The sequence below is a fragment of the Centropristis striata genome, chromosome 15 (assembly GCF_030273125.1).
Source record: "Centropristis striata isolate RG_2023a ecotype Rhode Island chromosome 15, C.striata_1.0, whole genome shotgun sequence".
In the NCBI taxonomy this organism is placed as follows: domain Eukaryota; kingdom Metazoa; phylum Chordata; class Actinopteri; order Perciformes; family Serranidae; genus Centropristis; species Centropristis striata.
Window position 1 is genome coordinate 36,351,666 of NC_081531.1, and position 72,089 is coordinate 36,423,754.

General features: G+C 37.6%; 3 protein-coding genes across 3 annotated transcripts; all 3 read right to left on the reverse strand.

The window, feature by feature from the left end:
- Positions 1-9,382: 9,382 nt before the first annotated feature.
- Positions 9,383-14,948, reverse strand: LOC131986461 (UDP-glucuronosyltransferase 2C1-like). The gene is made up of 4 exons (XM_059351435.1): positions 14,849-14,948; positions 14,245-14,546; positions 13,451-14,164; positions 9,383-11,875 (listed from the first exon to the last, which is right to left on the reverse strand). Exons 1-4 carry the CDS (start codon positions 14,916-14,918, stop codon positions 11,291-11,293), a joined length of 1,671 nt encoding a protein of 556 aa, XP_059207418.1. The 5' UTR covers positions 14,919-14,948; the 3' UTR covers positions 9,383-11,290.
- Positions 14,949-15,879: 931 nt separating this feature from the next.
- Positions 15,880-19,640, reverse strand: LOC131986475 (UDP-glucuronosyltransferase 2C1-like). Its single transcript, XM_059351451.1, has 4 exons — positions 19,502-19,640; positions 18,898-19,199; positions 18,091-18,804; positions 15,880-16,504 (listed from the first exon to the last, which is right to left on the reverse strand). The coding sequence occupies exons 1-4, from the start codon at positions 19,569-19,571 to the stop codon at positions 15,920-15,922; spliced, it is 1,671 nt and encodes a 556-aa protein (XP_059207434.1). The 5' UTR covers positions 19,572-19,640; the 3' UTR covers positions 15,880-15,919.
- A 1,052-nt stretch (positions 19,641-20,692) lies between these two features.
- LOC131986462 (UDP-glucuronosyltransferase 2C1-like) lies at positions 20,693-24,454 on the reverse strand. Its single transcript, XM_059351436.1, has 4 exons — positions 24,302-24,454; positions 23,895-24,196; positions 21,372-22,085; positions 20,693-21,279 (listed from the first exon to the last, which is right to left on the reverse strand). Exons 1-4 carry the CDS (start codon positions 24,303-24,305, stop codon positions 20,695-20,697), a joined length of 1,605 nt encoding a protein of 534 aa, XP_059207419.1. The 5' UTR covers positions 24,306-24,454; the 3' UTR covers positions 20,693-20,694.
- Positions 24,455-72,089: the final 47,635 nt, after the last annotated feature.

Here is a 72,089-nt window from a genome sequence, read left to right on the forward strand (position 1 = left end):
TATGCAGATGTAAATGGGTAAATTCATGCTTAGAATAATAATAAAACAACACATCCTTGTACTTCTATATGCTTACTTCCCAAAAAGGTCCTCAAAACGTGCTCTGGTCCTCACTATGTAGGAACTACAAGAAAACACACAAGCACGAATGCACATTCTTGTATCTTTGTGAGGACAAGCCTTAACCCTCAAACAAGCCTTTGAAGAAGTGAGGAGTGGTTGAAATGTCCTCACTTTCCACTTTTCCCTGTTGGTTAAAATTGTTTACTGGTCCTCACTATGTATGAAGTATGAGACAAAACACACCATCCTTGTACTTCTATCTTTGGGAGGACCCTTATACCCTTATACATTTTTGCAACACAATGGAGGTATGTGAGTTTGGAAGTGTTGCGTCTGACTTGAAAAGGGAAAACTGGACTGCTTGCACAATACTTTAAAGACATGCAGCTATTTCATTTCCACATATAAGTCTGTTTATGTCTGCTTGAGTATGTTGGACCATTTCAAATGAGTTTTGTTCAAATAAAACAGAGTAATTTACATTTATCGGTTTGGCTTCGTTCACCATGTCATTAAAATGTGATTTACACTCAAGAAACAATTGCATCAATTCTTCCATTTTATTTCTCCATTCAGTTTTAATTACAACTCATTCACTCTTTTCTTTCCCAAAGCACTGTTTGAGGTTTACAGCCCCCTCGAAACTACCATTACAGCAACATGCCACACAAACCCACACTTACTCCCCTTTGGGGTCAAAAGGTGTCTGTTAAAAGTTTAAGATTTCCTCCCTGGCAGAGAGCAGCTGTCAGCTTGAATACATGCTGGTTACAAGGGGTTGAAATGATGATATGTTACAGTGGAAGGAACATATATAAAATGTCTAACGAAACTCTTAAAGTCACTGATTACTTAACCCAAAATTGAGTTTGTGTGTAATAAACTGGTGGCAAACTACAACATCGACTCTGCAGGAAGCAAATTAGCAGTTACAACAAAGCAGACTCACTCTCTAACCAACCTGGGACAAAAATACACTTTATTCTAGAAGAAAAATGTGCCATATAGCATTGAAAACTGGTGTATTTAAACAGCCAGTAAAGTATACTCCTAGTCAATGTGTCAGTTGTAAACAACTTGAAATATTAAACTGTATCATATCAGTTAAACTGAAACTCCATCTGAGCTCAATCAAGTTGTATTGAATCATCAGCTTTTAATCACAGGTTACCAGCTTGTTACAATTTATATGAAATGTGTTGATCAAAAATAAAAAATAACGCTTACTGACCATTATGGGTTATTTATGTTTTAATCTATGCAATGAAGCATCATGTTTGTTGACTTATGCAGATGTAAATGGGTAAATTCATGCTTAGAATAATAATAAAACAACATATCCTTGTACTTCTATATGCTTACTTCCCAAAAAGGTCCTCAAAACATGTTCTGGTCCTCACTATGTAGGAACTACAAGAAAACACGCAAGCTCACCGACAGATGTAAAAGAAAACTTCATCAAACACTTGCTTTCTGTGCTAGAAAGTGGATTCTTTTAAATTGGATAATGGATAAAGCTCCTTCTAAGGCTCAATGGCAGAGGGTGATACTTGAATATGTTGCTCTGGACTATCTGACATGTAGACTGCACAGCAGGGATGATGTTTTTCGTAAAACATGGGAACCCTTTTTGTCATATATTGGTTTGAATATCTCTACCATTCTTGCAAGAGGGTTGGTATCGTAGCTGAGAATGCTCTGCCTTGTTACCGTTTAATTGATATGGTTTTGTTTCTGGTTCCCTTTCTTTGATCATGTGAATGTATCATGCATGGCAGTGAACACTTGGTTTGTTTTACTTGCTTATCCTATTTGTGTAGGATGACTCCTGAATCTCTCGCCAAATGTATGTTTTTTGTTTTTGTCATGTATGTGTTCCTGTTTTGTCTTTTGAAAATTTAATAAACACATATTAAACAAAAAAAAAGAAAACACACAAGCACAAATGCACATTGTACTACTATCGTTGTGAGGACAAGCCTTTGAAGAAGTGAGGAGTGGTTGAAATGTCCTCACTTTCCACTTTTCCCTGTTGGTTAAAATTGTTTACTGGTCCTCACTATGTATGAAGTATGAGACAAAACACACCATCCTTGTACTAACTCCAACCCTTAGCCTAACTCTAAACTAAACCTAATGGTAGCCTTAAACTTAAAACCAAGTCTTAATCCTCAAACAGGCCTCTGGTTAAAATCATGTTATGGTCCTCACTATGTAGGAAGTACCAGAAACACAAGAACAATCACACAATACACATTCTTGTACTACTATCTTTGCAAGGACTCTTAAAACCAAGTCTTAACCCTCAAACAGCCTTTGAAGAAGTGAGGACTGGTTGAGATGTCCTCACCTTCCAAGTATGTCCTCACTCTGTTGGTTAAAATCATGTTCTGGTTCTCACTATGTACATACACACACAGTCTTCTCTTCTAGTTTTGTGAGGACATCTAATGACAAAATGCATTCTCTAGCTCCTTACCCTAACCTTTACCATATCAGCTTCACGCCTAAAAGCTTAACCTGTTTTAATGTTGTTGTTTTTTATCAGATTCACTTTATTTCGTGTAATATGTGTTTCTTTTCTTACCTGGTTTAATTTCCACAATATCTGTGCATGTTTACTGAATATCGTAGAGCTTTTGAGTTTTGTTTGCTTTTAACCCTCTATGGTACGGTGTTGCCCTCAGGCAACATACCCATTTTTGGCCTGTCAAATTTCTACAATGCATGTTTTTGAGTGATGTGATACTTTAAAAAAGAGGGAAGGGTATTATATAGGGAACCAATAGCAATGCTTTAATTTGTCACATGACCTCCAGGAAATACTTTTGCAGACTTTTCCAAAGGAAACAGCTTTGCCATTTTTTGCACCACAAAATAATCACTCAAAACTTAAACATTTTTTGGCCCTTTTCCTTCTGGAAAAAATATATTCCTATTGATAGATGAGTAAACCTTCATTTTTGATAGTTTCATCCACTTCGACTGTTGAAGACATTCATTTCAATGGGTCGTTGGTTCAATGGTACAATGTTTCCTACAGGCAACATTCAGACAAGAAACCGGTTAAAAAAGTTCCTTTTATAATGTTTTTAAATTTAAAATGATATGTATTGTACCCTGTTGAAGCTACTGAATCTTGTACACATGTTTATTAATAAATAATGATGAAATTTATTTTATAAACTCTCTTTTTCACTTGTGCACCGTTATGGTACAATGTTGCCTGCAGGCGACAGACCCCAAAAACTTCCCAAAAAATAATTATAAAATGTATTCAGATTATGTTTATTGAGTCTATTTTAAGACAAAAAAAACACTCCAAACCTTTTTTTCCTAACTGGCATCATAATGCATACCATAGAGGGTTAAAAACTTGAAACTATCCTATCATAACACTAACTTAAAACCAAGTCGTAACCCTTAACAGGCCTTTGAAGAAGTGACTAAAGTCACTAAAATGTCCTCACTTTCCAAGAACGTCCTCATTCTGTTGGCTAAAATCACGTTACAGTCCTCACAATGTAGGAAGTGTTAGAAAACACACATATCTTCTTTTGAATTTTATACTGAATGTGTTTCCAGAACTCATAAATCACCTCACTTTACCTTCTTACCCACTGGAACATTATCACGGCTTCGCCTCCCTCATCAGTAAGCTCAAGAGTCTCAAGCCCTGAATTACTAAATGATAAGTGAAATGTAATTTAGCTTGTAGAGGGATTTACCAGGACAACCTCACTCATCTTATGAATCAGAAACACATGAGCGCACGCTTTATCAAAGAGAGCTTTCATTTCCAGCCACTGATTGCTTCAAGGCATCTGTTTTTGGAGTGTTCAGCAGAGGGAAATGGTTTTAATACGCTCTGTTTTGTGAAATTATACGACTTTCCATAGTCATTTTTGGTTTATCTTCTTGCTGGCTTTGATTTTAGCTCAAAAGATGATGTCATTCCTATGGATTGATATAAATACAAAGAATAACAAGCGGGACAAAATCGATCTCGGAGTTTTCCACAGAAACGGATTGCCCGTGGCGTCCTGGTTGCGATGCATGTGTTCTTGATATTGAGATTTACTTTGCTGTTTCTCAGACGGTGGGCATCTCAAAGAAAACATTGCATTGTGTTTTGTAACTGAAAACAGATTAGTTTTATCTGAGATTTTCCAAAGTCTTTCTTAGCATTACAGTCTACTGAAAAGGTGATGAGCTACAGACAGATTTACCTTCTGCTCTGACAGAGATGTCAGCTGTGACGTCTCGCTTATAGTTTTACACAGTGGCGGTTCTACAGAGGGGCCAATAAAATGATCAATTTATAACGATGAACAATGGAACAATTCTCACCTTTTTTTGTTCAAACAATATGTCATTTTACACAAAAGGAACCCAGAATGTTACATTGTATAATAGTTTAACTCTATGGAGTCTTAAAGGGATATTTTGTCCATTTTTGAATCCTTTTCATGTCTTTACGTGCCTTTGTAAGTCATTTTTTTTGGTAATTTTTTTGTCTGTTGTGTCTGTTTTAGTGATCTTTGTGTCTTTTTTGTAATTTTGTGTCTTTTTTTGTGTCTTTTTTGTAACTTTGTGTCTTTTTTTGTAATTTTGTGTCTTTTTTTGTAATTTTGTGGGGTTTTTTGTAATTAATGTCATTTGCGTGTCTTTTTTGTGTCTGCTTATTTTTCATTTTTATGTCTTATTTATCATTTTTATGTCTTCTGTGGGGTTTTTTTTTGTTGTTATTCTGTCTTCTCTTTTTATGTCTTTTTTAGTTATTTTGTGTCTTTTTTTTGTCATTTTTATGTCTTCTGTGGGTTTTTTTTGGTTATTCTGTCTTTTCATTTTGTATCTTTTTTTGGTCATTTTGTGTCTTTTTTTGGTCATTTTGTGTCTTTTTCAAGACATTCAAACATTTTGAATGCTTATATATCATATTTGCCATTTTTTTCATGTGCTAATGTGCCCCTCTGATTAAACACTGGCCCCTCTTTGGCCCCCACAGTAAAATTGGCCTAGAACCGCCACTGGTTTTACAATTTGGGATTTGGACTTTGTTAGTTTTGTCCCATCTGAATTGGTTATAACCAAGAAATCTTTGTTAAATTGAGATGGATGGCAATCATGTTAAGGATCATGATCATGACAAGTGTCTGTGTGCAGTGAGTCAATGGTTTCATTCTTCATTATCAAAAAATATTTATGGGCATTTTACAACTGGATCCTAATCATCACAATTCATTTTAAAAGAGTAAAGTTGCTGCATTATGCAAAAGGCCTAAATAACATACCTTTACGTGTGAGTTTTCATCTTAACTGTCTTCAGTATTGTTTGGTTTTGGTCATCTCTCTCCCTCTGCAGCTGTTATAAAAGTATGTGGTTTACCAACTTTTCACAGAAATTAAAACAACAAAAAAGACATGATGCTTCTGGTTAAAAATGCCAACAATCAGAGTGCAGAGATAAAAATCTTGTTTGTTAACAATATTACATTTTACTGCATAGTTGATCAACTACAGTAAGATTTACCTTCTAGTCTGGCGGAGATGTCAGCTGTGATGTATAGTGTAAAGTTTTAGAAGTTGGATTTTGACTTTGTTAGTTTTGTCCCATCTGAATTGGATTTAACTAAGAAATCTTTGTTTCATTGAGATGGACGGCAATAACATCTGAGTCTCAAGCGTCTTAAGTAGCTGCATTCCTACAATAAATCAAACAAAAAAAAGGACCCAAATGAGAAACTTTACATGTGAGTTTTCATCTTAATGCAGACAACCTTTACTGAAGAATATATATAATATATCAATCCCATAATTCATCTTGCAGCAGTTAGTACTATAACATTACTGGAGTTTAGCAACTTTTCACAGAAATTAAAAACCTCACTGTGCACGACATAAAACAACAAACTGTTCTTGGTAAAAACAGAGCAAATTAAATTCAAATTTCTTCCAACTCTCGAGAGATAAAAATAGATCATAACAGCAGAACATACCAAAAGCTGTGGAAAAAATTAAGCTATGCTTAACAAAAAAAAATTGGTAAAAAGCTTCCATCATTGAGGAAGACTGTGGTGAAATAGATCCATCAGTCTCTCACGGAACAATTTAAGCTGCGGGTGATTGTTTAGTCTGTGGTTGTTTCGGTTGAAGGAAACCAATTTTTTTACTTTACATCTCCGCATGAGATGGAGTATGTGTCCTGAAAACCTAATGATGATTTCTTGGATTAGCTGTGAGACATCTTCAACATAAACAGCCACACTTTAGCTGTGAAAGTGCCATATGACCACACATACCCATAAACAAGCAACATGGAACATATGGAATTAGTCATTTTCTGCCCTGGATCCTACAGCAAATATACACTAATGTACAAGTGCAGTCGCTTCGTTCCAGTTACATCAGGCTTTTGTTAGGCCGCCGAAAAAAACTGATTACACCATCCAGCTTGCTGCAATTGAAGGCTTTCCCCCTGTATGATTTAAAGAAGAGCTGCAGAGTCAGCTGCAGGAGAATGAAACCCTCGGGACTATTTCTTCCATGACAAATTCCTTCAGCTTGTGGGTTTGTTGGCTTTGGAACATTTTACCTTTGCACATCAGGCAGGCCTCCTCACTGTCCGCTTTTAAAAGGAATCTTAAAACCAAACAAAATATTTTTTTTGGATTGATAAAAAACTATATGGCCTATCGAAACGTGGATTAATACACCGATACACAAGACTTGTGTCTACTGTTTAAAGTTTAAATGGAGTCTCTAGGTGAAATTATGCCGGAGAAGTAGACGTTTAAATATCTCCAATTATTGTTCTTTTTCGCTCATTTTTTTTTCGGCCATTCCATTCATTTCAATGCAAAATTTTGGGCAGTTTTTCGTGAAAATTTGTATTCTGCAGAGAGAAGAAATAGCACACCGATCCCGATCAAACCGCACATTTTGATATATAATTTGTCCTGCAACACTTCAAGTTGTAGGACTAGTAACCTTTGCACATCAGACAGGCCTCCTCACTGTCCGCTTTTAAAAGGAATCTTAAAACCCATTTTATTCACTGGCTTTTAACTCAACATGAGACTTTGTTCTGTTTTTATTTGTTCTTTGTGGTTTTTTTAAAATTAAGCTTAATTTTAAAGTTAAGACTAATTTTAAAATTGAGATTCATTTTAAAACCCACTTTTATTTATTGGTTTTTACCCAGCATGAGACTCGCTTTGTTTTAGTTGTTTTTGCTTGTTTTGTTGTTTTGTTTTTATTGTTGCTCTGTCCTGCCATGTACAGCACTTTGTATCAGCTAACGCTGTCTTAAAGGGCTCTATAAATAAAGTTGATTTGATTTGTTGATGGAGGAAACACTGTTTTTAGGCATATCTCCCATACAGCAAGAATGAAAAGGAAAAAAAGCTTTCCATACTTGTGATAACATTTAGCTTGAGCTGATTAAAGAATTCATATTCTGTTGAGAGATGTTTAAACACTTGCCGTTAACACGTGCTATTAGAGATGACATGCCTTATGAGAATAAAATTATAGCCAAGAATCACTTTGCGTACAATGGTGTTTAACTTGCCCTGGAGGGCACGGAGCAGACGTTACAGGAAACTTCTCCCCATCAGCTTATATCGTTTGTGTTCCTTATTTTTCCAGGTGTTTCCTTTATTTCGGTATTTGATTCTCTCCACAGCAAACAGCAGACCGTAACCTGTTACACAGTAGGTTTGACAGACTTTCTTAATCATCTGCTGTCAAATAATTCACATAAAGTCTTTCCAAAAATGATTAACAGTTAAATGTAAACAATCCAAACAGCATTAAAGCAGAAAGCTACTCAGCCATGCCTCCAGCAGCATACCATGTCATATATCTTACGTAGCAGCTTAAGTCTGAATAAATAAAAGTTGCCATTATGGTATCACAGGGGTTATTTTTGTTACAGTCTGCACAAGCCATTTTCATTTTTCAGCAGGGCTCTGGACAGGATAATGACCATGTGGAAACCCAGGGACGTCTGACTCATGCAGCACTGAGGGGTCTCTGCAGCCCCACACAGGGCAGATGAGAGAAAGGCTTGAAATCAGGCAGCACTCAGATTGTTGGAGCACATGGACAAACAAATGAATGAATGAGGGGAAGTTTCTCACCTGCACTGTAAAAAATGTTTGTATAAATTACAGTAAAACACTGTCAAATCGCATCAGAAATAGGGCGGAAAATTTAAAATTGTGCATTGCCGTAGTAGACACTTTTCAAAGAATAATACAAAACTTTTACTTTTACTGTCATAAACTGTAGGAAACACACAGTTTTGCTGTAAAAATATAAATTTTCTTTTAAAGTTAATGGATAAATACCATGATGTCACAATGACACAATTACCCTAAAAATAATGTGATTATTCAGTCTAAATAATAGTTCTTGCTGATATTTACATTTAAATTTACAGTAGAAAACCCACTCACTGTATTTTTTACGGGGAAGTTCTGGCAACCACAGCTGCCGGTAATTTACCGTAAATTTAACAAATTATTTTTTACAGTGTGCAGTTTGTTTATTCAGCATCACCCCGTTTCTGAGTCTCAGTTTAGAGCTGCAGGTTTTAGTTTTGCTCTCCATCTTGAGAAAATTAGTTTATTCAGGATTAATGATTACATTTAACATATTGATATCCAGGAGCTACAGAAGAGAGCGCACCTTTTAGCAAAATATGTAGATTTTTTAAAAATAAATGTTCTGTGTGATAGTGATATCTATATCTACAAATGTGTATTTGGTTGTGATAATAATTATCATAATAAAATAATACATTTTTTTTAAATAATTGAAATGCTTCTAATAAACTAACAAAAAATGACAATACGATACTGTATACCAAATCTCGACACATCTCCTTACAGTAGGCTTACAGTAGGGATTTTATATAATGATTGTAACAAAAAAATCTTTGGTTGAAAAATAACAATCAAACAACAAAACAATTGTTAATTAGCCCCAGAACCAAATCTGTTTGTTCGTGGGAGTGAGTAAAGTACAATACAGGCCAAAAGTTTGGACACACCTTCTCATTCAATGCGTTTTTCTTTATTTTCATGACTATTGACATTGTAAATTCTCACTGAAGGCATCAAAACTATGAATGAACACATGTGGAATTATGTACTTAACAAAAAAAGTGTGAAATAACTGAAAACATGTCTTGTATTTTAGATTCCTCAAAGTAACCACCCTTTGCTTACTAGAATATAAGACATGTTTTCAGTTATTTCACACTTTTTTTGTTCAGTACATAATTCCACATGTGTTCATTAATAGTTTTGATGAATCTACAATGTCAATAGTCATGAAAATAAAGGAAAAACATTGAATGAGAAGGTGTGTCCAAACTTTTGGCCTGTACTGTACATCAGGTAAAAGCTGACATGTGGGAATACTAAAAAGAGACACGTTGGAAACAAACCACTTTACAGGTCACACTGGACACATATAATAATATAATATATATATAATCTAATAATATAGTGCTAATAATCCCTCATTACCCAGCTCACTACAGGAGGTGCTTCTGTAATTGTCTGTTGAACTAACATGAAGTTTTGTTTCCAACCTGCTTGTGTTTCTTGACCCATCAGACTTACAGGTACATCTCCAAAAAAAAAAAAGAAAATAATGAAAAAGTTAAATTTTTTCCCCCCAATAATTTCAGAAAGTGAAACTCATAAATTATATAGATTCATTACACGTAGAGTGAAATATTTCAAGCCTGTTTTTCTTGTAATTTTGATGCTTCTGGCTTAGAGATAATGAAAACACAAAACTCAGTGTGTCAGTAATTCATGATTCAAAAGGAGCCCAACTAAGTATTGATGTATAGAAATAAAGATACTTTTCAGAAGCCTGACAATTGTGTTTATAATATCCCTTTTTTAATTGATCTTATGTAATATTTTAATTTTCTGAGACTGAGTTTTGTGTTTTCATTATCTCTAAGCCAGTTTTAGTGCAGGGAATGCTGAACCTAAAGAGTGGAGAACAACCTTTGCAATCTGAAAAGAGCAAAAAGAGCACAGTCGCTTTACTGCTTCCAAAGGCCAGAGAGTGAGTAAACTCTGGCAATGACAAGTGGAAAAGATGTGTAACTTCAACAAACATTAAGCTGTGATTTTTATTAATCAATCGACACTGCACATTGGTCCAATCCCATAGCCTAAAGCAAAAACTAATACCAACCATTCAAGACTCACCAAAACTGTCAGCCTACGCTATGACTCGTGTTACTTGAAGCAACAATGTATCTGGCTTGAAGTTTTTCATTATTTGTTGGAAAGATCATAGAGCAAAAAAATGGATGAACGGATATTATGAGATGGGAAATAATGTATACAAAGGCCAGATAAAGTGCCTGACATGGACACATGAATTGAGTCAGGTAAGTTTAAGCTCAGTCAATATCATTTTTGTTGAACAAACACATTCCTTTGTTGTTGTTTTTTCCATTTTCAGATTGAGAGAGCAGGCAAAGACTTGCCAAATGACTCTCCCATGATCAGACAGTTATAAATGATATGTGGGTATATTACAAAATTAAATAATTTCTTTTCAACAAAGTAATGTGGCTATATTTCTTTAACTATTATATATTTTTTAATTTGGATGAATCAACTGAGTGATTGTCATTTTGCTTCGTAAATAATAAATAGATACAAATGAGATACCTTCAGATGTATTCTTGTCTAAACACAAAGTTTTAGATAACTCACTGTAGCGTAATGTATTTCTAAACCACTTGATTTGAATGTTAACAGACGATTAAATAGGTTTTTGGCATCCCAGAAGTTTGCGCAAGTAGGAGCCTACTCCACCTGCTGGAAGGCCAGCATGTTGTTATCAGCACATTGAATTGGCAGCTATATTAACGTGTGCTGTTTAACACCCTCTATGGGTAAAAAAGACAACAAAATTCTCTAAGGGCGAATTTGTCAAACAACCCCAGGACTTTTACTATCTTTTGAAACCCCTAACCAGGAAGTTTTTGCCCTCACAAGAGGATTTGTAATGTAATTGTCAGGAAACTGTGGCCTTGAGTGGGCTGAAAACAACCTTCTCAACCTGCTAGCATGTGCAGGAGGCCCCTACTCACCAATTCGTATGGGCTGAGTACAGCTAATAACGCCTCATTCAACTGTCTGATAACATTGGAAACTGGTGTTCCTAACTAATTTCACCATCATCAGTGTTGTTTGGTTTTGGTGGTCCTTCTCCCTCTGCAGCACAGGTACCTGAAAACGGCCAAAGTAGACAGCAGCAGTCCAGTCGCTGCAGTAATCAATAGTAACACTACATCCAAACTGTAGTATGAGTACCAGGGCATCTTATAGGCTTCTGTGCGCAGATGAGAAGCCCCTTTATGGCGAATCACATATTCGACCCAGAAGACGGCCTGATCCATGGGCGCCATCGGCTGATCTCTGTGCAAACGTGACAGTCTTTGCATGTTCTGTCTGTAGCGGTCGTCACGGAGCACTTCATGAATACCTTGCTCAAAACTGCGGGCATTAAGATCGGCTAGCTGAATGATCTTTCCGCTCCCTCTCTCCTGCAGACGTAAAAGGTTATCATACTGGTCAAAGAACAACGGTATGCCGAGCACAGGGACCCCATGGTAAATGGCCTCCTGGACTCCGTTGGTTCCTCCATGAGCCACAAAGACTCTGGTCTGCGGATGGCCCAGGAGGTCCTTCTGTGGCATCCAGTCCACGATCAGGGTGTTGTTGCCCAAAGTAGAGGGACGCTCCCCTTTGTGCCTCCATATCACCTGTTCAAAAAGGAAATAATTATGAATTTACTGTGTTGTTACACCAGCAGATATGCAACATATGAATTAGTTGCATATGTTGCATATCTGCAGGTGTAGCTACTAGTCCTACAACTTGAAGAGTTGCAGGACAAACTAGAAAATTTCCTCTGGGGAAATTTTCTAGTTTTCTGAAAGGGCCACGGGGGCTACTGCCGGTGTGTGTACACTATGATGAGATTCTTCAGAGATTTCAAACTATGCCTTTTAACCTCATACGCGTGCGTGCGTGTTTGAAGCATGTGTATGCATGTGTGAGGAGTGTGCGCGCTTACGTGCATGTGTGTGTGTGTATCTGTTACTGTAATCACATCAAAGATCAAAGGCAATCAGATCAAAGCAATCAACAGAATTAACTGACACCTGTCCGGCTCAGTGACAGCAGAGGTGGACAGACTGAAATTTCTGGTCTCGAACAGAAAGCATTTTTGGCAAAACCATAATACCTATCACTGATCCGACTTCACTTTGAGCATCCTGAGTTCTTCCTGAACGTCTACATATGTTTTTTTTTCCAGAAAAATGAAAAAATAGCTTTGTTAGACCGATCTAAAAAAACTGTTCCATCTCCCTTTTTCAGAAATCTTCCTGCGTTTTTAATATGGGACCCAATGAGGCTGTTGGTGGTGTTGGTGGTGCATCTGTGCCTCCTACGCCCAAACTATAACTCTGACAGCTTTACCAGAGGATTGTGAGGGAGAAGACTAATTTTCCTACGTTTCTATGTATAAATTATTTCTGTAGAGTGGAATTTGCGGCCTGGAGCGCAGTTTTCAAATTTATTTTTTGACAATTTATTCTCTCCCTCTACACTCTAGCGATGATGTCACACACTGTGACACGAACATTCCGTGCAGTACACACCCATTATAATCTCAGAATTTCTCCAAAAATGATCATGGTCATTGAACAGGGATTGATAAAAAACTATATGACCTATCAAAACATGGATTAATACACCGATACACAAGACTTGTGTCTACTGTTTGAAGTTAAAATGGAGTCACTAGGTGAAATTATGCCGGAAAAAGTAGACGTTTAAATATCTCCAATTATTGTTCTTTTTCGCTCATTTTTTTTTCGGCCGTTCCATTCATTTCAATGCAAAATTTGGGGCAGTTTTTTGCGAAAATTTGTATTCTGTAGAGAGAAGAAATAGCACACCGATCCCGTTTTGATATATAATTTGTCCTGCTACTCTTCAAGTTGTAGGACTAGTAGCGGGACGAAATTGCGTTCTGAAGAGGAAGAAGAAAAAATCCACAGTATAACAGTAGTGCAGCACTGGTCCCTACAGATATTGCTGTATGGGACCAGAGCTCGGTGCGATTGCCCCGTGGCCCTAATTATCCATTTTATATCAAGATCTCTTTCCAAGATCATAAACACAACATTTTCCTTTTTTCATAGGAAAAGGAAACCACAAAGGTACCGTGAGGAGATATTTGCTTAATCTGGCCCAAAGTGTATTGGATAAGAAACATAGATTTAATGATATGATATAATAGTGAATCAGTGACACTGAGCATGTGTTACCTTCTGAGGCATCTTGGCAAAGACGCTGGCGACTTCATCTGCGAGCTCTCTGGGCAAAGCATTGACTAAGGTTCCCAGAGTCATGATGATGACTCCATGCTCCCCAGCACTCTGAACAAAGTCCTCCAGGTCTGCTGGCAGAGGTTCGGCAGGTTTGCACTGAAATCCTCCGATGTAGACGACGTTTGGCATTGTTGGCCGGGGGAATTCAAACACAAAATCTGACCTGAACAGCCAAATGTCTGCTTCCTGCAGAAGCGAGATGATGTCACATCCACCCTCGATGTATTTCTCACAGACAGCGTCATAGGTCGGCCCCACCACGACTTCCTGCTGGAACACTAAAATGCTGTAGAAAAAAATGTTCTTGACCCTCTGGATGAAAGTCATTTTGTCTGTTAAGCCTGATCCAAACACCGGGATATAAGACAGTGGTGAGGGGGCCATCACCAAGTGGCCCTCTCCGCTGGTGACCCAGCGAACATTGAGCACCAGGGGCAGTTTGAGATACTTGGCTAGTAAGACCCCTGATCCTATAGCTGGGTCAGTGAGAACAAGGTCATATTGGGCATCCATTAATCTTTTGACAAGATTTTCATCATCAAAGATTCTAGCAACAGCATCAATCCACATTGAATGAATCTCAGAAATCAAAGAGAGGAAGTCCTTGGTGAGTTTGAAGAAAGTAAGTGCTGAAGCCCCCTCTCTCTGCGCCTAGAAAAAAGGTGGTGAAAAAAGTGATCATCTTAACACTTAAATATATATGAACCCATATATAATCCCTTTGGACATACCCTGATGTTCTCCTGTAGGTACACACCAAAAAGGTCCTGAAAACTCTGAAACACTTCAATGGTTATGGATGTGTAGATAGGAGACTGTTCTGGGATGTACCAGCTGTCAGAGAGCCTGATAACAGTGATGCTGTGTCCCCTGGCATGAAGTTCTTCCAGCAGGATCTTCATATTGATCCAGTGGCTGCCATCCACAGGAAACGCCAGAATGTTCCCTCCATTGCAAGGTGGTGGTGTGAAGGAAATCAGACAAACACTGAGGAATACAAACATTCCACACAAACGATGCAACGGCATGGTTCCTAAAATGTAAGACATATAATAAATAAGAGACCTCTTCAGTTTAGGATAAGTGTGCTGAACAAGTTTATGGATTTTTGTCAGCTAAAAACAAGGCAAAGATACAGTTTGTGCTGCTAAAACAAATGCACATCTAAAGTTTTTTAATTAAAAAAAATGGAAAACAAATACTCCACACAAACGATGCGAAAGCACAGTTCCTAAAATGTAAGACATAATAAGATAAGAGACTGATTCAGTTGCAACTAGGAGATATTACATTTTTAGCATGATTCTAAGGATAAAGTCCCTGAAATTCACTTACCCATGCTCACTAGTGGCAACAGTATTGCTTCTTGGCTGCACACAGACAGTCCATCAACAGGATTCTTCATATCTTTGAGTTCAAACTCCAGTGTCAGAGATGATCAGTTCTTGATGGTAAATGAGTTACCCAGTGTGGCATGTGTCATTGACATTTTATTACATCTTTTAGCAATGTTGTTAAAACAGCTGGTAGTGTCCTGTACAGTGTAGTTATGTGAATCAGAAGAACCCTGTGACCTCTTTCATAAGAGAATTAGAGTGGGTTGTGCAATTTAAACTCTCATGACTTTCATGCTAAGTGCAAATAAATACCTGGAGAAAATATGTCAATTGAGTCAGAGAAGTGAAACCTCAGTCAATTTCACTTCTGTTGAACATACACACATTCCTCTGTTAGCTTTTTTTTTCCATTTTCAGATTAAAAGAGCAGGTATAAACTGATCAGAAAATCACAAATTATTCAAGGGTATTTTACAAATGAAACAGTAACCCGTACAAATACACTTGACAATTCATTTTAAAAGAGCAACAGGGCTACGTTTCTGTTTTTTAACTATATTTATTTTTTATCAAATAAAACAGACAATGAAATAGTTGTTATGAGTGGTTATCATCCCATAAGTAGGGGTCTGCTCCACCTGCTGTAAGGCCAGCAGGTTGTTATCAGGCCACTGAATTGGCAGCTATATTTAACATGTGTTGTTTAACATGCCCTCTATTGGCCGTAGTTCAGGTAAACCATGCCAAGGCACAAGTGAAGTTATTGAGTGTGAAAATGAGGGGGGAAGCAAGGACACAGACTATGAAAGACAAAAATTATCTCCTAGGCGGAATTTGTCAAAAAAACAACAACACAGGACTAACACTCAGAAGACCGGGGTTTGTGTCCCATGTCCAAAAAAGTAGATGCTATTATTTGAAGTTGTAAGTTCATGTCCATGCCTAACGTTTTATAGTGACAAACGTAATTTTACTTTTTATCAATCTTTTTCTGATGAACCCCTGATAACAAACCATTCAAATACCTGATAACATTCAAAACAGGTTTTCTAAACAAATTTCACCATCATCAGTGTTGTTTCGTTTTGGTGGTCCTTCTCCCTCTGCAGCACAGGAACCTGAAAACGGCCAAAGTAGACAGCAGCAGTCCAGTAGCTGCAGTAATCAATAGTAACACTACATCCAAACTGTAGTATGAGTACCAGGGCATCTTATAGGCTTCTGTGCGCAGATGAGAAGCCCCTTTATGGCGAATCACATATTCAACCCAGAAGACGGCCTGATCCATGGGCGCCATCGGCTGATCTCTGTGCAAACGTGACAGTCTTTGCATGTTCTGTCTGTAGCTGTCGTCACGGAGCACTTCATGAATACCTTGCTCAAAACTGCGGGCATTAAGATCGGCTAGCTGAATGATCTTTCCGCTCCCTCTCTCCTGCAGACGTAAAAGGTTATCATACTGGTCAAAGAACAACGGTATGCCGAGCACAGGGACCCCATGGTAAATGGCCTCCTGGACTCCGTTGGTTCCTCCATGAGCCACAAAGACTCTGGTCTGCGGATGGCCCAGGAGGTCCTTCTGTGGCATCCAGTCCACGATCAGGGTGTTATTGCCCAAAGTAGAGGGATGCTCCCCTTTGTGCCTCCAAATCACCTGTTCAAAAAGGAAATAATTATGAATTTACTGTGTTGTTACACCAGCAGATATGCAACATATGAATTAGTTGCATATGTTGCATATCTGCAGGTGTAGCTACTAGTCCTACAACTTGAAGAGTTGCAGGACAAACTAGAAAATTTCCTCTGGGGAAATTTTCTAGTTTTCTGAAAGGGCCACGGGGGCTACTGCCGGTGTGTGTACACTATGATGAGATTCTTCAGAAATTTCAAACTATGCCTTTTAACCTCATACGCGTGCGTGCGTGTTTGAAGCATGTGTATGCATGTGTGAGGAGTGTGCGCGCTTACGTGCATGTGTGTGTGTGTATCTGTAACTGTAATCACATCAAAGATCAAAGGCAATCAGATCAAAGCAATCAACAGAATTAACTGACACCTGTCCGGCTCAGTGACAGCAGAGGTGGACAGACTGAAATTTCTGGTCTCGAACAGAAAGCATTGTTGGCAAAACCATAATACCTATCATTGATCCGACTTCACTTTGAGCATCCTGAGTTCTTCCTGAACGTCTACATATGTTTTTTTTCCAGAAAAATGAAAAAATAGCTTTGTTAGAGCGATCTAAAAAAACTGTTCCATCTCCCTTTTTCAGAAATCTTCCTGCGTTTTTAATATGGGAGCCAATGAGGCTGTTGGTGGTGTTGGTGGATCATCTGTGCGTCCTACGCCCAAACTATAACTCTGACAGCTTTACCAGAGGATTGTGAGTGAGAAAACAAATTTTCCTATGCTTCTATGTATAAATTATTTCTGTTGAGTGGAATTTGCGGCCTGGAGCGCAGTTTTAAAATTAATTTTTTGACAATTTATTCTCTCCCTCTACACTCTAGCGATGATGTCACACACTGTGACACGAACATTCAGTGCAATACACACCCATTATAATCTCAGAATTACTCCAAAAATGATCATGGTCATTGAACAGGGATTGATAATAAACTATATGACCTATCGAAACATGTATTAATACACCGATACACAAGACTTGTGTCTACTGTTTAAAGTTTAAATGGAGTCTCTAGGTGAAATTATGCCGGAGAAGTAGACGTTTAAAAATCTCCAATTATTGTTCTTTTTCGCTCATTTTTTTTTCGGCCATTCCATTCATTTCAATGCAAAATTTTGGGCAGTTTTTCGTGAAAATTTGTATTCTGTAGAGAGAAGAAATAGCACACCGATCCCGATCAAACCGCACGTTTTTATATATAATTTGTCCTGCAACTCTTCAAGTTGTAGGACTAGTAGCGGGACGAAATTGCGTCCGGAAGAGGAAGAAGAAGAAATCCACAGTATAACAGTAGTGCAGCACTGGTCCCTACAGCTATTGCTGTATGGGACCAGTGCTCGGTGCGATTGCCCCGTGGCCCTAATTATCCATTTTATATCAAGATGTCTTTCCAAGATCATTAACACAACATTTTTCTTTTTTCATAGGAAAAGGAAACCGCAAAGGTACCGTGAGGAGATATTTGCTTAATCTGGCCCAAAGTGTATTGGATAAGAAACATAGATTTAATGATATGATATAATAGTGAATCAGTGACACTGAGCATGTGTTACCTTCTGAGGCATCTTGGCAAAGACGCTGGCGACTTCATCTGCGAGCTCTCTGGGCAAAGCATTGACTAAGGTTCCCAGAGTCATGATGATGACTCCATGCTCCCCAGCACTCTGAACAAAGTCCTCCAGGTCTGCTGGCAGAGGTTCGGCAGGTTTGCACTGAAATCCTCCGATGTAGACGACGTTTGGCATTGTTGGCCGGGGGAATTCAAACACAAAATCTGACCTGAACAGCCAAATGTCTGCTTCCTGCAGAAGCGAGATGATGTCACATCCACCCTCGATGTATTTCTCACAGACAGCGTCATAGGTCGGCCCCACCACGACTTCCTGCTGGAACACTAAAATGCTGTAGAAAAAAATGTTCTTGACCCTCTGGATGAAAGTCATTTTGTCTGTTAAGCCTGATCCAAACACTGGGATATAAGACAGTGGTGAGGGGGCCATCACCAAGTGGCCCTCTCCGCTGGTGACCCAGCGAACATTGAGCACCAGGGGCAGTTTGAGATACTTGGCTAGTAAGACCCCTGATCCTATAGCTGGGTCAGTGAGAACAAGGTCATATTGGGCATCCATTAATCTTTTGACAAGATTTTCATCATCAAAGATTCTAGCAACAGCATCAATCCACATTGAATGAATCTCAGAAATCAAAGAGAGGAAGTCCTTGGTGAGTTTGAAGAAAGTAAGTGCTGAAGCCCCCTCTCTCTGCGCCTAGAAAAAAGGTGGTGAAAAAAGTGATCATCTTAACACTTAAATGACAAAAAGACCCACATAAGAACCCATATATAATCCCTTTGGACATACCCTGATGTTCTCCTGTAGGTACACACCAAAAAGGTCCTGAAAACTCTGAAACACTTCAATGGTTATGGATGTGTAGATAGGAGACTGTTCTGGGATGTACCAGCTGTCAGAGAGCCTGATAACAGTGATGCTGTGACCCCTGGCATGAAGTTCTTCCAGCAGGATCTTCATGTTGATCCAGTGGCTGCCGTCCACAGGAAACGCCAGAATGTTCCCTCCATTGCAAGGTGGTGGTGTGAAGGAAATCAGACAAACACTGAGGAATACAAACATTCCACACAAACGATGCAACGGCATGGTTCCTAAAATGTAAGACATATAATAAATAAGAGACCTCTTCAGTTTAGGATAAGTGTGCTGAACAAGTTTATGGATTTTTGTCAGCTAAAAACAAGGCAAAGATACAGTTTGTGCTGCTAAAACAAATGCACATCTAAAGTTTTTTAATCTAAAAAAATGGAAAACAAATACTCCACACAAACGATGCAAAAGCACAGTTCCTAAAATGTAAGACATAATAAGATAAGAGACTGATTCAGTTGCAACTAGGAGATATTACATTTTTAGCATGATTCTAAGGATAAAGTCCCTGAAATTCACTTACCCATGCTCACGAGTGGCAACAGTATTGCTTCTTGGCTGCACACAGACAGTCCATCAACAGGATTCTTCATATATTTGAGTTCAAACTCCAGTGTCAGAGATGATCAGTTCTTGATGGTAAATGAGTTACCCAGTGTGGCATGTGTCACATTAACTTATGGTGCTATACCACAAATATTCTGCAAATAACAAGCAAAACCATTAATTTCTCCTTTACCGTGTCATTGACATTTTATTACATCTTTTAGTTATGTTGTTAAAACAGCTGGTAGTGTCCTGTACAGTGTAGTTATGTGAATCAGAAGAACCCTGTGACCTCTTTCATAAGAGAATTAGAGTGGGTTGTGCAATTTAAACTCTCATGACTTTCATGCTAAGTGCAAATAAATACCTGGAGAAAATACATATGACTTTATTGGAGTTAATGATCTAAAATGTTTTAGCTGGTATGGATATGTCAATTGAGTCATAGAAGTGAAACCTCAGTCAATATCACTTCTGTTGAACATACACACATTCCTCTGTTAGCTTTTTTTTCCATTTTCAGATTAAAAGAGTATAAACTGATCAGAAAATCACAAATTATTCAAGGGTATTTTACAAATGAAACAGTAACCCGTACAAATACACTTGACAATTCATTTTAAAAGAGCAACAGGGCTACGTTTCTGTTTTTAACTATATTTATTTTTTATCAAATAAAACAGACAATGAAATAGTTGTTATGAGTGGTAATCATCCCATAAGTAGGGGCCTGCTCCACCTGCTGTAAGGCCAGCAGGTTGTTATCAGGCCACTGAATTGGCAGCTATATTTAACATGTGTTGTTTAACACGCCCTCTATTGGCCATAGTTCAGGTAAACCATGCCAAGGCACATGTGAAGTTATTGAGTGTGAAAATGAGGGGGGAAGCAAGGACACAGAGTATGAAAGACAAAAAATATCTCCTAGGCAGAATTTGCCAAAAAAACAACAACACAGGACTTACACTCAGAAGACCAGGGTTTGTGTCCCATGTCCAAAAAAGTAGATGCTATTATTTGAAGTTGTAAGTTAATGTCCATGCCTAACGTTTTATAGTGATAAACGTAGTTTTACTTTTTATCAATCTTTTTCTGATGAACCCCTGATAACAAACCATTCAAATATCTGATAACATTCAAAACGGGTGTTCTAAACAAATTTCACCATCATCAGTGTTGTTTGGTTTTGGTGGTCCTTCTCCCTCTGCAGCACAGGAACCTGAAAACGGCCAAAGTAGACAGCAGCAGTCCAGTAGCTGCAGTAATCAATAGTAACACTACATCCAAACTGTGGTATGAGTACCAGGGCATCTTATAGGCTTCTGTGCGCAGATGAGAAGCCCCTTTATGGCGAATCACATATTCAACCCAGAAGACGGCCTGATCCATGGGCGCCATCGGCTGATCTCTGTGCAAACGTGACAGTCTTTGCATGTTCTGTCTGTAGCGGTCGTCACGGAGCACTTCATGAATACTTTGCTCAAAACTGCGGGCATTAAGATCGGCTAGCTGAATGATCTTTCCGCTCCCTCTCTCCTGCAGACGTAAAAGGTTATCATACTGGTCAAAGAACAACGGTATGCCGAGCACAGGGACCCCGTGGTAAATGGCCTCCTGCACTCCATTGGTTCCTCCATGAGCCACAAAGACTCTGGTCTGCGGATGGCCCAGGAGGTCCTTCTGTGGCATCCAGTCCACGATCAGGGTGTTGTTGCCCAAAGTAGAGGGACGCTCCCCTTTGTGCCTCCATATCACCTGTTCAAAAATCAAATAATTATGAATTTGATGTATCTGTACACCAGCAGTTCCCAAAGTCCACATTTACTGATTAGTGACACTGAGCATACCTTCTGAGGCATCTTGGCAAAGACGCCGGCGACTTCATCTGCGAGCTCTCTGGGCAAAGCATTGACTAAGGTTCCCAGAGTCATGATGATGACTCCATGCTCCCCAGCACTCTGAACAAAGTCCTCCAGGTCTGCTGGCAGAGGTTCGGCAGGTTTGCACTGGAATCCTCCAATGTAGACGACGTTTGGCATTGTTGGCCGGGGGAATTCAAACACAAAATCTGACCTGAACAGCCAAATGTCTGCTTCCTGCAGAAGTGAGATGATGTCACATCCACCCTCGATGTATTTCTCACAGACAGCGTCATAGCTCGGCCCCACCAGAAATTTCTGCTGGAACACTAAAATGCCATAGAAAAAGATGTTCTTGACCCTCTGGATGAAAGTCATTTTGTCTGTTAAGCCCGATCCTGGTACTGGGATATAAGACAGTGGTGAGGGGGCCATCACCAAGTGGCCCTCTCCACTGGTGACCCAGCGAACATTGAGCACCAGGGGCAGTTTGAGATACTTGGCTAGTAAGACCCCTGATCCTATAGCTGGGTCAGTGAGAACAAGATCATACTGGGCATCCATTAATCTTTTGACAAGATTTTCATCATCAAAGGTTCTAGCAACTGCGTTAGTCCACAATGAATGAGCATCAGAAATCATAGAGAGGAAGTCCTTGGTGAGTTTGAAGAAAGTAAGTGCTGAAGCCCCCTCTCTCTGCGCCTGTAAATGAAAGATTTCGGGGGGGAAAAGGGGGCAAAAGTGATCATTTTAACACTTGAAGGGATAGTTCAGATTTTTGTAAAAATTGGGTTGTATGAGTACCGACAGTCAATGTATTACCAGCTCAGTGACAACGCTCACTTCGGTGCTTGTTGTAAACAGACAGAGATCGCTAAGTGAACACCTCCTGCAGCAGCAGCACATACACACTGTACTGCTACAGAGCTAACTGTTAGCCTGTTAGCACATACACACTGTACTGCTACATAGCTAACTGCCGCTAACGATCATTTGATTACGCGTTAATTCGCGAGATTCGCTGATAGACTGCTCTCTGTTGGAAGAGCATTTAATTGTTCTGCCTCTCACTTCACGCCGCTCACTTAGAGTACCAATCAGGTGAAATTGGATAATCTTCCACGGCACGCCTGATGATTTCTTACGGCACACTTGTGTGCCGCGGAACAGCGGTTGGGAATCACTGCTTTAGGGAGTTAGGAGAGAGAGGTGGAAAGATTGCAGCACCTGGCAACATGCGGTAAGAAGCAAAAAATATTTCTCTGCATGACTGAAATATCATGAAGCCAGGTTAATAACTTTATTTTGTTAGCTTGCTAACTTTTTGAACACAGTGTAGTTTGCTTGCTACATCATCAATGTATCGTGTAAAGACGGCATCTTGGTTATAAACAGTAACAGGTGTGCATGCAGCTAGCGGGCAAGAGCAGGAAGAGAGGGAAGTTTCTGCTGCCTCCACTATGTTTAGCACGTCTGAACTTTTAATGAAGTTTAACAGTTATGAACTTTAACTTAATTACTTAATTGGTTGAAGTTCATTGACTGGCACAGCAACATGCTAGGCTAGGCTAGCTGTTGTTACCAGTTTAACATTCTAGTGCCTCGTCATAATTTCATGTTGGTCAGTTCTGTTAGTGTTTGAAGCTGATTAGCTGTTGTCTGTGCTAGCTTGATCAGTTGTTGATAGATCTGGAGGTGATAAACAGACGAGCAGCCGGACGTGAAGGTTATGATATTAGTGTGACAGTGTTAAATGTGCTGGCAGGACATTTCTGTCTCTTCAGGGTAATTTGCCCACCCAAAGGAATCTTTCTCGATATGTAAACATTTGTGTCTTGAGCATTAGTAGAACATCATTTTAAAGTCAGCATGGAGTTTCCACTGTACTTTTACAGTACTATGTGTATTATCTTGCTTTGTTGTGCTGCATGTTATTGCATTTATATTAAAAAGTGAAAGTTATCCATTCTGACTTCCTGTGTTTTGACACTCTAGGATGAGGGCCATCTTATGTAGTCTACATGTTCAAGAGAGCACTAAGATAGTTGGTGAGTTATCAGTTGTGGTGGGCCGGTCGGGGCAAAAATGCTAGGGCCAATTTTTTGTCCTAGTCCAGCCCTGCGTAGGAACATGGAATATCTACGGTTGAGAAAAAGTAGTGCCAAACAAAAATTGGTTGACTGTGGTAGTGTGCTGCCCGCTGCTCTTAAGCATGGTGTGTTCACTGGATGATTTATATGCAGACGTTGACTTTTCCCTATTGTGGGACTAATATGGGAATCTTAAATCTTCGAATACATTTTGTGACAGGCCCTGTCTGCAGTCTGTTTCCTGCCTGGAGTGCGCATCTGGTTTTCCAAACTGGGAATATGCAGACCATCATTTATTACACAGAATGCACTGACTGTGGGTAAGTACATCATACAACCTAATTTTAAAAAATCCCAAATTATCTCTTTAAATGACTAAAAGACCCACCTAAGGCCCCATATATAATCTGTTAGGACATACCTTCATGTTCTCCTGTAGGTAGACCTCAAAAAAGTCCTCTAAACCTTCAGACACTTCAATGGTGATGGATGTGTAGATAGGAGACTGTTCTGGGATGTACCAGCTGTTGGAGGCCCTCATCACAGTGATGCTGTGACCCCTGGCATGAAGTTCTTCCAGCAGGATCTTCATATTGATCCAGTGGCTGCCGTCCACAGGAAACACCAGAATGTTCCCTCCATTGCAAGGTGGTGGTGTGAAGGAAATCAGACAAACACTGAGGAATACAAACATTCCACACAAACGATGCAACGGCATGGTTCCTAAAATGTAAGACATAATAAGATAAGAGACCTCTTCAGTTTCAACTCAGAGATATTACAAATATAGCATGATTCTACATGATAAAGACCCTGAAATTCACTTACCCATGCTCACGAGTGGCAACAGGATCGCTTCTTCTCCTTATCAAAGAGATTCCTTATATATTTGCGTTCAAACTCCAGTGTAGGAGATGATTGGTCCGGTCCTCGTAGGTAAATGAGTTACTGATTGTGGTGTGTGTCACATGAAGTTATGGTGACAACACAAATTTTCTGCACACAACAAACAAAGTCATTAATTTCTTCTTTGTCGTGTCATCATTGTATTTTTTCTTTTATCTACTAATGTTCTTAAACTGCTCATAGTGTCCAGTACAGTGTAGTTTTGTGAATGATTTTTTCTCACTCATGCACGCTTGCATCATAAAAACCTGTGACCTGTTTCATAAGAGTATTAGAGTGGGTTGTGTAATTTGAACCCACGTGACTTTCATTCAAAGTGCAAATAAATACCTGGAGAAGATAAATATGGTTTTACAGCAGTTAATGTATGAGCTATAATGTTTTTTAGCAGTAGGTTGTGCAGTTTTTTGGCATAGATGTTTGTACAGCAGAATTTGTGCCAAATGTAGCTACCAGGTGAATGTAGGTTGCAGGTCTCACAAGTGAACTCAGTTGACCTAAAGTGCACTCTACTATCAGTAGTTAATGAGTTCATTCATTGTCCTTAACTGGTTATCAGCACTGGAGCTGATCCCAGCTGGCACTGGGCGAGAGGTGAACGCTGACACTGGGTGCTATCCAATAACTATGGCGTCTACTACCAGCTGTCAGCAGTAAACTGAAAAGGCACCCACGTGGAGGGCTGGAAAATGACCAATCATAAGAGGCCCGGGGTCAGCCTTGGCCCCGCCCCCAATGTGTCAAAAGTCCTCGCTCCGCGTGAGCAGAGCTCCACCGCGAGCGACCCAATGTGTCAAAAGTCCCCGCTAATATCAAGTGTAAAAAAAATATTTTCTGTCACTGCATGGGCTGAGTTAAACCCACTAAGGCCTAAAGCGCCTGGAAAAAAATGCATGGAAAACCTATGGGCGATTTTCAAATGACCCCCTAAAACCTGAAGTTTTTCTGGAAATTCAAAACCTACTAAATAATAGATTTTTCAGCCTCTGTAGCAGATAAAAATGAAATTCAAAAAGTATTTGAGAGCTTAAAGGTCGACAGCAATAAAATCATCGGTGCTGTTTTCATCACTTACTGCTGAGCTCCTCCGCTATAGTCGTCTTCCACCATGATTTCAAAGTTCATGAAAAGTCCAATGTTGCATTGCGACACTCGCGCATGTATTCTGATCATGATTCTGATGCATTTCATTGTCCAAGAGACCGAAAATAGGTGGAAAAAAATACAAACACTACAAAATGACATATCTGCTGTCCCGGTCTTAATGGTAGAGTGACGCAACAGCGCTACCGGTTTTAATGGTAGAAATGCGGTAATGCTTTCCCGGCGTCAATGGGTTAAAACAAATGTAACGTGAGGGTTCAATGTATGGTGGTTAGATCACTCTTTATAAAATGAGACAGCAGGATGGAGATATATATATATTGAGTCAGCAGCACTTTACTCTTCTCTATCCTCAGGCAGCTTCACAACAACAACAAGCCCACACTTCCTTGTTTTCCCTCACATGTCAGTCCTTTAACCAATCACAACTAGCAGGACTTAGAATGATTCAACAGACTGCTGGTACGTGTACAAATATATGTAATAAAACATGTAAATATGTCAATAATAATTGTAAACAATAATCTGTCAATGTTTACACGTTTTAAATATATTTTAACCACTTAACTCAACTCAAATTTATTGTTATATCTGAACCTTACACAAATAAAAGCAGCTTAGATATGATAACCGAGAGAGACCACCAGAATAATAATTTGACTATGTCATAATATTCATGCTATCAATTGGACTGGCTCGAACATTTTGAGTCCACCCAGGAAAAACGCTCCTCATATTTTAACAAGTGCAACTCATATCAGGTAGATGATTTTTAGGTTTTAAAAAATAAAATATTTGACACCTAATGTTTCTTTGTCTGAATGGTGTCTCACACCTGTATGTGATTGTGTTCTGGGCTGCTTCTAAAATGCTTCTGCACATCAGTAATGCGGCTGCAGCTGCTGCATTTGTGCTTCTGATGATCTGTTTTTATTCATTTACAGATGGAAGTCTCTAAAATATAATACAGCTAAACTTGATAAGAGGGAACCGTCTGTGCAGCCCTGACTTAAGAAAAGCCTTTGAAACAGTTAATCACAACATCACTCTAACAGAAATTGGTTATTTTCTTCTGCTGTTTTAAAGCCTGCTTCAAAAACAGAACATTGTGTCAGCTGAAATATTGGAGTGCCCCAGGGCTCTATTCCGGGGCACCACTTTTTAATCGAAACATCAATGATCTACCTTTAGCACGTGTTGAAGTTTATGCAGATGATACGATGAATGCTTGTGTGTTTTATTGTTGTTTAAAAGGCTAATTGAACATCTAGCAAAGGGACAAATTAGCCTTTCAGCTAAATCTGGCACATTTACAGTAATGTTGATCAATGTACATTGTCCCTGAAAAATAAATAAATAATATAAAATTAAGCCTGTAGAGCAAGGGTGTCAAACTCTGGCCCGCGGGCCAAATTTGGCCCGCAGTGTAATTTTATTTGGCGCGGGAGGCAAAACCAAATTATTATCTTATTATTGTACTATAAAAGCTGACCCGCCGGTATTATACGGCGCATTTACCGCTAATACTACAAATCCCACAATGCCCTGCTGTTGTTTTGGCGCGTCAATCAGGACAGGACCCAGAAACGCTCCTCTGTGACAGTCGTCATAGCAACCTCCAGCTAGAGCTGTCTCCCAGCTACCCCTTCCCAAAAATGGTGAAAAGAAAGGCAGAATTTATTAACCTGTTGAAAAAGTTTATTTTGATATTTAAATCAGAAGGATGCAAATAGAAAAGAGGCATACGATTTTTATTTATTTTTCATTTAATAAATGAATGACATTGATGTGTTTTTTATTTGAAATTTGATTTTGCATGTCTGCACTATTTAGTTATATATTGTATGTTTATAAGCGTTGCTGGTTCCATATTTAATGTTAAAGCAAAACATGTTTGGTATATATTAAAAGGTTTATTTGTTCAATGTTGGCCTGCGATTTTATTCAAGTTTTAAATTTTGGCCCATTGTGTATTTGAGTTTGACACCCCTGCTGTAGAGGTAAATACGTTGAAAATCACTAAAGTTTGACTGAAAAGGGATCCGATTGATTATTCATATATCTGTTACTTACCTGACTGTCCATGACTTCCTTTTGAAAAATGTTTGCATGTTTCTCTCTACAGAGATTTGAGGGCAAAGCAATAAAGCAATAAAGCCTAAAAAACTTACCTCATTGGAGAAAATCCGCCCCTGGTCCTGTGTAGCAGAATATTGCGCATATATTTTCTTGAGTCTAATAACAAAAAACAAGGAAGCACTTTTATATCTGAATTCACAATTCGTATCGCTGATCGTACTTGTACACTGTTCAGGTAATCAAAGGTGTCTATATGTTGTGCTGAAACTTAATATTGCAGAGCTTGTGAGTATGTTTTCACAATACCGTTTCTTTCTCTTCTTGAGTCAACTCTTTGTTCTTTGGTTTAACTGGTTTCCTGAAACACACTGAGGAAAACAAACACCCTCTTCCCTCACGAGGGAACAAAACACACAATACACACATGATCCTGCTTGGTCCAAGCGCCTGCCCCCTTTCTAAAGTCTCTCATAACAGGAACACAGTCTCCCCTCACACACAGCAGTAATGGAGATTCTTTAAGATGACCCCACTTGTTTTAATAACTTATTCTCATAATGACTTTATGATCTCAAACAAGTTTCAAGTCTTCTTCATGAAGTTTATTTAGTAAATTATGGTCACATTTAGAGTAAAATAACTGATAAATAATAGAATAGTAGTACCTTATAATTGACAGGTTGCTACCACAGTGTATTGTGTGTTTTCATCTCAGAACTTTGTCCCTTTCACAGTGTTTATAGTACATCAGTTGCTTAAAATCTCTTGTTCAGAATTTCAGTTCAACTAGAAGATATTCTAAGGCTGTTCATTTTAAATAATGATCGTCCCTTGCAAACTGAGCTCTCACTAGTGATCAGCATCATTCCAGCTCCTCATCTGTTCTGCACATGTGTTGGTTGCAAAAAACAAACAAAATTGCAACAGCCATAAAACCAAGATGGAGACTACCAAAATGCTCCTCCTTCCCCTTCTGTTTGTTGTTGTGTGTGAGTATATGGGCAGGACCAGTTGAACCTAATCCAACAATCAACCTTCACAGTATAAAACCTTCTCTTCTCTTGTTGTCAGATCGTTTTCTCTAAAAGCGTGGTAGTACCGTGCACCTTAGCTCCTCTAGTGTTTTTGCTTCTTCCTGGTGTTTATTAGCTTGTGTGGTAATTCTCTTCTGTGCCTTCTGCATTGCTCCAGATCATCGTGTCTCATGCTCCATTACCACAATATGTAGCCCCAGTCTTAAAATAATAATTAATCACTTCTCTGCACTCTCCCTCTCATCTTTTGAACTGCAACTGTCTTCAACCTGAATTCAGAGAGAGAGAGAGAGACTAACAGCACATTCCCTTCCCAAAACCCAAATATTTTGGGGGATGTTTTTGACATCTTCCCCTTTTTGTAGCATATCAGAAGTGACACCAATGAAATGAAAATGAATGAAATAATCGCGGATTACCTGGAATTATGGTGTTTATTTTATTATCTTCCATATTGTGTTATTGGTTTGTTGTTCGTGGTGTTTCACACGTTGACGTTGACAAACACGTCAGGTTGGACTGCACTGAATCACATCTCATCATCAATAACTCGATAACCCTGATAAATGTAGCCTCGGTTGGCCTATTATACTTGTGTCCTGCTCCTGCAACTCACCAGCACCTGTCGCTCATCTGTGCATGTCTGTCCTCCTCCTGGCGGTCCTCCACAGTCTTACTCGGTGGTTCAATATGGCAGCTATTCTCAACCTTGGGGTCCCGACCCCAATTGGGGTCGCGAGATGATTTCTGGGGGTCGCCAAATCATTTTGGAAGTCAGCTCTGTCTCCACTGTGTTAAAGTGTTTGTGTCTTTTTTGGTCAATTTGTGTCTTTTTTGGGTCATTTTGTGCCTTTTTTGGTCATTTTGTGCCTTTTTTGGTCATTTTGTGTATTTTATGTCATTTTGTGTCATTTTTTAAAATCATTTTGTGGTCAATTTGTGCCTTTTTTGGGCATTTGGTGTCTTTTTTTGTAATTTTGTGTCTTTTTTTGGTCATTTTGTGTCTTTTTTGGTAATTTTGTGTCTTTTTTTAGTCATTTTGTGTCTTTTTTTGGTCATTTTGTTTCTTTTGGGTGATCTGTGAGATTGTGTTCAGTGAGGGGGGGTCGCGGACAACATGCATGTTAAATTGGGGGTTGCAACTCAAAAAGGTTGAGAACTACTGCAATATGGAATAACTCAGTGAGCTTTCTACATTTTAATGCCCTCTGCCTCTAACGATTTGGCCCTCTTCTCTTTTGATTTTTACCAGCCACTTTCTCTTTACACTTACTTGACTTTTTTTGCACTCTTATTTGTGTTTTTGTTTCAAGTTTTGTTGCTTTTACACAAAATAAATTATTGCATTGGCACCCCGGTTGTTTTGACATGAATTATCGCTCATGAAATTATTTTTTTTCTGATGAACCACAGACAGGGACCGTGGGACGGCAGTTCTGGACTGACAGACTTTCCTATTGGTCAGTCCATTCTTGGTTCACACTGATACCTGTCTCTTGAGTTGTGCATTTTGGTCTAAAACCTTATTCATGACAAATTGTATCCAATCAATGGGCGGACTCTGTGACAGAGGGCCTGATCCCTATGTAGGGCTCATTCTTAGGTAATAAAAACACACATTCTTATTTTCCAGTGATGACACACGGATGAATATTTTATTTCCTTTTATGCCAATAAATACCCTGGAATCCTACACACTGGATCCTCAAATCCCAATAGAAAATCTGTTTCACAATGCAGCTTACCAAATATTAATACTTTCCTTTTTTGAGTCTTTTTTGTGTCATTTTGTGTCTTTTTTGTGTCATTTTGTGTCTTTCTTGGTCATTTTGTGTCCTTTTATGTAATTTTGTGTCTTTTTTTAAATCATTTTGTGGTCAATTTGTGCCTTTTTTGGTCATTTTGTGTCTTTTTTTTTTGGTCAATTTGTGTCTTTTTTTGGTCATTTTGTGTCTTTTTTTGGTCATTTTGTTTGAAGATTTCTTGCAGGTCCAACTGGAGGATAAAACCTTGTGAAAATTTCTTCTATGATAAATTCCATAATTTATGACTTTCAAAAAAAAAAAAGAAAAGAAAAAGGTGAAGTGCAGGAAAAGAAAATGAGGTTGAATATTGGTTTTGACTTCGGAAAGCTCTCAGGATGGACAAAGGTCTTTGGATTCATTTTCCCCTGGAAAGATCACCGACCAAAGAAGAAATTAATCATCATTAGATGAACTGTTGTCTGTTGCTTTCCATGAGTTCCCCCCTCGAGGGGAACTCCATCAGAAAAGCACGAAGCAGTCCTTTAAAGTGCCCATGGACACATCAGTCAAGTTAGAGACGGGAAGCCTCGGTCAATGTCACAACACACACATTCCTCTGTTTGCTTTTTTCTATTTTCAGACAGAGAGAGCAGGTATACGCTTGCCAAATCACTCCCATTATGGTGACATCTTCTCTGTGTGTGTGTGTGTGTGTGTGTGTGTGTGTGTGTGTGTGTTCTTGTACTTCCTACATCGTGAGGACCGGAACACGTTTTTAACCAACAGAGTGAGGACATTTTTGCAGTTTGCCGGTCCTCACTTCTTTAAAGGCTTTTTTGAGATTTTGTTTGATTTTGACTTTGTTTTAACCCATTGAGGCCTGAAACGCCTGTAAAACCTCTGAGCGATTTTAAAATAAGCCCCTAAAACTTGAAGTTTTTCTGGAAATTCAACAGAAGTGTCAACTCTTCTACTAAATAATAGATTTTTCAGCCTCTGTAGCAGGTAGAAATGAAATTCAGTAAGTATTTGAGAGCTTATACAAATACTACAAAACAACGTATCCGCTTTTCAGGCTTCAATGGGTTAAGGGTTAAAGGTTACATGATAACGGTAATTAACTGAAACTGTATTGTGTGGTTACAAAACGAACTAAAATTATATTAGTTTTTGTCTTTGTCAACTTTTTTCATACATAAAGAAGATGGATCAGACAAAGGAAATAAAGGCAAAATTCACTGTGACCTCTTTTAATCTCCCACCCAACAAATACCCCATTACAAAAAACTACAACTAACACTAAAACTAATAAAAAAGTCAACTAAAACTAGCAAACTCACTCTAAAAACTCATTAAAACGAACTGAATTTGAAAACAAAAATTCACAACAAAATGAAAACTAAAACTAATGAAAAATTCAGAACTATTACAACCTCCTAGGGAAGTCAAGTCAAAGTTTATTTCTAGAGCACATTTAAAAACAACCTCAGTTGACCAAAGTGCTGTACAGTTATTAAAATAGAATAAATCATACACAACTGGGTATAAATAAAAACAATAAAAACAATAAAATACTAAAAACAATAAAATAAAATAGTAATAAAAACTCAATCCAAAACAGAGTTAGAGATACAAAAGACAAATAAAAGGGTTAAAAAGTAAAAAGAAAGCCAAGGATTCTTGCCTAGCTGGGACTGAACGCTAAGGAGAATAAATAGGTTTTTAATAATGTTTTAAGGATGTTTTAGGGAATTCACTGTTCCAATGAGGGCCCTCACAAAGATAGAAGTACAAGAATGTGTGTGTGTGTTTGGAACAGGGCCGTTCAAGTTTCCTTGGGGTGGAGATGATGATGATCTCAGTGTGTTATAGCAGGATTCTGCAGCTGACAGATGAAAACCTTAAAAAACAAACACAACTGTAAGATCCACCCTGATGAAGTGTCTCTCGTGTTTTAACCTGCTTGAGGAAGAAACAATCTGCACATGCAGCTTCTCGGAGGAGGAGGGGGGTAAAATTCTTTGTCCTTTGTGAACAAAAACAGGAGTAGAGACTTCCCTTGGTTCGGTTACTCATATGTGCCAGTCCAAATACACACAACCCACCTGACCTTTCATTTCATTTCTAGCTTCCTATACACAGTCTGAATTAAAAGACGGATAAATCCTCAGAGACAGAATATAAAACTGATGACAGGCTTCATCGTAACCAGCTGCCTTTGATTTATTCTCTTTGTTTTAGCCGCTTATTTTAATTACACCATGCAGGTAAACTTCACAGATACGACTACAAAGCCTGGTTTATTATGTAATCACATGGGGTTGTACCCAAAATTATATCGAGCACTGTAAACATAAACACACACTTCAGATAATGTCATTAATTTGTTTTACAGTGAGGTGCACAGCAGAAAACTGGCAATTCAACAATATTTTATCAAATCAAATACACTGCAAAAAAAGCCAACTTGTATTTTTTGGCCTAAAACAGTGATTTAAGTTGGTAAAACTTGGAAATATAAATTATTGACATTTAGGGCAATAATGCAAGTTAGCACAACAAAGGAAGCCAGTTGTCTGCTCAAAAACAAGTTGGTGAGTTGTTGTTACTTATATCTTTAAGTTGGGGTTCACAACAAGGGACAATAGTTCTGATAACTCTTATTTCTTTGTTGGGAAATGCGGGAAAGAGGTGAAATTCGGTCATTAGCGAAAGCTAGCGGCTAACTGAGGCTAGCGGCTAATTGATGCTAGCGGCTAACTGACGCTAGCGGCTAACTGATGCTCACAGCTTACTGATGCTAGCGGCTAACTGATGCTAGCAGCGCTGCTTGTTACAGCTACAAGAGTAGCCATTAGCGTATCAATGCTAACTCAAAATTGTGGTCACAACATTAGCTGACATTTCATAGCGGCGTTACAATCGTGCCAATTCAGCACATTGCAGAAGTTAGCAGAAGTAAGGATTAAAAGTTATTACAATGTAAAACTATAAGTTAGTACAACTTACAGTTGAGTTGACAAAAATCTGAATTCAGAGTTGAGCAAACTCAAAAACAAAACTTAAAATATTTAGTTTACTTGTCCAACTTAAAATTTTATCAAAGTTTGTTGCCTTGAAATTTTGAGTTCACCCAACTTTTCTTTTTTTGCAGTGTGGCAATTTTGTCTGTCTGACTCAAGGGTTCATAATTCCACTTTGATCAGCTGTTTTTGTTTTGATTTTATTTTATTTGCTGTGTCTTATGTTGCGTGGTAATGCAGTAACAAGCAGGGTTTGATTTGAAAACTTTCCCCATTAATGCATTCGATAGAGTTCAAAGTGAGAGAATTGAGAACGATAACTAAGTTTCTGTCAAAAATAATTTCCAATAACTAACTAAGAGTTGTCAGGAATCAATCCCAGGGGACGAGGAACAAAAGGGAAACACATAAAAGAAAATAAGTTCATTTGGTTCATCTCTTTCTTTCTTTTTTTGTCATTTCTTTCAGTCGTGCCAATAATCGTTGTCATGAAAGTTCCTGGAATGTGTTTGCCTCTTTAGTTTTCTCTCTAATGTTGTGTTTCATGACATAATGAACCTTTAACAACTTTAATAATGGTCTTTCTTTTGCTTGCCAGAGTCTTCTCACGATGCTTCATTTATAATTCTTTATTGATAACATATTAGCTCAAACAGATAATTTGACTAACAAATGTGGAGCTATTAAAGAAAACAAAGGAAATTGCATGAAATATCACAATATTTTCACCTAATTTAACAAACAGATGGAGCCAAATAACTCCCAAAGTCCATGTAGTAACCTGTGCAACATGTTTTCACTACCTCAGATTACAGCCTAACAAACTGTGTTGCAAGTGACCATAAAGTGATTCACATAAACAGTGGAACCAGTGTGATCTTTTGGACTGTTTATGTAAAGACCCACACAGTGACGGAGCATGTTGCATCATATAGAGTCTATAAAGCAGCTATTCTCAACCTTGGGGTCGGGACCCCAATTGGGGTCGCGAGATGATTTCTGGGGGTCGCCAAATCATTTTGTAAGTCAGCTCTGTCTCCACTGTGTTAAAGTGTTCATGTGTTAATGTGTTTTAGTCTTTTTGGTCACTTAATGTTATTTTTTGTGGTCAATTTGTGTCTTTTTTGGTCATTTTGTTTCCTTTTTTTGGTCATTCTGTGTCTTTTTTGGTCATCTTGTTTCTTTTTGGGGTAATTTTGTGTCTTTTTGGGTAATTTTATATCTTTTTTTGGTAATTTTGTGTCTTTTTTTTGGTAATTTTGTGTCTTTTTTTGGTAATTTTGTGTCTTGTTTAGTCAATTTGTGTCTTTTTGGTAATTTTGTTTCTTTTTTGCGTAATTTTGTTTCTTTTTTGGTAATTTTGTGTCTTTTTTGGGTAATTTTGTGTCTTTTTTGGTCATTTTGTGTGTTTTTGGGGTAATTTTGTGTCTTTTTTTGGTCATTTTGTTTCTTTTTTGGTCATTTTGTGTCTTTTTTAGTAATTTTGTGTCTTTTTTGGGTAATTTTGTGTCTTTTTTTTGGTCATTTTGTGTCTTTTTCTGGTCATTTTGTGTCTTTTTTGTATGATCTGAACTGTGTGTGTGAGATTGTGTTCAGTGAGCGGGGGTCGCGGACAACATGCATGTTAAATTGGGGGTCGCGACTCAAAAAGGTTGAGAACTACTGCTGTAAAGTGTAGAAGTTACTGATAAAACGCAATATCTGTGTTGCTTTTGGCTCACTAACATCAGCATATTTGACTAATGAGTCAAAAATGTATTCATGCTGCAGAAATCCACAGAAAAACACACTTCAATGGTCATTAGTGGTATTAAAATGGACTCCAAGCTTTTAACCACACTGACCTCTGCTTTACTTTCTGCACTGTGGAGTCCGTTCAATCATCTGGGAGAGATCAATAACTCCTCCAGGTTTATGATTTCATTCTATTTCACCATCTTCATCACTGGACTGGAGCGCGGGGGCCCCTCACCACTGCACGTGTGCACAGAAAATGCAAAGTTATGCACATGTGAACACAGTCATTATTTTTCCATAATGCTCAATCTGTCTTCCATTGTGGACATGGAGAACATCAGCAGAGCTCTGACAGGTCTCTGGAGAGGCTGAGGACCCAGTGACACACACACACACACACACACACACAGTAACTGACTGGGATGATTGATTAGTGATGGTAATGCATTCCTGTTTCTGATATGTGAGTCTTTTAATCCAACTGGTTCTTTATTTTCCCTAAGAAGCGAGTTGGACGGTAGTTTTTTCGAGAATTCGGGTCGTTAACTTTGCACTTGATGTCCTGATCTCTTGCTTCATTACTTCTCTTATGTTTGAGCAACAGCAATGAAAGAACATGTTTATGTGAGTTACCACACACTGTAAAAAAACAAACTGTTGTTTTTACGGTAAAAAAAACGGCAGCTGTGGTTGCCAGAACTTTACCGTAATAAATGCGGTGCAACTTTTTGTAACATTACGGTAAAGCTCTGTTGATTTCACGTTCAAGATTGCCCTTTTATTCCATATTTTACCGTAAAAAATAAAAAGTTTTTCCATCAAAATAAACGCTGTTCTGCCATATAATTGACCAGAAAATACTTTATTAATATATATATATTTATTAAATGCCGCATAAATTAAAGATTTTACCATTAAATATTACAGTATATTTCTGTTAGAGATATGGTGTTTAGTATATTTAACAGTGAGAAAAAGTACTTTTACAAAAAATAAATGCAAAAATGATGGCTTGTGTGTATGTATATATATATATATATATATATATATATATATATATATTACAGTTTATTTTTGCTATGAACATGGTGCCAGTGTATTTTACAGTGGAGTAATGTATTTTTTATTTTTTTTTAAATTGTAAAAAATACTGTTTTGGCTGATATATACATACACTGTGTTTAATTGTTCCTGAAACTGAATTAACCCATTTATCATTTTACAGTCTTTTACTGTCATGGTTTAGCAGTTTTTCACCGTAAAATCTACAGACATTTTTTACAGTGCAGTTTATAAGACAGTTTTGAATCTGACTAATTTTGCAGATGAACAGTATGTAATTACTAATTATTATTGTATTTGTTGTTTTGTTTAATAGTTTCTGGATTTTCCCTAATTAGCAGACAGAAATACATACACATTTTCAATATGTTAATGAGAAGATAACATCACAAATGATAAACCTGTAGTAACCCTCTGAACCCCACATATATTTGCTCTAAAATATCACTAAAAATACAACGTTTATCATAGGAAGAAACTGTAAAAACAGGCATTATTGTCAAAATTTGAACTTTCTGACAGACCTAGAACTGATCATGGGTTAAGTAACCAAAACGAAGCTTAAAATTAAGATATTTATTCAAACTCACTTTATTCTACACGTCTCATTGAAAACATTGCTAAAAAATAAACTGTTTGGAGCAACTAAATCCTGTTAAAAACATAAAATTCTGCTCCTCAGAGACATTGAAGCCACGATTGATTCTGCTGAAACGAACGGTCATGTGACATATATTCACTCAAAATCTGTTTACACAGAGCAGAGAGGAGAGGACAGGAGAGGTTGTAAAAATGCAAATTGTTCAATATCCATAATATGTGGAGACCCAATTTTTCTCCCAATATTCATGACATTTGTGTGCAATTGAAAAAGTGTTGTATGTATAAATTATAATAGAGATCCAGCTCACTCTTTAGTAATATACACTACCGGTCAAAAGTTTTAGAACACCCCAATTTTTCCATTTTTTTATTGAAATTCGAATTCAAATGAACAGCTTGAAAGGGTCCAAAGGTAAGTGGTGAACTGCCAGAGGTAAATAAAAAAAGGTAAGCTTAACCAAAACTGAAAAATAATGTACATTTCAGAATTATACAAGTAGGCCTTTTTCAGGGAACAAGAAATGGGTTAACAACTTAACTCTATGGAGTCTTGGGCTATTTTGTCCATTTTTGAATTATTTTCATGTCTTTGTAAATCATTTTGTCTTTTTTGTCATTTTGTGACTTTTTTTAGTCATTTTGTGTCTTTTGGTGTCTTTTTTGGTCATTTTGTGTCTTTTTTGGTCGTTTTGTGTCTTTTTTTAGTCCTTTAGTCCAACATAAAATGTGATTTTGAACCTTTTTTTTTTACTTTCAAAACACTATCATGCTCAATAAAGAATTTTAAATTTTGCAAATGTGCATTAATTTCAGAGTACACTGAGACATTAAACTGCATCATTTTCAATTAAATTCTGGAAAAGTTGGAGTGTTCTAAAACTTTTGACCAGTCGTGTACATTTCTAATTTATTCCAATCTTTAAAAAATGACTTGTTAGAGAAACTCAACTTTTCTTTTTTATTTATGATTTATGTCATTTTAACTGTGTTAATCTGCAAAGAGACATTTTTGAGTCTGTTTACTGGTTATCTTATGTAAAAAGAAGATATTTCTGGGTGGAGGTGGTTGGAGTCAAACATTCAGTTTAAGAAAACAACAAGCTCATTGTAAGGTACCCAAAACATTTACTCTCATCAGAAAAACTCCCTATAAAAGGAAATAAAAGGGATCTGTGCAGGTTGTTATTTTGCAGCGTAATCTTCACAGACAACATTGACCTCAGTGGCCAAAAAACACTCGCTGGCTAACAAAGAGCGTTCACAGGAAGAGGAAAGGGCATGTCTGCCGTGCGTCATCCCACATGGGATTCACTTTTGCTCTTACTGGTAAAATTCCACTTTGCTGAAACACTTTAATCACTTAACTGCATCCTTTTAGAAGGAACCGAAGGCCAAATTTGAAACTGTGCAGCGCTCCAGCTGTCGGACCTGATCAGACCATAAAGTTTGCATCATGCACTGAACACAACAGTGAGCTGTGTGGGTTGTTATAGTTTTTTCCCACTGTCTCACATCTCCATATACTTATATTCCTATATACTATTCATGACTTTTTAATGAGCTGTCTGAATGTGTTTACTATGACATAACAGACTTTGGACTGTTCAGTGTGTGAGAGAGCATGCACTTATCAGAGAGGGATACCTGATATCCAGGCTGAAGATTTGTTTACTGCATGTAACATACACAGAAAGAGAGATTTATAGCCCTATAACCCAGCTGTTCTCAACCTTGGGACCCCCAATTGGGGTCGCGAAATAATTTCTGGGGGTCGCCAAGCTAGCTCTGTGGTCACTTAATGTCTTTTTTTGATCATTTTGTTTCTTTTTTGGTCATTTTGTGTCTTTTTTTGTCATTTTCTGTCTTTTTTGATCATTTTGTGTCTTTTTTTGATCATTTAGTGTCTTTCTTTGATCATTTTGTGGTCAATTTGTGTCTTTTTTGGTCATTTTGTTTCCTTTTTTGGTCATTTTCTGTCTTTTTTGTCATTTTCTGTCTTTTTTGATCATTTTGTGTCTTTTTTTGATCATTTAGTGTCTTTCTTTGATCATTTTGTGGTCAATTTGTGTCTTTTTTGGTCATTTTGTTTCCTTTTTTGGTCATTTTGTGTCTTTTCTGGTCATTTTGTGTCTTTTTTGGTCATTTTGTTTCCTTTTTCTGGTCATTTTGTTTCCTTTTCTGGGTGATCTGAACTTTGCGTGTGAGATTGTGTTCAGTGAGCGGGGGTCGTGGACAACATGCATGTTAAATTGGGGGTCGCGACTCAAAAAGGTTGAGAACTACTGCTATAACCAACCATTTAGGACACAAACCAAGCTGTAAAACACATTCACTTGTTAAAAAATCATGTATGTTGTGTGTGACTAAGAAGGCACCAGAGGGCCAGGTCCGTTTATAAAATAAAAAGTTCTAGTCAGAAGTGTTTTGCATGAACTGGACCTTGTTTAGGCATGATGACCTCGTGCAGAACAGTCACAGCGAGTTCAAAGAACTCTGCAACTTTCTAGAGAGTCTTTTGTAAATATCCATAAACACTGAAAAGGTGAAGGTCACAGCGTGATGTAAGCAGTGGAGAAAGACCACAACCACACACACACACACACACACACACACACACACACAACCAAATACACACACACACACCCAAACCACCACCACTACACCACACCAGGCAGCAAAAGCATATCTTTAATTGCAAGTAAAATAAACGATTCATGATTCATGATTTGATTCACTGAAGTATTTATATGCATGTAAGTAATGACTAAGCAGAGAGTCACTGTGACAAAACACAAGAGTTATTTTAACCTGATTGTTTAAATTGTTTAAGAAGATGTTAAGTGAATATTTGAAAATGTTATTATCACTAATGCACATGATGCCATATTTTGCACGGTGATTGCACGGATGGTGAATGTGTTCTTGTTGATTCAGATAATGTTCAAGTCAACATGTAACCATAGACTGTATATAAATAATGGACGTAGTCACCGTGACGTCACCAGTTGGTTTGTGCCCCGTTGGAAGCCTCGAGTTCAGCGTTATACTCGTCGCCATCTTGCGTCGCCATCTTGTTTCCGATACGGGGAGCAGACCATATTTGGACTGTGGAGGAGGAGAGGGATCTGATCACTGACTACAGCCTCTCTACACCTCAACCTGACTGAGAGAAGCTGCTGCTAATTCATGTTAGCATTAACTGGAGCATTAGCTGGGATGTTAGTTTTGGCTAGCAAAAAAACAAAAACAAAATGTATCTTCCTGACCTCAGAAAACTGAGCAGCGACTCCTTGGAGTGTCTGTTAGTCCAACCAAACACTGAACAAGACATTTAATGAACAAAACGTTCAAATAAACTGTCATTAAGTGAAAATACAGTGAAAGGGTCAAAGTTATGAGACCAAACCGCTAAACATCCTCTTTTCTATCTATATAACGTTGTATATAACTTTATTGACACGTTGCCGTGGATACGCATTGCTCTGCTTCTCTCCTGGTGACGGCTCGCCTTGTTAGTGACCTGTCAATCAAAGCTAGAAACGCCCCAAATCATACGATTCTTTATCTTCTATTTTCTTCTAAATGGGACCATTATTAGAACTATTGACATCAAATTGTCTTGAAGAAGATTTTTTACTAGCGATTGAGACCATAATGTTGTCCCTGAAAAATTTTTCTGAGGTAATAAATCAAGTGAGAAGTTTTCAAATTTAGCACTGAAATGAATGGGCAGATTTCTTTTGCAGCCAAACTTAGCGCCCCCTGCTGGAATTTTCGGTGAATTGCAGGCTTTATGCACTTCCTGGTGGCTTCCATGCTCAGACACGGAGATTGCTGCCTGCATGTAACACACACAGGGACATGCAGCAATACTTTTTCTCCACAGTTAGATGCAGTTATCAATGCACTTGCTCATTTACAAATAGAAGTAGTTGATGGGAGAGATCACAGGGAGACGGTGGAGACAGAAACACAACTTGCAAGAATACCTGGAATGGGAGATGATTGGTTTAATTAACAAGTTTTCCCACATTATGCATAATGTAACTAGCTAAAGTGAGACGTGGCCTAAATGCACTTACTTACTTATCACCTACTAACCCTTCTGGAGCTTAGGCCGCCAACAAGACTTCTCCAAGCCTCTGGGTCCTGAGCCAGGATCTCAAGCCTCCCGGTCTCTGCGCCAGGTGTTTCGTGGTCGACCTCTCTTTCTTTTCCCGTGGGGACTCTACCTGAGGGACTGTCTTGTGGTGTTTGTGTTAGACCATTAGACCACTATAGATCATATAATAGGGCTCTGTGTCTTGTTATAAAAAGGCTGAACTGCTGAGTAGTTTAACACAGAGTCAGTCTGAGAAACATATCTGCTCTGTACTCCTTAAGAACCCACTCAGGATCACTTTAAGCTGTGATTACGTCCCTCAGGGCCCAGACTCAGACCTGATCCCCCACCCCCATCGTCGTCCAGAAGCTATCAAAGCCTGGTCACCGCTCCAAAGCCTTTTAACTTTCCAGCCAAATATCTGTCTCCCACTCGAAAGGAGTCTCAACTCCTTCCTCAGAGCACCGTACCTCCCCCGTAACCACAGACCCACTACGTCACATGGAATGTGCAAAAAGATATCAAAGTATTCATTCTCAAATTATTTTCCAGACAGTCCACTCCCACACTACAGGAATGGAAACCAGTGAAGTTTTTTATTGTTCATTTACATGTTTTTTTACTGTATTTAAGCCATACATTTAGTTGGGATTTACACTTCTTTTATGCTGGACAGTTTTTCTCCAGCTCAAACTTCAACTAAAGGACATTTTGGAAGAAACAATTTGCCAAATCAAGGAGTCACTCGATGCTGAATCATTTTTGGTTCCACAGTGATTTCCAGTGATGATAAGATCTTTCTTTTATTGGAGGAGCTTGTATTAAAATGATTATACACCACCATGCCTTTCTAAATGTGTGTGTGTGTGTGTGTGTGTGTTCTTGTACTTCCTACATAGTGAGGACCAGAACACATTTTTAACCAACAGAGTGGGGACATTTTTGCAAAGTGAGGACATTTTGGCCGGTCCTCTCAAAAATGAGAGTTTAAAAAATTAACTGAAACTGTATTGTGTGATTACAAAAATAACTAAAACTACCTAAAATTACAGTGAAAATGTCCTTCGTTTTCGTCATTGTCAACTTTTTTCATACATAATGAAGATGGATCAGACAAAGGAAATGAAGGCAAAATTTACTGTGACCTCTTTTAATCTCCCACCCAACAAATACCCCATTACAAAAAACTACAACTAATAAAAACTAAACTAAAACTAAAGCATTCCAAAAACATAAATACTAAACTAAAACTGGCAAACTGACTCTAAAAACGAATTAAAACTAATTGAATTTGAAAACAAAAAATCACAATGAAAATAAAACTAAAGCTAATGAGAAATCCAAAACTATTATAACTTTTCAAGGGAATTCACTATTACAATGAGGGTCCTCACAAAGATAGAAGTACAAGAATGTGTGAAAGCAAAGAAAGGTCAGCTAAAAAATCTGCTTCTATTCACTCGTTCTGATTCAGGTTGTGTCTCAACCAGCCAGCTTTCATTTATTTCTTGTCAGTTGTTTTTAGAAACCCACCACACAGTTCAGAAGAGCAGCTTATATAAGTGATCCACGACTAATAGAAATATTCCTCTGTGCCAATTTACGTTTAAATACACATGCATGTTGGAGCATTACATACTATAATTACAAGGTTTGTGGTTCAGATTCAATCTTCCAGACTTAAGAGTGAGCTGGGTTTCTGTTTCCAGAGGGAAATGCTGTTTAAGGGGCTGTGATTGACACATTGGACTTTATTTGACACAGAGCAGGCTGAGGAAGTGCCACCTTATCTTATCCACAGTAGGTTCAAGTGCTCTTACTCAACTTGAAACAACTTGCATCAACATTGCTTATAAGAGAGAAGAGTTTTTCCAATCCTCACAGCCTCTTTATGTTGTTTAGTAAATGTCTGTTTGCTTACAATAAGTGGAACTTTTTTTCACACATTCTCAAAGCTCTGAAATAATCTTTATGGCTGTGTTAACCTCCTTCTTTTACCAATTTGGTATTTGTCTTCTTTGAAAGATTGCTAAAAAATACACTGTCATTATCATCAGGGTTTGGACTTTCCAACAGTCCTTAAAAGGATCATAGGTTTATAAAAGTTTCAGTGAGAAAAAGTAACCAAAATGAAGCTTAAAATTGTAATATTTCTGCCAAAATCACTTTATTCTACATGTCTCATTTAAAATGTATCCAAAAATAAACCTTGTGGAATCACTAGATCCTGTTAAAAACATTAAATTCTGCTCCTCAGCGACAGTGTGAAGCCACGATTTGTTCTGCTGAGACAAACAGTCACTTTATTTTATCAAATATTCTCCAACAATCTGTTTACAAATAACTTGTCAGAGAGTTTCAACTTGCGTTTTTTCTTCTTCTTTTTTTAATGATGTACGTCATTATAACTGTAACTAAAAGTTTGAGTTGTTCCCACTTCTAGCCATGATTAAACTAGCCATTGATACAATTTATCATTCTGTTATTAGATTTATAACTGGCGATGGGTTCATGACCCATCACTGCCACCTCTATCATAATGTAGGTTGGACTTCCCTGGCTCTAAGAAGGGAGCAACACTGTATATTGTTTATTTATAAGGCACTACTGAAAAAACTACCATTCTACTTATCGAGCCTAGTGAGCTTCAGATCTTTTAACTTTCCAACTGGTTCATATAACCCACTGGCTCTAAATATCCCTGCTGTTAAAACGGAGGTCGGGTAATTCGCTTTTGTTAATTTTGCTCCTTTTAAATGGAATAATTTACTGTCTCAGCTTCAGTTGGATACACTGATTCCTTTTAATCATTTTAAAGACATCCTTATTAATCTTATGATTTCTGAATGTGCATGTGCTCATTGAATTTATTGTGCTTCTGTTGAGTATATATTATTATGGATATGTAGTGTAATGTGTTAAATTGTATTTGTACTGTAATCAGGGCGCCATTGGAAATGAGAGCTTGCTCTCAATTGGCCCTCCCTGAATAAATAAAGGTGAAATGAAATGATTGTGCTGATCCTATGGAGGTTCAGGATATATTGTAGTAAAATACAAGGCCACAGTGAGTAAAATGTAAAAAGAGCAACAAAAAAATGCCCTGAAACAGCTTGTATGGGGTTGAGAGGGTTAACAGACAGAAAACAGGCCCATTGTTGTAATACACAGCGGCCTCCATGACTGCATGAATCCACTGAGGTCTGTAGTCATCTATCAAAAAACCGATGCTGGTTAATGTGGTCATGAGTCTGAATTAGCAGCCAACAGACTGAAAAAGAGGCATGAAATCCCCCTGATCTGCCGTTTCGGCAATTTTGTTCCTTCTGCAGACGGAACAATCAGACAGTCCATTCGAACAGTGATGTCATCGAACAGATGCACACACATGATATGCACAGCCCTCCTCTTGTTCTGTCTATCGTGTCTTATTCTCTGTTTTTCCAGCGTCCTGTCTAGTTGACAGTTTGGCTGAGTGATTTAAAGGTAAGGAATTCAGGATTAATCTCCCCGCATCAGTGTTAGGGTTGTGATAAAAGCAGCAGATTGACAGCTCTTCAGGTCTCCAGAGGGCTGATGGACTGACTGACTGACTGAGAGTCCTTACCTGGCTCTGTAGAAGCTGCAGAGTGTCAACCCAGACCTACAGCCATACACTACAAAAAAAGAAAAGTTGGGTGAACTCAAAATTTCAAGGCAACAAACTTCAATACAATTTTAGTTGGACAATTAAACTAAATATTTTAAGTTTTGTTTTTGAGTTTGCTCAACTCTGAATTCATATTTTTGTCAACTCAACTGTAAGTTGTACTAACTTACAATTTTACATTGTAATAACTTTTAATCCTTACTTCTTCTAACTTCTGCAATGTGCTGAATTGGCACGATTGTAACGCCGCTATGAAATGTCAGCTAATGTTACGACCACAATTTTGAGTTAGCATTGATACGCTAATGGCTACTCTTGTAGCTGTAACAAGCAGCGCCGCTAGCATCAGTTAGCCGCTAGCATCAGTTAGCCGCTAGCATCAGTTAGCCGCTCGCATCAGTTAGCCGCTAGTATCAGTTAGCCGCTAGCATCAGTTAGCCGCTCGCATCAGTTAGCCGCTAGTATTAGTTAGCCGCTAGCATCAGTTAGCCGCTCGAATCAGTTAGCCGCTAGTATCAGTTAGCCGCTAGCATCAGTTAGCCGCTAGCATCAGTTAGCCGCGAGCATCGGTTAGCTGCTAGCTTTCGCTAATGACCGAATTTCACCGCTTTCCCGCATTTCCCAACAAAGAAATAAGAGTTATCAGAACTATTGTCCCTTGTTGTGAACCCCAACTTAAAGATATAAGTAACAACAACTCACCAACTTGTTTTTGAGCAGACAACTGGCTTCCTTTGTTGTGCTAACTTACATTATTGCCCTAAATGTCAATAATTTATATTTCCAAGTTTTAACAACTTAAATCACTGTTTTAGGCCAAAAAACACAAGTTGGCTTTTTTGCAGTGCCCCGTTACCTGTGATAATCCCCAGAACAACACCATGTCTCATGCTTATGGATATGGCAGCATACTGTACATGTCGTCGGCGCTCTTTAACACCACGTTCACCTTTTTCATCACTGCACCTTGTAACTGTCATCCAGCTGTGGTGACGAGCCAGCTGGCCGCCGGCCAACGCGCCACACACTCCACCTCTGCTGATGACAGACACATCTGTATTTCCAGGACATGTTTATAGAAGCAGTGACAGAATGTGCGAGCTTATTTTTCCTGTGGCGGGTCGATGGCCATGATGCTGCACACGTGGAGTCCATAACAGGGAGACCACTGTGTTTTTATTATTTTTCAAATCATTCATATTTTCCTACTGTTTGCCTACTATTTTTACTAAGCAGAAAGTGTGAATTTAACCATTTCATTCCTTGCTTCCGAGGTATATTACGACCTGACTGTCCCTGACCTTCCTCCTCTGATAATAAATAACACATGAGCCACATGTGGGTTTTTCATGAGTCAGAGCAGCTTGTTTAATATGGTGATGTGCCTAAAAAGTTTAATTAATTTTCTGAATTTGATCTGGTTTTTATTACAGCTTTTCATTAAACCTTTGAGGCACACATGTTGGCTCATAAATCTTTGACTGTTTTTGTTAAAGTCAGAGCTTTAGCACACATACAGGAAAACAAAAGCCAATCAAGTTAGACCAATATAAACAATGTAAATATGTGTTTATTAGAAGAAGTGTTTGTAGAATCTGCTGTTTTTCCCCTTTTGTCTGTTGAGAGAGCTTTTATACTAATAATAGGATAATAAACAATTTTAAAACATATTGGATTACTAAATAATTAATTGTCATTATGCTTAAAACAAGGTTTTTCATGAAAAGTTTACTTCTTTGTAGTTTTCACAGGACCAACATTTATTTATTTATTTATTTATTTATTTATTTAATTGTTATTTTTTTTTTTTTTTTTTTTTTTTTTATTTCAATATTTATTTCAATATTTACCTCAATATTTACCTCAATATTTACCTCAATATATATCTCAATATATATCTCAATATTTATTTCAAAATGTATTTATTCATATACATTTTTTTGTACTTATATCAATATTTATATTCATATTTACTTATTTATTTCAATATTTATTTATATTAATATTTATTTATTTATGTAATCTATCATTACTTTTTTATATAAATGATTATCTTTATTATTCTATCTTCTATCTATCTTGTTGAGTACACACATGCAGTATATATGCATATATATATATATATATATATATATATTTTTTTTTTTTATTAATTTTGTCAATATCTATATTTAAACCATATAGAAATACATGACTTGCCTTAACTTGTTACTCGTACTCTACTCCATGATATTATATAACAGTACATCAATAAATTAAGACATTTATTATCACACATCAGTCAGTGTGAACATATAATTTGAGTTCACACATGAGGAGCATTAATAATAAAAGTTATGATGAGGTGTGTAATAAGAGGCTGTTGACAGACAGATTGGCGGTTTATGTCTCTGTAACAGATTGTAAACACGACATGTGATGTTTGAGTCATAGCTTCCATCAGACAGGATGCAGACTCTCTAATGTGGAGCTGGATACTGTTCCCAGCATGACAGGGAGCACACACACACACACACACACACACACACACACACACACACTGTAAAAACCAGATGGAAAGATAACATGATCGAGCATCCTTTAAAGCTTTAAAACAGCTGTACAGTTACAATGTATTCACTGCATGGTTTTTACAAAACATAACACGTAAAAAGAGTAATAAATGGTTTTAAGAGCCATAAATGGTGTAACTCCAGAAAACAAAAGATATAATTATAAACTTTTAAACAGTCAACTGGTGTTATCAGTGGTCATCATCAGCAAAATAACTGATTTTAAACTGTTAAAATATATGAGCAGCAAAATCAATGTGTATTGATTATTGTGCATTTAAAATAGCACTTTATATTTACTGTGCAATCGGGCAATCTGCAATATAATTACGCACCTAAAACACTTTAACACTTAAGCACTCTGCACTTTAATCAACCCTTTGATATAATAAACATAGCGTTTAACACTAGTGAAATACGTTTGGTCCCCTGACCCCTGACCCCTGACCCTTGACCCCTGACCCCTGGCCTGTATGTTCCATGATCCACTAGACTTTTCATTATTCTTGCTTCTCTTTTTCTTTTCTGTTCTATTGTGCTCAAGGACACGTTTTCTCTCCTCCGGCTCATTCTGGCCATGGAGGCCAAATGCCAACTTGTTATCGATGTTTTATTGATTTTATTGTTATTGTTATGGTATTGCCATCAACCTGCCAAAGGGACTAAAAGTGGAAATTAGCTGTTGGCTATAATCTTGCATATTTACATGTATATGTTCATTAATATGTATTGTCCCTGTTTTAAATAAATAAACTCAAACTCAATCTTCATCAGCAGGTGCAAAGAAGTGACTGACAGGTCTGAGTTTATTAGAGAAGCCAGATCTCAGCAGTGAGAGTGAACAGAGACAGGGAGCAGCAGGAGTTCAAGAGGAACATCTGGATCGTCCTGATGTGTACATCATGTTCTGCATTTAACCAAATGAAATCATGTTTCTTAGTTTTATGCTGGATGCATTATGATTTGGGGATTTCCGTTACATTCTTGTGAATGAAACGCCTCAGTAGTGCCTTTAGGGACGTTTTTTTTTTTTGTTTTGTTTTTTAAGGTCAAGGTCACATTCAGTGTCATGTTTTTGGCCATAATTCAAGAATTCATATGCTAATTACAGCATGAAATCATGAAGTGATAACATTTAATATCTTAACCCTTAATAGTGCACTCATTGAAATACTTGCAAGTTCCAAATCTCAACCCTAGAGAATATTTGAGGATATTACATACAGCCAGAATGTGTAAAAAAACATATGAAAATAATATTTTGAGAAAAAAGTTTACGAGATTAAAGTGGCAAAAAATGTGTAGATTTATGAGATTTAAAGTGGTGAATCTGGGAGAACAAAGTTGCTTTTTTCCCAATTTTTCTTGTAAATCTGCTACTTTTTTCATGCAGATTCACCACTTTAAATCTCTTAAATCTGCAACTTTTTTTCTTGTAGATTTGCCACTTTAATCTAGTAAATTTGCAACTTTTTTTCTCAAAATATTACCTGAAGTTACCAAATATAGTCCTTTGCCTGATAAAGGGTTAAAGGTCAAAGCTCAACTTTACTTTGACATCATATTGCTCTGAAAAAAACACTTTTCTGGCTGTTGATCAATGGCATAACTCAGGAACTTCAGATATTGTGACCATATTTTCAAACATGACAAATACTGAATTGAAAATCCCTTACAGACATATTTTAAGAAATGAAAACCCCTCTGATTGAAACAAATTGAAAATTTCTTTCTGTTTTTTCCCCACAAAATAATTTTGAATATATAAACATGCAAATATCATTCATTTCAAACGTTTAATTGCTGGACAGAAGATGTCTGCTACTTCACTTTTCAGTTTTCAGTGTTTGTGCACTCAGGTTTTCAAATCACACTTTTGTAGGCTGCATATTAGATTGTGATGAGTAGTGATGTCACATCCTGCTTGTGTGAACAAATGTAAAAGATTATAAGAAAGCTCAGAGACAATTTGCCCAATTCACTCCACGTGAAGTAACAAAATGCAAAACACATTTTTACAAAACTTGTGGTTTGAGTTGTGGCAGTGGGGGTACCACTCCTCTCATGTGTATAAATTCTCATATTGAGCAGCGTTCAAGCATCAAATCTGATTTAAGAAAGAACAACACTCCATTGTGTCGGCTGCCTGCTTTTTTACCACAACACACTCTTTAACCTTCTCAAGTTTTTCTTCTGTTCTTGAGAATCTGTTGGGTAATTACTTACTGCCTTCTTCATGCCTATTCCTGTTTTTCTTCTTCTTCTTTTGTTCATTTGAAGATTGAATCTCATTGGTTTGTGATGGTTATGTAAGTAAGACAAAGGGGGCCACAGCAGCACGAGGCCAGAACAGACTGGCTCAGACCAGACTTCAACCACTGGGCCCGCTCAGCATCATTACTCATTCATCCTGAATGATGAAGCAGAAGGGGGAACCATAAGTCTGCACCTGGAGAGCTACCAAAGCATGAGGCAGGTCTCAGCTTTCTTACCTTACTGATTTAAGTGTTCGGCTAAAAAGCACACACTGCAAAAAAAGAAAAGTTGGGTGAACTCAAAATTTCAAGCCAAAGTTGGACAATTAAACTAAGTATTTTAAGTTTTTTGTCAACTCAACTGTAAGTTGTACTAACTTATAATTTAACAATGTAATAACTTTTAATCCTTACTTCTGCTAACTTCTGCAATGTGCTGAATTGGCACGATTGTAACGCCACTATGAAAGGTCAGTTAATGTTGCGACCACAATTTTGAGTTAGATTGATACGCTAATGGCTACTCTTGTAGCTGTAACAAGCAGCGCCGCTAGCATCAGTTAGCCGCTAGTATCTGTTAGCCGCTAGCATCAGTTAGCCGCTAGCATCAGTTAGAAAGAAATATAATCCCTGTTTGAAGTCTGACATCAAACCAGACTCTTAACTATCATGTAGTCTAAATATTCTGTATATTCCCGCTTGTTCTAAGGGTTGAAAATTGATTTCAACACCAAATCCTGTCATCCATCAAAAACGTATATACTAATAACTTTTATAATATAACTTATAAATATTGTGGCTTTCCTTCTTCACAGTGTAGAAAATCAAAAAAAAAAGAATGACATGAGAATTTTTTTTACTTCTTTGGCATTTAGTTGTGTGGTCTTATCTAAAAAAAAGAAATAAAAAAATCAGCTACAAAATACAAGTCTTCTTCCACTACACTCACAAGGTGTATAAACAACAGCAATGAATAAGGATAAAAACTTTAGTAAAGGTCATCAAATTTCAACTAGAAAAACATAATTTTGAGGTTTTTCCTGCATTTTTTGCAATTTTGTGCATTGATACGCTAATGGCTACTCTTGTAGCTGTAACAAGCAGCGCCGCTAGCATCAGTTAGCCGCTAGCCTCTAGCATCAGTTAGCCGCTAGCATCAGTTAGCTGCTAGCATCAGTTAGCCCCTAGCTTTCGCTAATGAATATCAGCGCTTTCCCGCATTTCACAACAAAGAAATAAGAGTTATCAGAACTATTGTCCCTTGTTGTGAACCCCAACTTAAAGATATGCAACAACAACTCACCAACTTGTTTTTGAGCAGACAACTGGCTTCCTTTGTTGTGCTAACTTACATTATTGCCCTAAATGTCAATAATTTATATTTCCAAGCTTTACCAACTTAAATCACTGTTTTAGCCCAAAAAATACAAGTTGTTTTTTTTGCAGTGCAGTCACACAAACCTGACTCTGATTTAACTTCACTGACAAATGATAATAACTTTACAGACCCTTAGTGATTTAGTACAAACATGATATTGTTCCCAATATGTATTAAATGCTCATTAAAAGGGTCATTTCATTATAATCACAAAGTAATATTTTCTCACTAACCGCAGCTGGTGTCTAGCAATGCAGACAATTTGATTTATTTCTGCTGCAGCAGAGGCTAATGAAATTTCGTTTGTGGTGCTTGCAACACTGAAAACTTTCTTCTCAAATAGTCACCATGTGTCTGTCCAGAAACAATATCCTGGTCAAGACAACGGTCAGACAGTTGTCTTTGGAACTACTTTACGACGGTCAACACAGAGCTCTGTGGAATATCAAGATGAAGGACACATTGTTTGTGGAAAGAAACTCTTTTTTTTAACTATTGGCATGAATAAACACCACTAGAGACTTTTATTTATTGTGTGAACATATCATTTAACTATTAAAATATTTCTGTAATTAATCCACCATGTCTCCTTTTAACCCCTTGGAGTTTGGGGCTATTTTAGCTATTGTTGACTCCTTTTCATTCTGCCTGTATACACCACTTAAAAAATGTTTACCATGCCATGTTAGTATATATTTTTCAGCACAACCGCATCTATATGACCTGATAATTCTTTTTTCACTTTGACTTACTGGATCAACATTTTGAACTCAAAAAACCCCCCATAAAAACTATGGAAGAGGATCAGAGCCAGCTAAGAGAAAGAAAAAACATGAGTGAAGAATAAAGTCACCTTTAGACTGCAAGCTACAACCTGATTTTCTCAACACGTCTAATATATGTCTTAAAATTCACATAAATTATATAAAAGCAGATTTTCCCTAAACAAAAGTTGTAGTTGTAGTATAGGAATAGCTACTACACTGCAAGAGAGCCACTTTTTTTTTGGCCTAAAACAGTGATTCAAGTTGGTAAAACTTGGAAATATAAATTATTGACATTTAGAGCAATAATGTAAGTTAGCACAACAAAGGAAGCCAGTTGTCTGCTCAAAAACAAGTTGGTGAGTTGTTGTTACTTATATCTTTAAGTTGGGGTTCACAACAAGGGACAATAGTTCTGATAACTCTTATTTCTTTGTTGGGAAATGCAGGAAAGCGGTGAAATTCGGTCATTAGCGAAAGCTAGCGGCTAACTGATGCTAGCGGCTAACTGATGCTAGCGCCGCTGCTTGTTACAGCTACAAGAGTAGCCATTAGCGTATCAATGGTAACTCAAAATTGTGGTCGCAATATTAGCTGACAAGTTATTACAATGTAAATTATAAGTTAGTGCAACTTACAGTTGAGTTGACATAAAAAATCTGAATTCAGAGTTGAGCAAACTCAAAAACAAAACTTAAAATATTTAGTTTATTTGTCCTACTTAAACTTTTATCGAAGTTTGTTGGCTTGAAATTTTGAGTTCGCCCAACTTTTCTTTTTTTGCAGTGTACCGAGAAAAGTTAATTTATGTGTAGGGGCATTTTAGTTCTACTACACAATTACATATTGTGGTTATTGCTCACTTTATGACGTTCATGAAATCAGGTTGTAGCTTGCAGTTACTGTTTGGATAGAAAACAATGTTCCTCTGATGACTTATTGACACAGGAACAACCTGTGAATACCTTTCCAACTTTACCGAACACAAAAAGTTGACTTTAATCTCATCATTTCTACTTTTTTTCTCAAACTGCATCATGAAAAAATCCTCCTAGCCCCAATCAAAATTAGTTTTTGTTTTTTTTTTCATTTCAGAACACAATCATACTCAATGTGGAATTCTAAGCGGTAAAATGAGGAGGATATCTAGTTCTGTATTTTTATACTAAATATATTTGACCTTATCTCCGGTCTATCATCATTAAACAACAACTGGCATGGAGTTGAAACACTCTACTGAAGGTTTTACAGCGTGATGTCAGGATGAATACTTGGCAGGTGACATAGTGGTAAACCACAGTTCACTCATTGGTGAACTGTGGTTTTTTCTTGTTAATATCTCATAATCAGCAGGAAAAACAAAGAAATACAATCCCTGTTTGAAGTCTGACATCAAACCAAACTCTTAACTATCATGTAGTCTAAATATTCTCTATACTCCCGCTTGTTCTAAGGGTTGAAAATGAATTTCAACACCAAATCCTGCCATCCATCAAAAACGTATATATACTAATAACTTATATAATATAACTTATAAATATTGTGGTTTTCCTTCTTCACAGTGTAGAAAATCTAAAAAAAAATGACATGAGAATTTTTTTTAACTTCTTTGGCATTTAGTTGTGTGGTCTTATCTAAAAAATAAATAAAAATCAGCTACAAAATACAAGTCTTCTTCCACTACACTCACAAGATGTATAAACAACAGCAATGAATAAGGATAAAAACTTAAGTAAAGGTCATCAAATTTCAACTAGAAAAACATAATTTTGAGGTTTTTCCTGCTGTGAAACATGGTGGCACACTGCAAAAAAAGAAAAGTTGGGTGAACTCAAAATTTTAAGGCAACAAACTTCCATAAAATTTTAAGTTGGACAATTAAACAAAATATTTTAAGTTTTGTTTTTGAGTTTGCTCAGCTCTGAATTCAGATTTTTGCCACCTCAACTGTAAATTGTACTAACTTATAATTTTACATTGTAATAACTTTTAATCCTTACTTCTGCTAACTTCTGCAATGTGCTGAATTGGCACGATTGTAACGCCGCTATGAAATGTCAGCTAATGTTGCGACCACAATTTTTAGTTAGCATTGATACGCTAATGGCTACTCTTGTAGCTGTAACAAGCAGCGCTGTTAGCATCTGTTAGCTGCTAGCATCAGTTAACTGCTAGCATCAGTTAGCCGCTAGCATCAGTTAGCTGCTAGCATCAGTTAGCCGCTAGCTTTCGCTAATGACCGAATTTCACCGCTTTCCCACATTTCCCAACAAAGAAATAAGAGTTATCAGAACTATTGTCCCTTGTTGTGAACCCCAACTTAAAGATATAAGTAACAACAACTCAGCAACTTGTTTTTGAGCAGACAACTGGCTTCCTTTGTTGTGCTAACTTACATTATTGCCCTAAATGTCAATAATTTATATTTCCAAGTTTTACCAACTTAAATCACTGTTTTAGGCCAAAAAATACAAGTTGGCTTTGCAGCAGTGCAGCAGCTCATTTCTGGACCCTTAAGACAACACAAGAGTTCAAATGAGTCAACCATTTATGAAGTTTACATTTAAATATGCACATCTCAGAAACAATCATGCGTCCGTGGTTCACATAAGGTTTAGTTGCAGGTCGTCATGACATTTTTACCCGGTGAGGTCATGTGACAGCAGAGGTAAGTGTATATGAGAGGTTCAAGGTTTATTTATTGTGCAAACAGAGCTTTCTCATTACTGCAGCATGTTCTCACTGTTTGAAGTAGTGAGCTGTGCCACACACACAGCAAACAGATGTCACACACACACACACACACACACACACACACACACACACACACACACATAATTGATCAGCTTACTGCTTTTATTGCTTTTATTTCTCGATGTTTGCTCGTTGCTTTTTTTCTTTTCTCCTTCTTTGCACACAAATGTTTCCCTTCCTCTTTAATCGAATGTGATCGCTGTTATGAAACTCACATTTTGTGGAATGTAACTAACTACATTTACTCAAGGACTGCACTTAAGCACAATTTTGAGGTGATTTCCAGTTTATGTAACTTTGAGTTTTAACTTGAAAAAACACGAGCACTTTAAAATGATCATGTATTTTTATAAATGTTACCACATAACAATATATTAAATAGTTAAAATTAACCCTACCGTGACAACAGGTAGGGTTAATTTTAGCATCAATAATAATAATCCAATAAAATATTTAGATATGTATATTTACATTTTATTTTATATTTATAACATTTTGTACAATGAGTACTTTTACTTTTGATACTCTAAGTACATTTTGATGCTTTTGTACTTTTACTTCAGTAAGTTTTTTTTACTGAAGTGAAGGATCTGAATACTTCTTCCACCACTTCCTTTAGTGCTATTTGAATTAAACTAAATACATTTTCTCAAGTACTGTACTTAAGTACAGTTATGAGGCCCATTTTATGTAACTTTATACTTCTACTCCACAAATACTATACTTTTTACTCCACTACATTCAGCTGACAGCTTAAGTTAGTATTCAGATTAAGGTTTAACACAAAAAAAAACATGTTCAATTCAATTATGCATTCATAATGATTAAACCACAAACAGCTTGTTGAATCTGAATACATGGAACGAGTACTTTTACTTTTGATACTTCAGGTACATTTTGATCCTGATACTATTACTTTAGTACGTTTTGAATGCAGGACTTTTACTTGTAGTGCAGTAATTTCACAGTGTGGAATTGGTACTTTATTTCATTTATTCATTTATTTGTTTATTTACCAGGGACAGTGCATGGCTCTCAGCCGTACCAGAATTAGCTACAAGCTAAATGTCATCTGTAGTCCCTGGGCAGGAACAAATAACATCAATCTAACACAAACAAACAAGCTTTTCAAACAGCAACAACAAAGTTTCACACCCTTAAAACACAATACAACACAGAACAACAGCAAGAGTAAAGTCACAGTATTAAGCCACAACACAAAACAATGTTAAAATACAACACTTAAGAGATTGCAAAATAGTGAACTAATGTTTGAGTTTATAGTTGGTGGGTGTATGATTGAGTGGATTTACGCCATAATTTTATTTTAGATTTAAAACCAACGAATGTGCTGATGTCTCTGATCTCATTTGGTACACTGTGAAAAAAAATCAGTTTAATTCACGGTAAAATACCGGCAGCTGTGGTCGCCAGAACATCACCGTAAAAATTACAGTGAGCGTATGTAAATGTAAATATCAGCAAAAACTGTAATTTATACTGAATAATCCCATTACTTTTAGGATAATTGTTTCATCGTGGTATTCCTCCATTAACTTTTCATGAAAAATTTATATTTTTACAGCAAAACTGTGTGTTTTCTACAGTTTATGGCGGTAGAATTTAAAGTTTTATACTATTCTTTGATTTACAGTAATTAAAAGTATCCACTACGGTGATGTACAATGTTTAATTTTACAACCTATTTCTGATGCAATTTGACAGTTTTTTTACTGTAATTTCTACAAACATCTTTTACAGTGTACTGAGTTCATATAATTAGTGGCTCTTATAGAAAAAGCTGATCTGCCAAACTTTTACTGATACTTCTTCCACTGGTGAGAACGTGTGCTGAATTAATGTGTAATGGTAGAAGCATCCTTCCAACCAAAGCTACCGAAACATCACTGTAAAAACATCACAGTTAAACAGAGAAATAGGCTCGCTGTCATAAACCAAAACACACACACAGACGCCTGCAGGTTTCATTCATGTCTGAGCCGGTCTCCTTCTCAAACACGACCTGAGGAGATTTATACCTGGAGACACGGAGACACAGAGGAGGAGGAGTCCTGGATTCAAAGGTGTCAATGAGTGCAAATGACAAAGGGAGAGACAGTGATGGGAACCTGAGGACAGCTGGGACTGAAACCATCTGTGTGTGTGTGTGTGTGTGTGTGTGTGTGTGTGTGTGTGTGTGTGTGTCTGTGTGTGTGTGTGTGTGTGTGTGTGTGTGTGTGTGTGTGTATTTCCTACATAGTGAGGACTGGAACACGTTTTTAACCAACAGAGTGAGGACATTTCTGCAAAGTGAGGACATTTTGGCCGGCTTTTTTGATATTTAAGACTTTGTTTTAGGGTTAAGGTTACAAAAAAAATTATAATTAACTGACACTGTATTTTGTGGTTACAAAACTAACTAAAATTATAGTGAAAATGTCCTTCGTTTTCGTCTTTGTCAACTTTTTTCATACATAATGAAGATGGATAAGGCAAAGGAAATAAAGGAAAAATTTTACTGTGACCTCTTTTAATCTCCCACCCAACAAATACCCCATTACAAAAAACTAAAACTAACACTAAAACTAATAAAAACTAAACTAAAACTGGCAAACTCACTCAAAAAACTAATTAAAACTAACTAAATTTGAAAACAAAAATTCACAACAAAATTAAAACTAAAACTAATTAAAAGTCCAAAACTATTATAACCTTGCAAGGGAATTCACTGTTACAATGAGGGTCCTCACAAAGATAGAAGTACAAGAATGTGTGTGTGTGTGTGTGTGTATGCTTGGAGCATGTGTTTCACAAGTTTAAGCTGTGTCTAATTACTTGAATTACAATCAGCGGCAGAATCATACTTATAATTCATTTTTACACCCCACAACCACGCAGGTTGTCTCACTGACTGGCTGCACTTTGCCAACTTTCTTTATTGCAAACTGTAAATCAGCATGAACCAGATGAGAAACAATAAGTGTTAGACTTGGAAACAGCATGCAGAGGTGCAGATCAGAAAAATCCCTGGCTTCAGCTCTTCTTGCAACACCGGAGCTTTGGGAAAAAAATCAAACACATCACTTTATCCCTTTCTTGCCAAATTATCATGACTTTATTATGGTTAACATGATAATAAACCTGATCCAGTGGTATATTTTGCTGCCAATTGACATGCAAATCACTCAGTGCTACTTTTTGGCTTTGTGGCTTTGTGAAACTCAACGGACACTGTGACAGAAATCCTTCCACGCCGCCAAAACTGTCCACAAACAGTAAAGTGTCTCTTCCCAGCACTGCTCCCTATCTGACCCTGATCTCTTCAGAGGGAAGAAGATGAATTGCTCCTTTGGGGGGATTAGTGGAGCACCACAAACTTTAAGCTCACGCAACAAACAGAGCCAAAGCATCCTGCGCTTCAGTTTCCACTAAAAGCTGCTCTGGGTATTTATCCCTCTGGGTGCTTTGTGTTTTTTGCATCCTTGCTGTCACTCTCCTCAGCACTGAGTCCCACTATGAGGTTATGCAAGACAAAGGAGCAATATAAACATGTTCTCCTGTGAGGAGCAGGCCGGGGCAGAGCCTCCGACTCCTCCTGATACTATTAAACACAGGCTCCTCCAGATGAAACAGAAGGGAGGCAGCCATAAGTCATGTCTGTCTTCTCACATCGCCTCAGTCCATTCATGTGTTTGCTGCTTTCGTTCTCTTTTTAGCTTGTCATTAAAATATGCAAATGCACTGTTTCCATTAGCATTCACTCTGTCACACGCCAACGGATGTCAGTGCAGATTTTAAAGTTGTGGGAACAGACCAGAGTATGAGCAGATCTCCTCATCATCACACTGCAAAAAAGCCAACTTGTATTTTTTGGCCTAAAACAGTGATTTAAGTTGGTAAAACTTAAAGACCAACCCACCTTGTGGATTATGACGAAGACTGTTCCAAACTCGATTCTGCTGAGTGGACAGAAAAACAAACAAACAAAAAAGAAATGACAGATCTTGCACACATCAGCCAACTTGTGTTTTTTGGCCTAAAACAGTGATTTAACTTGGTTAAACTTGGAAATATAAATTATTGACATTTAGGGCAATAATGTAAGTTAGCACAACAAAGGAAGCCAGTTGTCTGCTCAAAAACAAGTTGGTGAGTTGTTGTTACTTATATCTTTAAGTTGGGGTTCACAACAAGGGACAATAGTTCTGATAACTCTTATTTCTTTGTTGGGAAATGCGGGGAAGCGGTGAAATTCGGTCATTAGCGAAAGCTAGCGGCTAACTGATGCTAGCGGCTAACTGATGCTACCGGCGCTGCTTGTTACAGCTACAAGAGTAGCCATTAGCGTATCAATGCTAACTCTAAATTGTGGTCTCAACATTAGCTGACATTTCATAGCGCCGTTACAATCGTGCCAATTCAGCACATTGCAGAAGTTAGCAGAAGTAAGGATTAAAAGTTATTACAATGTTAAATTATAAGTTAGTACAACTTACAGTTGAGTTGACAAAAATCTGAATTCAGAGTCGAGCAAACACAAAAACAAAATTTAAAATATTTAATTTAACTGTCCTACTTAAAATGTCATCAAAGTTTGTTGAAATTTTGAGTTCACCCAACTTTTCTTTTTTTGCAGTGCAGGAGATGAAGGTGTTAGAACCACTAGGAGAACCACTGGGAGAGAATCATTTGGGACTGTTTCATCCCTCGTTTAGATTAGTGAAACAACGAGCCAATGCTTCCTCTGGACACAGACATGCAACAGGTCCTACAAACATTCCTACATAAGAGCAGGACCCAGAGACTTTTCAGCTGTTTAGCATATTTAGTGTCTCTTTGTAGTTTTTTTGTGTCTGTGGTTGTTTTGCACCCTTTGGGAACAGTTTGCATCTCTTTGTAGTAGCTTTTTGTTTCCTTGTAGTCATTTTGTGTCTCTTAATTATGTCTTTTTGCAATTACTTTGAGTAACTATAATTATTTTTTATCTTTTTTTCATTTTTTCCCCCTGTTGTTGTTTGGCCCATTTCAAAGTAATTTGCATCTCTTTGTAGTTATTTTGAGTCTCTCTGTAGTTGATTTGTGTCTGTTGTTTGTCATTTTTATTCTTATTGTAGTTACTTTTTGTCTCTTTGCGGTAGTTTTGCCTATTTTCAAGGTCATTCTAAACCTCGTAGTTTATTTGTGTTTCTTTGTGGTTATTTTGTGTCCATTGAAGTCATTGTATGTCTTCTGGTGTGTGGTTGCTTTGGCCATTTCTGAAGTCATTGTGATCTCTTTGTCAGAGCTTTTTTCTCTTTGTGGTGGTTTTGCCTAAGTTTGAAGTCGTTTTGCACCTCTTTGTAGTTTTTTGTATCTCCTTTTAGTCATTTTATGTATTTTTTAAAAATTATTTTGTATAATCTGGTAATTATTTTGGGACTTTTTGTGGTTTTTATGGTAATTTTGCATCCATTTAGTTATTTTGAGTCTCTCTATGAGTTCCTTTATGCCTCTTTGTATAAATTTGTGTCCCTTTGTGGTTGTTTTGCCTTTGCTTGGAGTCATTTTGCATCTCTTTGTAGTTGTTTTGTGCGTCTCTGTAGTTGCTTTGTGTCACTTTGTGGTTGTTTTTCCCTCTTTTCTTCGTGGTTGTGAGTCTCTTTGTGTCTTTTTGCAGCTCTTTTGCAACTCTGGTTATTCTGGCCTCTTTGTAGTCTTTTTGTGTCTCACTGTTGTTGTTTTATGTTTGTCTTTGTTTACTATTTATTGTTATTTCTATTGCTGCTGAAATACTGGAAATTGTTACCCTTTGTGGGACGAATAAAGGGAAATCTTATCCATGCAAGTCAGTCAAGACAGTTTTCTGTCAGCAAAGACACAACAATATTTCTGCTTTTTTGCAAAAATGAGGAAAACAAACCTCAGACTAGCTGATCTGTAAAACTGTAATTCACTCAATTTTTGACCAATATTATTATTTGAGGCTTTTATTCCTAATCGACGTTCCTAATTCTGTTGCTTTTGCCTTTTTTGTGAGCTGTTTTGGATGGAAATCTTTACTCTTTAAAATCACTGGAAATGAAATGTGCAGCATTTTTCTCTCCAACATGATGAAGTAAAACAGATCTTGAAAACCAAACCATGACAGCACTCTGGTAAATATATAAGTTACTCCTGAATCTATCTTATGGAATGATAAACATTTTATTGTTTGAGGAACGGACTGAAGATACTGTACTTTGTCTTAATGTTTTTTACAATGCAGGACCAATTTTAAAGTTTATGCCAACGTTGTCTTCCTCCTCTTCATCTCAGGAGGATGCCTGATAGATTACTTTATTCATTATTATTATTATTATTATTATGATGAATGCCTGAACACATGCATGTCAATAGAGCAACATCTTCCTGTACATGTGGCCGTTAAATGTTACACTGGGGTCAGAAGTTAAACTGTAACCAGCTTCATTTACCCCTGAAATTCAATCTTAATCCGTGAGATCTTGCTGAATGCTCTTTCCATTCTCCAGTTCTTGCGATTCCTTCCCACCAGTGATTAAAGGTAATTCATTGTTTACGGCAGTGAAATCACTCAATTTCCAAATAATGAAGCACTCTTTCCATGCAGGGCAGCAGACAATCAATGACTGGCAGAGTGTTTTATAGTGTGGAAGGAGCGTTGGGATGGATTTGTGTATGCGTGTCATTCCATTATTTAACACTTTTCTTTCAGGTAGTAGTCATTATTTTATATCAAAGTAGCTAGAGAAGATAAAAGCTGATGCCAAACTCACTTAACACACCGGTTATTTGGCTTCCACACACACAACACACAGCATGATGTATATAAAAATAATATTAAACCGTAAAACAAAACGATTGATTTATGGTTATGTAAGACTCGGGTTTAGTCTGGTTTTGATAGTGCGGTTCCATGATTGGCTGCACTTTTACCCACATTAACTCTGGGGGCATTAATGTGATTGTGTCTGGCATTGATTAGGGGTATTAGGGTTAAAGTTTGAATAAGGCAACGTTGAAGCCAAAGGCATATAGGAGGATTAACTTACTCTTAATTTCAAAAAGAAAACAACTCAAATAGCATTTGGCCTCCTTCTTATAGTTTACAGCAATTTTTCCCTTTAAATAAATGTCTCATTATGGTAACAAGATACCATAATACCATATGTGTACACCATGGAGACTGTATTTCCACACAATGCTGTCTAAGCCTTTTATATTCCCACTCTGATCCCCGTCACAGAGCAGTAAATCAGCCGGTCAGCGCTATTCTTGCTCGAGATATGAAAGCAACAATTTTATGACCAGGGGGGTCAAAGCATTGATTTCACAGCACGCAGAGTTATGAAGTTTGGGTGGGAGGAAAGTCCGCAGGCAGCTGGAGATCAGACTCACAACCAGAGCAGGAAGCACTAAAACCTCCAGCTGCCTGGATGTTTGACAGCCATTGAAGTTCTTTATCTTCCTTATTTTACTTTACTTTATCAGGACTTCTCCTTATATAACCTTAAACCTTGAGCTGGTTTGCCAATAATGCTCCAGTGATATGTGAGGTTTGTGAGGTCAGTGTTTCTCTAACGTTACATCTGTGTTGCCTGAGTGATGCTAAACCTTTAGGCTGCTTTTGGCATTGAAACAATACAGAGTAAAGCCAGAGAGTGTTCTCAGCCAAAACCCTTCACTGCCATCATTCTGATTGATGTGTTGATGGATTTATTTATTGATCATTTACACATTCCTTTTCTGTGAATTAGGTTTTTACAGTGTCTCTTTTGCTGCTATTGTACAGAAGGTTGTGTATAATAAATCCAGTAAAAAGATGAAAACTGATGTGTGAAAGATCTGTCATTTCTTTTTCTGTTTGTTTGTTTTTCTGTCCAGTCAGCAGAATCGAGTTTGGAACAGTCTTCATCATAATCCACAAGGTTGGTTGGTCTACAAGAGACAGGTAGATGGGGTGTAACCACACAAGATGTCTGTTAGAATAGATCTTTTTATAAAAACATAAAGTGGCCTGTAAACAGAAGTACTATAACATTTCCTTTTCTAAGGCAAGTTCAAGGACTCATTCTTACACTGAAGTAAAACAAAATTCTTCTTTACAGCTTGACACTAAAGAAATGGGTGTATGTATTGTAGAGCACACCGCAGCAAATCCCTAACAACTTCTGTTGAATGGCAATTAAAGTATTGAATCTTGAATATTGAATCTCGTGTTTATAAGGCTTTCATGAATCGAATCACTTACGTAGTGTAAAATAATAAATTTCCATTAATAATTGTAAGATATTATATGATTGTCAAGCATGGATTGGCTTATATTTAAGATTATTACTTGTGGAGACATCCCTATAGAGAATTTAATGCACCTAAATTGTGCAGAAATCTTGTCATAGCGCCTTTTATCCTAAAACAAAAAAACACCAGCTCCCACATTAAATAGTTTTTAATTGTCCAACACGCTGAGAGCTGGAGAGTGTTGAGGAAATCCCTGTAAAAAAACAAAAAAAACACCTTCACTTCCCAATGAAAATGGTCATATTTGGTTTTAGAAAAAGCTGTGAAAAGTAAAATGAATTAAAGCATCAGATTCTTTCCTGCACTGTGAGTGATTTTGTGAGGCCGAAACTATGCAGACAGATTTTTAATGTGAGTAACAGTTTTATATTCAACATGCTGAAACAGGATATTAAAAGTTGATGTTACTGTGAGTCACTAACTGTAAGACTGTGTCAACGTCTTTTATACAAACAATGGAAACTGGCACAGTCAGTAAGGATTGTATGAGAAGGTCAGTGAGGACAACACAGAGACTGACAGAGAGTTCAGCAGTTCATACAAATCTGTCCTGTCGTCTTGATTGAGCACAGACACAAGCATGTTTATCAGTCCAGTGGTCGTCCACGTGTTAAATATCTTGCAGCCAGTGTTTCAATTTGACGAGTTCTCGTGTTAACTGGTGGCTCTCCTAATGACACAGCAGAACATTTAGTTCTCCTCGTAAAAAAGTCTTTCTTCTTCATTTTGATCACTTTTAAAAACATGCTAGCCTGTGTTTTATATCTACACCAACAATTTATGTCAGTTACTCCAAGCAACCGCTGGCACATTCTGCTGAAAGTCTCCAGTTAACAAAGTTGCTCATTAAACTGAAACACGTGTTGCTCTGAAATGGTCAAGATCCTCATCCAAGATCCAAGAACCTGCTGTCAGAATATCCAGCCCTGTCGCCAGAAAAACAGTCTTTGCAATGAAATGCAAACCCAAGATTCAGTAATATGAAATGTTTCCTGCACCATTTAGCTTTAGACTGAACATAACCAAGTTTATAACCAGTTTTTGTGTAAATTCATAACTTTAATTAACCATGTGTCAGTATCTTTTCCGTTTTTTTTCCACCAGTAGTTTGAAGTGGTTCAAAAACATCAAGATGCAACGTATTTGCGGTTTGCAGAAATGAACAATCCCAACATTTATTCTGGCAACTCGGTTAAAATATGAATTCTGACAACCAAACACGCAACAACCAGGCATTTCAATGCATATGACAGTTTTAATTTAACGTTTAAAGCTCGCTAAGTCATCTGGACGGCAAAAAGGATCTTTCATTGCCAACATGCATGCACAGGTTTTTAACTGCGTTGGCTGTTAAAAGGGTCTCTAACATCGTTTCTAGTTTCCTCAAAAACAGTGTCTGCTGTCGAGCCATCGGACTGGAGTCATGTCAGAATTAAAGCAACTTCATCTGCTGTAAATTTTTTGGCAATTTTAAATAAACTCTTCAACTCTTCAACCTGTAGGCGAGTGAATCAGAAGAATCTAAATACTTCTCTGCTGCCAAATGTCGAAACATAAACTAAAATAAGTCGCCTGAAGTCAGTGGGCCTTTATGGAGACATTTAGTCTCTGTGTGTTTTGGCGAACGACGCTGCATTTTTGCCAGCGTGGCATGAATTGTGAAAGACATTTAGAATAACACAACTCAACAATTTGTGCCATGATATAGTTGTGCAGAAATGTAAGACCCGTGTAGTGCAGAGGCTGCTGTGTAAAATCATAACTTGTTGAGTCAAAATGGAATAAATACATGCACAGCTCTGAACCTGCAGCTTTAAAGGTGCTAATGATGATCTGAGTTCGTATTACAAGACCTTCTGTAAAGGCTAATACTCCCGCACTTGTTGCCGTTTCAGTTACATGACAGCACTTTCCATTTGTTGAATTCAAGGCAGTTGTTGTACAAGCGTGTGCCCCAAACGTCCAGTTAATCCGCTCAGACAATTGCAGCAGGAAAGTGGGCAGAGCTGTAATGGAGTAAACTTGTCACTGCTTTGGAAAATAGAGGACATGTGTTCACTGGCTGGCTCGCTGTGTGTTTCCTTTAGCCAAGACCTCGTGCTGTGTTGTCCCGTCAGGCCATTCCTGTCTGAAATGATTCCTGGCTTCCCCTCTATAACTCTCTCTCTCCCTTTCTCTCTTTGTTTTCTGTCTCTCTCTTGCACACACACACACAGTTACACACTATCAAATACAGGATGACTCCAAGCTTCACATGTTAAATGCTGCAACATGTTTGCCCACACAGAGATATAATCAGTTACGGTAATACTCTAATCATCTTCTAAGCATTTACAGAAACAGATAAAAGTGTCATTAGGTCAGGTGTAAAAACATATAAAGCCTCAGAGAGAGCAGGGGGCAAAACTTAGGAACTAAAGAATGACTCATTTTCAGTGCAACACTTTATAATAAGAGTCAGATTCACTTCAGAGTGACTCATGATAACTTGCTGAGTCGGGTGTTTGCAGGCTTGTATTGAAAGACACACACACACACACACACACACACACACACACACACCTGTTTAAATGCAATTAATCTGAATCCAAGTGTCTGAAACATTTCAGACCTGTTCCAAATAACTTTTTCTATTGTAGGATTTGACACCAAACGAAATATCGCTTTTGCCAGATTTTTTTTTTCCTCCCCTCAGGGGTCCGACTGCCTCGTTTGCCTCAACTTGTATTTCCAGCTTTTATCTTTTTTGCCAATTGGTCGTCACTTGTTTCATAAATCACATCAGGAGGAATTTATTACTGGGGAATGTTATCACGACTCACAGCTTTGGTGATTAATCATTTCTTTATAATCCTCTCCGAGGCAGATTTGGTTCTTGACACCTGATGAATTTTAATACATTGAAATAGTTTGTCATCTTCCTTTAATCCCAAACTTACTAATTTGTTCAACCCAGAGGAATTCCCCACTTGTCTCCTGTTCTCTTTGACTCCAGTCACTCCTCATTTCCACAGAAAAATACTGTAAATGATTCATCAGGAAGAATATTTCCCTTTGAGGCTGTTATTACAATGAGGTTATGGAAATCAAAAGCATCTTCTAAGCCCTCCATAAAAGAAATATAATGATGAGCACACTCACCACTTCCATGCACTTAATTTCTCGCTGGTGGTGTTATTTTTGTGTCCATGACGCTCAAACAAATAGAGAAAGAGCTCTCCATGGGAGCTATTAGAAACTTTACGCTCTATTTCTTATAAAACTTTCGGGTCAAAAGAAAGGAGCAACACTCGGAGCAGCTGTGGCTGTTTGTGTCCACATCTGGTTTTGCTTGTATGTGCATGTTTACTGGGCAAAGAGTGGAAGTGAAAGAGTTTATTTTCTTTTTTCAATTTTACGAATTACTTCAAAAACTTAATTGCTATTGACTCACCAGTGTAACTGAATGGTTTCTTTTTCTCTCTTTTTTAGAATCTTGCTTTCTTCTTTTGCAAGATTTGTACACGAAAAGAAGGCTGCGTTAAACTTTAACCATATTATCCAAAGAGGTAACCTGCATTCTCTTCATTTTTCAGCCCTGAAGAAATGCCTTAAAACATAATTTCCTTAAAAAGCCACTTGAGACTGACTCCAAAAGCGAGTCAATGCCTACAGACACCCATGTACAACTTTAAAACAGAAATAAACATATAAACAGCCTGGTCAAAATAATGATTTTGATCTCCATATATAATTTCCCCGTCCTTTAATATAACTTACTCATTTAAATTATATAAAGGCTTAGAGTTATGCTTGATTCAGGGCATGACAGCTTTGAGTGGCAGGCGGCTTTGTTCGTCTCGCTTCAGGGCTCGTTCTGTTTTCTTCCCATTTTTTGGATTAGTTGGGAGTTAGCTGGAGTCAGGCACTGCCAAGAAGACCTCCACACTGAGCTTCAGAATTTATCTTCAAAAAAATGTATGTATCACAGAGACTATGTTTATCTTTTCCTGCTGAAAAACAGACAAAAACATAACCTCGTTGGTTGAGATAAAAACTAAATTAATTGATAAACGAGTGCATCAGTTATATAGTAACTCATTACTATTTTTCATAGGTCACAAAATGACTAAAAAAAGACACAAAATGACCAAAAAAGGCACAAATTGACCACAAAATGATCGAAAAAGACACAAAATGATCCAAAAAAGACACAAAATGACCAAAAAAAGACACAAAATTACAAAAAAAAATCACAAAATGACCAAAAAGACTAAAACACATTAACACATGAACACTTTAACACAGTGGAGACAGAGCTGACTTCCAAAATGATTTGGCGACCCCCAGAAATCATCTCGCGACCCCAACTGGGGTCCCGACCCCAAAGTTGAGAACAGCTGCTCTAATCTACACCATCCAAGCTCAACAAGCAATGAACCCATTTGGCTTAAAGTCACTCATACCTGAAACCTCGTCCATCCTATACTTCCTGAGCATTTTGTTTGTCATTTGGCAATAATCAATAACGTCTACATTTTATGCCAACATTTGTCGTCAATTAGTTAAGAAAAGCAGTGATGCAGCTAGACAGCTGAACACACAAAGCAGTCGCCTGATTGGTCTTTACTATGTCAACTGGAAGAAATAAATGTGCATAAACTGATTTATTCTCCACTATCACTGCTCTCACCAGCTTCACACCAGCCGTCTGTTTTACAGTGATCAGCTGACATTTGTCTTCTCTTCCATGTTTGTGTTGGAGTGTGTGTGTGTGTGTGTGTGTGTGTGTGTGTGTGTGTGTGTGTTTGTGTCTATATGCGCATGTGTGTGTCTATGTGTCTGTGTGTCTATGTGTGTGTGTGTGTGTCTATATGTGCATGTGTGTGTCTACGTGTGTGTGTGTTTATACGCGTGTGTGTGTGTGTGTGTGTGTGTCTGTCTATATGTGTGTGTGTGTGTCTATGTGTGTGTGTGTGCGTGTGTGTGCGTGTGTGTGTGTGTGTGTGTGTCTGTCTATATGTGTGTGTGTGTCTATGTGTGCGTGTTTGTGTGTGTGTGTCTGTCTATATGTGTGTGTGTGTGTCTGTGTGTGCGTGTGTGTGTGTGTGTGTGTGTATGAGGGGTATTTTATGCCAGCACACTATACTTAAACGCCTAGAATGCGTCGCCTGTGCCAGCATAAAGTCTGATTAATAGGCGTGCTTACAGACACGCGTATTGCGAGTACACCAGATGACATGGGTGACGGGTGAAAAGTGCCACGAGCGAACGTAGTGGACGCCTGTGTGTGTGTGTAACGCGTGTACGTTAACAGTGTGTTACTCTGTGTAACAGTTCAGCTGTTACACAGAGTCTCAGCTTCATATGGTATTGTTTATAAGAAAGCACAACTTACAGATGAACTCCAAGCCCCCACAGAGCTGTCAGGATATTTCTATTATTTTCAGGCCAGTTTTTATTTTCTTGTTAACGAAATCTCTCTCTCTCTCTCTCTCTCTCTCTCTCTCTCTCTCTCGGTTTGAATGATATCGAATTGATATTTAATGATAGCAAGGGTGAAAGGGATAATTAAAATAATTTCAGCTACTTAAAAATAGTAGGCTAATAGTAAAGTGCAACGCTCACAGCCAGTTCCCAGCTTCGCGCGCGGACACACAGTTCATTACGCACCAGCTGTAATTAGGTAGGTTTACCTGCCTGCAGAAGCCGTAATCGCTGTCAACCCTGAATATTAAGTAGCCATGCGGACCTATCTAATGAATATTCAGTAGCCATGTGGACAGCAGTCCGTTCACAATATGATTCCATCGGACCTTATATCTACACTGTTAAACCCAATTCGGCACTTATGCACAGTCCCATTATGTTTTACAGACATTAGTTGTTAACTAATGAGGTAAAACATTTTGTTTAAGCTGCATTTTGCTGACTTTCACTCCTAAAACAGGCTAATTAAGCCTCCGGTTTTGGCCGGAAAAACGTTAAGTTTATCTGGTACGTACGAGATAGTCTTTCTCTTCATCTATAAGTTCTGCTTTCTTATAAACAATACCATATGAAGATGAGACTCTGTGTAACAGCTGAACTGTTATAGGCTTACACGCGTTACACACACACACAGGCGTCCACTGCGTTCGCTGGTGGCACTTTTCACCCGTCACCCATGTTATCTGGTGTACTCGCAATACGCGTGTCTGTACGCCTATGTAGAATTGTACTTAACAGTCACGCGGGTCTTCATGTCACGTATTTGAGGCGTAGTTCACCCGTCACGCAGCCGTCACGTAGGCGTATGCGCAACAACGCGTGTACAGCGTCTGCGTGACGCCTGCGTGACGCCTGTCTGTCCATTGAAAGTGAATGGAATTTACATGCGCACGTTAGACGTTTGATGTCATCGCATAGGCGCTGTACACGCGTTTTAGTATAGTGTGCTGGCATAAAATGCCCCTCATAGTGTGTGTCTATATGTGCGTGCGTGCGTGCGTGTGTGTGTGTGTGTGTGTGTGTGTGTGTCTATATGTGCGTGCGTGCATGTGTGTGTGTGTCTATATGTGTGTGCATGTGTGTGTGTGTCTATATGTGTGTGTGTCTATATGTGCGTGCGTGTGTGTGTGTGTGTCTATATGTGTGTGTGTCTATATGTGTGTGTGTCTATATGTGCGTGCGTGCGTGTGTGTGTGTGTGTCTATATGTGCGTGCGTGCATGTCTATATGTGTGTGTGTCTATATGTGCGTGCATGTGTGTGTGTGTGTGTGTGTCTATATGTGTGTGCGTGTGTGTGTGTCTGTGTGTCTATATGTGCGTGTGTGTGTGTGTGTGTGTCTATACGTGTGTGTGTGTGTGTGTGTGTGTGTGTTGTCTGCCCTTTTTGGCCCTTGTGAGTTGCAGCTTTAAACAGACAGCAGCAGTTATGAGTCATGATGTTTCAGATATCTCCCCGTTGTTCTTTCCTGCGTTACATTAACACATCATGTGTCTGCAGACATGTTGTCAGTTAAAACAGCCGGCTGCATCATGTATTTCAAATATGTCCGCTCCTGACACGGATAATTAGCGCCTCAGCTCTGTGCTAGCTGCAGTAATGAGAGTGGAGGAAAAAATGCATGGGGTCATTTCCTGAACACGCCTTCGTCTCTGGAGGTTTACTGGCTTCCAGACGGAGACGGAGGAGCTGCGGCTCAATTTTAACTTGTTGATTCGATAATTGGCACAACAGGAAGAAGTAGGTACAAGTGCAGCCAACCATGCAAGCTTCAAAGTCTTCAGCCATGTCTTTCCTCCTCTCTCTTGTTTTTACGGTAAAAAAACTGGCAGCTGTGGTTGCCAGAACTTTACCGTAATAAATACGGTGCAACTTTTTCTAATATTACGGTAAAATTATATTAGCACTGTTGATTTCATGTTTAAGATTGACATTTTATTCAATTTTTTACAGTAAAAAATATTTTAAAAAATTCCATCAAAAGAAACGCTATTCTGCCCTATAATTGACAAGAAAATACTTTATAAATGCTGCATAAATTAGAGATTTTACCATTACATTTTACAGTATATTTCTGTTATAGAAATGGAGTTTAGTACATCTAACAGTGAGAAAAAAGTATTTTTACAAAAATAAATGCAAAAATGATGGCTCGTATATATATATATATATATATATATATATATATATATATATATATATGTTGATGTTTTTCAGTCTTTTTGGTCATTTTGTGATTTTTTTTGTAATTTTGTTTCCTTTTTTGGTCATTTTGTGTCTTTTTTGGTCATTTTTTTCATTTTGTGGTCAATTTGAGTCCTTTTTTGCTTAATCTTATGTAATTTTTGGGTCAATTTGATTCTTTTTTTGATATATATATATATATATATAACAGTATATTTTTGTTACAAAAATCTTGCCACTGTATTTTACAGTGGAGTAATGTATTTTTCAAAAAAAAAAAAACTGTAAAAAAAAGAAAAGACTGTTTTGGCTGATATATACATTTACGTTGTTTCATTGTTACTGAAACTGAATTAACCCATTTATTATTACGGCCTTTTACTGTCATGTTTTAGCAGTTTTTCACCTTAAATCTACAGACATTTTTTACAGTGTATGTAAATTTATAGTATTTCATGTGCCTGTTGTTTCCCTCTAATCACAGACGAGGGAGTCGTCAAACTGTGTGAGAAATTAAAACCATCAGGATCATCAGGAAGAAAAGCAGTTAGACTTTATTTTCATTGCAAAAAAAAAAAATCTGAATAAACAAGCAGAAGTAGAGGCCTGCTCCCTCAGTCAGTGAAGACCTCATTTAACAGTAAATCCATCAAGACTATTGTTTATGGCTCCAGGAGAAACACATCCAACACTAATAACCACATAGTGCTAACCCACTGAAAATAAACACTTGTTTGTTTGGACAGTAATATCCATCGCTGCTTCCCCGTGTTTCCCTCGCTCCCTCCTGATGTTTTGGGATGCGATCCAACTCTGACGTTCTCTCTCACTCACTCAGACTCTTGTGCTTCTTCCCCGGTGAGTCAATCACCCCATTTTGGCGCAGAAACGGCTGGACTCTGGTAGAAGAAGCTGCCATTAACCACAGGGAGTGCCAAAGAGTCACAGAAGGTCACATTATTATTGAAATGTAGACACACAGTCTGCTACCAAGCTATGACAAGTCCAGAGCGGCAGCTGCCAGAGCTGCAGGTCTTAAACTCAAGTTTCATTTTTGTTTATAAAGTGTTGCTTAGTGAAAGTCCATATGGTTGTCCTCTAATCCAGTAGTTCTCAAGCTTTTTGAGTGGCGACCCCCAATTTAACATGCATGTTGTCTCACTGAACACAATCTCCATGCACAGTTCAGATTATACAAACTCAGTTGATACGACAAATTTTGGACAAATAATGAAGCAGACAACAACTAAAACATCATATATTTTTTAAAGGTCCATTCTGACCTCCTGAGTGTGGAACAGTCAGCTTCAAGCCCTTGGAAAGTAATAACTTGCTACTTTGGGATTTGTCAGAAAAGTTACAAAAAATTACCCAAAAAAGGATCAAATTGACCCAAAAGTTACATAAGATTAAGCAAAAAAGGACTCAAATTGACCACAAAATGAAAAAAATGACCAAAAAAAGACGCAAAATGACCAAAAAAGACTCAAATTGACCACAAAATGATCAAAAAAAGACACAAAATGACTAGAAAAGACACAAAATGACCAAAAAAGACACAAAATGACTAAAAAAAGACACAAAATGACCAAAAAAGGAAACAAAATGACCAAAAAGACACAAAATGATCAAAAAAAAGACACAAAATGACCAGAAAAGACACAAAATGACCAGAAAAATCACAAAATGACCAAAAAGACTGAAAAACATCAACACATGAACACTTTAACACAGTGGAGATGATTTGATAATGATTTGGCGACCCCCAGAAATCATCTCGCGACCCCAATTGGGGTCCCGACCCCAAGGTTGAGAATAGACACACAGTCTGCTACCAAGCTATGACAAGTCCAGAGCGGCAGCTGCAAGAGCTGCAGGTCTTAAACTCCAGTTTCATTCTTGTTTATAAAGTGTTGCTT

Excerpts from the sequence above, each read along its gene's own strand:
- LOC131986462 (XM_059351436.1), bottom strand. Across the intron at positions 22,086-23,894 it reads ACCTACAGGAGAACATGAAG|GCGCAGAGAGAGGGGGCTTC; the intron begins GTATGTCCTAAC and ends TTTCATTTACAG. Across the intron at positions 21,280-21,371 it reads TTGCCAAGATGCCTCAGAAG|GTGATATGGAGGCACAAAGG; the intron begins GTATGCTCAGTG and ends ATTTTTGAACAG.
- LOC131986475 (XM_059351451.1), bottom strand. The coding sequence starts at position 19,571 with ATGAAGAATCCTGTTGATGGACTGTCTGTGTGCAGCCAAGAAGCAATA. Across the intron at positions 18,805-18,897 it reads ACCTACAGGAGAACATCAGG|GCGCAGAGAGAGGGGGCTTC; the intron begins GTATGTCCAAAG and ends CCTTTTTTCTAG. Across the intron at positions 16,505-18,090 it reads TTGCCAAGATGCCTCAGAAG|GTGATTTGGAGGCACAAAGG; the intron begins GTAACACATGCT and ends CTTTTTGAACAG.
- LOC131986461 (XM_059351435.1), bottom strand. The coding sequence starts at position 14,918 with ATGAAGAATCCTGTTGATGGACTGTCTGTGTGCAGCCAAGAAGCAATA. Across the intron at positions 14,547-14,848 it reads GTTGCCACTAGTGAGCATGG|GAACCATGCCGTTGCATCGT; the intron begins GTAAGTGAATTT and ends CTTACATTTTAG. Across the intron at positions 14,165-14,244 it reads ACCTACAGGAGAACATCAGG|GCGCAGAGAGAGGGGGCTTC; the intron begins GTATGTCCAAAG and ends CCTTTTTTCTAG.